Source organism: Mustela nigripes, chromosome 5, assembly GCF_022355385.1.
Source record: "Mustela nigripes isolate SB6536 chromosome 5, MUSNIG.SB6536, whole genome shotgun sequence".
NCBI classification, from domain to species: Eukaryota; Metazoa; Chordata; class Mammalia; order Carnivora; family Mustelidae; genus Mustela; species Mustela nigripes.
In genome coordinates, this window is record NC_081561.1 from 27,227,079 (window position 1) to 27,296,874 (window position 69,796).

The 69,796-nt window shown below is 46.8% G+C and overlaps 2 protein-coding genes and 1 long non-coding RNA gene across 12 annotated transcripts in view; all 3 read left to right on the top strand.

Annotated features, from left to right (window-relative positions):
• LOC132017177 (uncharacterized) overlaps positions 1 to 170 on the top strand; it is a 14,005-nt gene extending 13,835 nt beyond the window's left edge. The window contains exon 3 of the long non-coding RNA XR_009404194.1: positions 104 to 170. This is a non-coding gene — a long non-coding RNA (uncharacterized LOC132017177). The remainder of the gene's footprint in view (positions 1 to 103) is intronic.
• A 44,489-nt stretch (positions 171 to 44,659) lies between these two features.
• On the top strand, positions 44,660 to 60,210 carry DDR1 (discoidin domain receptor tyrosine kinase 1). Of its 8 annotated transcripts, none has more exons than XM_059399772.1 (19): positions 44,660 to 44,765; positions 46,265 to 46,430; positions 49,102 to 49,237; positions 49,327 to 49,429; positions 49,626 to 49,854; positions 51,432 to 51,579; positions 51,813 to 51,921; positions 52,345 to 52,531; positions 52,634 to 52,880; positions 53,402 to 53,497; positions 53,614 to 53,765; positions 54,678 to 54,843; positions 55,868 to 55,978; positions 57,092 to 57,336; positions 57,510 to 57,637; positions 57,881 to 58,099; positions 58,577 to 58,811; positions 59,385 to 59,534; positions 59,650 to 60,210. In XM_059399772.1, the coding sequence occupies exons 3-19, from the start codon at positions 49,144 to 49,146 to the stop codon at positions 59,788 to 59,790; spliced, it is 2,760 nt and encodes a 919-aa protein (XP_059255755.1). In that variant the 5' UTR covers positions 44,660 to 44,765; positions 46,265 to 46,430; positions 49,102 to 49,143; the 3' UTR covers positions 59,791 to 60,210. The 8 variants fall into 8 exon arrangements, with proteins under 8 accessions (XP_059255755.1, XP_059255754.1, XP_059255751.1 ...); XM_059399771.1 differs by lacking the exon at positions 44,660 to 44,765 and adding an exon at positions 44,799 to 44,865; XM_059399770.1 differs by lacking the exon at positions 44,660 to 44,765 and adding an exon at positions 44,894 to 45,042.
• Positions 60,211 to 65,773: 5,563 nt separating this feature from the next.
• Positions 65,774 to 69,796, top strand: part of GTF2H4 (general transcription factor IIH subunit 4) — a 5,583-nt gene continuing 1,560 nt past the window's right edge. Inside the window, exons 1-11 of one of the 3 annotated variants that reach the window (XM_059399782.1) lie at positions 65,774 to 66,030; positions 66,601 to 66,743; positions 67,004 to 67,108; positions 67,452 to 67,583; positions 67,851 to 67,947; positions 68,039 to 68,127; positions 68,337 to 68,448; positions 68,581 to 68,649; positions 68,850 to 68,933; positions 69,308 to 69,440; positions 69,640 to 69,770. In XM_059399782.1, coding sequence (XP_059255765.1) covers positions 66,604 to 66,743; positions 67,004 to 67,108; positions 67,452 to 67,583; positions 67,851 to 67,947; positions 68,039 to 68,127; positions 68,337 to 68,448; positions 68,581 to 68,649; positions 68,850 to 68,933; positions 69,308 to 69,440; positions 69,640 to 69,770 — 1,092 coding nt within the window. In that variant the 5' untranslated portion in view covers positions 65,774 to 66,030; positions 66,601 to 66,603. The remainder of the gene's footprint in view (positions 66,031 to 66,600; positions 66,744 to 67,003; positions 67,109 to 67,451; positions 67,584 to 67,850; positions 67,948 to 68,038; positions 68,128 to 68,336; positions 68,449 to 68,580; positions 68,650 to 68,849; positions 68,934 to 69,307; positions 69,441 to 69,639; positions 69,771 to 69,796) is intronic. The other 2 variants (XM_059399780.1, XM_059399781.1) reach the window with 2 other exon arrangements.

A 69,796-nucleotide genomic window follows, 5' to 3' on the forward strand; every position in this document is an offset into this window, starting at 1 on the left:
GCTATGGTATTTACTAGCTCTCCATTCCATCTAAATTGCCAGGCTCATGGCAGGATAATTCACTGTGGAATTATTTCTTATTTTGTTCTTGTTTTCTTCACAGTTTCTTCACTGAGAAAGTTATGAAGCTTTTGTTCTCAATTCTGAGCTTCTTTTTGGGTATGCAGCAGGTGGGTGGTTGCTGGCATCTGGATTATGTGCTAACACCTAGGCTGACAGGGACAGAAGTGGACTGTGGGTGTGCGCTGAGCAAAGGACGAGATTCTCTGGGATCTGGAGATTTGAGGCTTTCTCCCTATGAACAGTGGACACCCAGTCCCCTAATTTGGCCCAGAGCATTCCTAGGCTGAGGGATCGTTGGAGAATGCCTAGGAAGCCTGGGCACATTATCTGCCAGTAGGAGCACCTAGGCCAGGATCGCCCAGGGAGACCCTGCTGTCAGTGACATGGACATGTAGGAGGGCCAGGACTGCAGGACCTGACAAGCCTCTGAAAGCAGAGGAAGCAACAGAAACGGTGACTGCCACAATGGACTGCATTTGTGTGCCTCCTGAAAATTCCTGTGTTGAAGCCCTCACCCCCAGTGTGATGGTATTTGGAACTGGGGCCTTTGGGAGATAATTCGGTTTGGATGAGGTCATGAAGTTGGAGCCCACCTGATAAAATTCATGCCCCCCCCCCTTAAAAGATTTCATTTATTTACATGACAGAGAGACATAGCGAGAAAGGGAACACAAGCAGGGGGAGTGAGAGAGGGAGAAGCAGGCTCCCCACGGAGCAGAGAGCCTGATGGGGGGGGGCTTAAGCAGGGCTCAATCTCCTAGAATCATGACCTGAGCCTAAGGCAGACGCTTAAGGACTGAGCCACCCAGGTGTCCCAGAATTCATCCTTTATAAGAAGAGGAAGAGACCAGAGTCCCCCCACCACTGCCATGTGAGAGTACAGTAAGAAGACAGCCATCTGCAAGCCAGGAAGAGAGAGCTCACCAGACACGGAACCTGCCAGCGCCGCGCACTTGGACTTCCCAGCCTCCAGAACTGAGAGAAATGTCTGTTGTCTAAATCACCCAGACTGTAGCATTTCATTATAGCAGCCTGAGCTAACACAGCTACCACTGAGGGCCTGGGCTTGCTTTCAATTTTTCTGGCACTGCCTAAGCCCCTGATATTTTGTAACCTTGTGGAGGGAGGACGGAGCCCCACTAGTGACTACAGTTGAAATTTCTTCCCAGCATGGCAGTTTGGGGCAGAGTAAATCCCATTTGATTGGGAAAAAATAAGGAATGTGTCATTTGGTATACATTTTGTAACAAAAAACTGATAAACAACATAATTCTCAAGTTATTAGAATATTTTGTGGCCTTCTCTTTTTTGCATTTATGGCTCCTCTGTCTATTGAATTCTAGGCATTTTCCTTGTCAGGTTTCTCAATGTCTCCAGGCTTGGAATTTTTTTTTTTAAGACCTTGTTTATTTATTTGACAAAGAGAGACAGAGATCACAAGTAGGCAGAGCAGCAGGCAGAGAGAGAAGGGGAAGCAGTCTCCCTGCTAAGCAGAGGGCCCAATGTGGGGCTTGATTCAGGACCCTGGGATCATACTTGAGCCAAAGGCAGAGATTTAACCCACTGAGCCATCCAGGTGCCCCAACCATAGTTCTTTTAAAGCCCTTGCTTGTTAAAGCAATATTGGGATCACTTGTGTGTCTATTTTTACTGCCTATTTTTCTCTTGGTTTTCATTTTCTTTCTTTTGTTTACTGATTTTGATTTGATATTAAGCACTGCTTGTAAAACCTGTGGCTTGTCCAAATGATGATGTCTTCTACTACAGAGTGTTCACCTTTTTTCTGCAAGGCAGAGAGAATGGAAGCTGAGCACCTTGACCTAGTTGGTGACTTAGCTATCCTAAGGCTGAATTGCAGTTATTTATTTAGTTAATGTTTAAGGCTGTAGCCCATCTTTTATTTGTTCTTGTTCCTAGGGTATAGTTCCCAAGACTTTGAACTAATAGCTGGTAAGTTCACTGCAATCCTTCCCTTGGAGGGTCCTTAACTCTAATCTGTAGTGTCCAAAACTTTGAAAGGCTGTGGAAAACATTATTCATTTTAGAGGCTTTGGCCTGCAGCCTTATGTGCCTTCAAAATTTGGTAAATGTCTTGAAGGGATACTGTAGTTTTGAGACCTCTTTTTTTTTTTTTTTAAGATTTATTTTATTTATTTATTTGACAGAGATCACAAGTAGGCAGAGAGGCAGGCAGAGAGAGAGGGGAGAGCAGGATCCCCGCTGAGCAGAGAGCCTGATGCGGGGCTCGATCCCAGGGGCTCAATCCCAGGACCCTGAGATCATGACCTAAACTGAAGCCTGAGTCTTTAACCCACTGGTGCCCCATTTTGAGACCTCTTAAGTCTCCAGTTTTGTCACCCTAATTCTATAGCATTCTGCCTGAGCCAAGCTCAGATTCTTAGCCTTTTGCCTGAGCCCAGGGTCAGCAAATGCTTCTGGAAAAAAAGCAGCTTCAGATCATAAGATCACTTTCTTATGTTCTCCCTTTAGAATTTTAACTAAATTAGCTCCATGGTATGAGTTGCTTCCTCAGATCTCCAATGATTATAAACATTGATTCATCTGTTTTTTCTAGTTATTATTATTTTTTTTTGAGTAAAATCTACACCAAACATGGGGCTTGAACTCATGACCTGGAGATCAAGAGTCATACACTCTACTGATTGAACCAGCCAGGCACCCCTCTAGTTGTTTTTTGTGGCCACTTAAGTTTGCCACAAATTACTCTAGTCTACCCAAACTGGAAGTCTTTTTGTTTAGGTTTTAAACAATCTTTTGAAGGAACATTCTGTTTTAAAATTTATTTTTAAAATTATTTATTTTATTGAGCTATAGCTGACATATAACATTACATTAGTTTTAAGGTCTTTTAAAAATTTTTATTTACCTATATTTATTTTTTTTAAAGACTATTTAAGAAAAAGAGAGAGAGCCTTTTTAAAGATTTTATTTATCTAAGAAAAAGAGAGAGAGCATGAGTGGAGAGGAGGGTCAGAGGGGAGAAGCAGAACCCCACCCTGAACAGGTAGCCTGACACAGGGCTCAGTCTCAGAACCCCGAGATCAGGGACGCCTGGGTGGCTCGGTTGGTTGGACGACTGCTTTCGGCTCAGGCCATGATCCCCGAGTCCTGGGATCGAGTCCCGCATCGGGATCCCAGCTCCATGGGGAGTCTTCTTCTCCCTCTGACCTTCTCCTCGCTCATGCTCTCTCTCACTGCCTCTCTTTCAAATAAGTAAATAAAATCTTAAAAAACAAAACAAAACAAAAAAACAAACCCCGAGATCACAGCCTGAGCCAGAGGCAAATGCTTAACTGACTGAGCCACCAAGGAACCCCTTAAGAAGTCTTTTTAATAGATACTATATTTATGTCACTCAAAATGAAAATTATATCAACAGGTACACCTTGATGCCAAGATCCTTGACTTCAGGGAATGAATGACTTATGAAGAACACCTGGACCCTGTCCTTCTCTGACCAGTTCCTGGATGCCTAAGAGGAAACATACACCAGATCACAGTTGTCAGTAAAAATACCACACTCAAGCAAAGATGAGACTCATGCTTTTTCCTTTCCAAGTCTCCCAGACCTTCTTCCCTCTCTCTCTCCATATCTATCTTTCTATCTATCTATCTATCTATCTATCTATCTCTTCAGTAAGCTCTGCTTTCACTTCTTGCTGGCTCCCATTAGATTTCCATCCTTCTTGATGCCTAAGAACCTACTTGGTTAGTCCTGCAGGAACCCTCTAAATCCTCAGACCTGGACTGCTGGCATCACCTTCATCCATTTAGGACTGGGATTTAAAACATCAGTCTGGAATGTCCTGATCAACACTGGTGAGGTAATCTGTATGGTAAAATCCCCCACCTTCCCTTAAGAGAAGGTAACTTTGCTTGAAACAATCCAGTCTTTTGACTTCCTGTCCCACTCTCTTGCCTATAAAAATCTTCCATCTTGTATAAAATCATATATATATATATGTGTGTGTGTGTGTGTGTGTGTGTGTGTGTGTGTGTATTTATTTATTTCACAATTATGGGGATCTAGAAGTCTCAATTTGCTCTGCTGTCTACAGCTGGAGAACCAGAAAAGCTGGTGATGTGATTCAGTGTGAGTTGAGTCTGAAGGCACCAGAACCAGGAATGTGACTGCTAAGGGCAGGAAGAGACAGATATTCCAGCTAAAGCAAAGAGCTTCCTTCTCCTTTTTGTTCCATTCAGGCCCTCACAGATTGGATGATGCCCACCCACAATGGGGAGGGCAGTCTACTTCACTACGTGCACTGATTCTAATGCTAATCTCTCCCAGAACCACTCTTGCAGAAAGACTCACCCAAAAATAATGTTTTAACAGTTATCTGGACATCTCTTACCCTGTCAAACTGACTTATCAAATAGACCATCACAAGGAGTAATAGCTAAGTTATAAAAACCCCATCGAGTGAAGGACTCAGGTGAGAATTTCTCGGTCAGCCTCTCTTGCTGATACATGAGACCTAGGGTCCTACTTAGGTGTAATTATTACTGCCTCACAATTAACAACTATTTTGAAAACTTATCTTACATTCAAGATAGCATTTTCATTTTGGTCTGATTTTCAACATCTTTGGGATAATTGCTAAGTCCAGGAGGAACAAGATGGCTAAGGTCACACCAGGGAACAGGAGAAATGCTGGAGGCATGGGACTGCTGATGAAGCCACATGCCAATGACTAGGGTACTTGGTGTCAGCACCCTATCTTCTGTCATCCTGGGAGAGTGGCATTACTCAGCAAGTTTCCATCAGAGGAATCGCTTCAAAGTGATGTTCCAGGCTGTAAACAGATTGTTTCCTTCTTTGTGCAGAACAAGTGGGTGGCCTTCAATTCAGCTCAAAGGACGTAGATAAAATATGGCTCCTCTTCATGAAAGTTACATAAAATTAAATGAGGTAGCTAAAATCCTCCTCCAAGAGCTAGAGGTAGTGATTGCTTTGCTCTTTTTTTTTTTTTTTAAGATTTTTTATTTATTTATCGGGGGGGGGGGTGCGTGGAGAGAGCGAGCACAGGCAGACAGAGTGGCAGCAGAGGCAGAGGGAAAAGCAGGCTCCCTGCTGAGCAAGGAGACCGATGTGGGACTCGATCCCAGGACGCTGGGATCATGACCTGAGCCGAAGGCAGCTGCTTGACCAACTGAGCCACCCAGGCATCCCAATTGCTTTGCTCTTGAAGAAACTAAAATAACATTGGAAATGTGGAGGATAAATGTACCATTTTTACCACCCTGGCTGGCAGGTGACAAATAGCTTCATTAACATGATCTGTTTGGTCCCAGAAACCAGCAGTCAACGAAAGCCACTATGAGAATCAGCTAAAAGAAGTCTATGAGGTGAGAAAGGAGGCCACTGAGAAAGGAAATATCTCAGCCTGTGACCGTTGCTGAGACCATTCCACAGTATGTGGAAAAGACAGCTTAATAAAAAGACTGTTGGATGGGTAGCAGTAGGCCTTTATAGCTCAGTTCAGTCTATCTTAGGATAGGAGCAGCTTTTCTCAGCACAGAATAAAAATAGGAAAATAAAATGCCCCCTCCAATCCAGAGAGTTTAAGCAATTTATATCAGCTTTTGTGGCAGTGACCAGTACTGTATAATAATCACTCACTTATTTGTTCTGTGGAATTCATTCATTGCTTTGTTCATGGTAAAAAAAAATGTCAAGATGCATACCTCTTTGATGAATATGCAGGCTAATGAATATCATACACTGTTAAAAAACAAAGTTCAACTCAGTAAATTTGAGATTTTATTGGCTTTATCTGATGATTGATGAATTGTGCTAGCATCCCATCCAGAAGATGAAAAAGGGCACCAAGGAGCTGTATAAAATGAAAGATGTTTATAGGCAGATAGGAGCCAGAACCAGGAGGTAGAAAGTGGATTGGTTATGGCAAGGTCACTTTCCTTTAGGGGATGGCAAACTATGAGACAGATTCCCAACTACTGCTAATTAGGTGATTTCTGATTGATTTAAGATTCTATTTCTGGGAAGGGCTGAAACTATAACTAAATTAGGTCTTGGTTTGGTGATTTGGGGCTTAGCATAAGCAAATCTGTTTTGGGCCTGTTGTCTTGTTTTTAATCACACACACACACACACACACACACACTCACACTCACAGACACATACACACCCGAGGAAGTTCTGGGAGAAAAATGGAGAAAGTAAGAGAATGTATCCTGAAGGCTTATAGGTTAAATTTATGTAAATATATTGTTAGTGTTGCCAAAATCTGGGTAATCTAGTAAAATCAGAAAAATGAAAGGCAGAGCAGAGAATTGATAACAAGAAATTGTAAAACTTCAGGAATGCATATCAAAAGGCATTGGAATTTGTTTTCCTGGATTAATCTGCTCTCCCTTGGCCTCCCACCTTTATGAAATCATGCAGATAGAGACAGCCCAGCAAGGCCATACAAGGAAATGACATCAATGTAGGTGGATAAGGGACTGGAATAATGCAGCACAATTCTGACATGAGCCTTCTGGAGTTAGTATCAGACTCCCAGGTTAAGGGTACAGTCTCCAATAAGACTGCCCTCACTTCAGATGTCAGCCACAAGTTTGGGGTCCCCATTTGCTCCTCTGACCAACTGGATTTAAATCTGGAGGATTCCCTTCACCCCTTTCAGGTTTGATAGTTTGTTAGAATGACTCACAGAACTCAGGAAAATGGCATACTCAGAATCACAGTTTATTATAAAGGATACAAATAAAGAGTATAACTTGAACTCCAGGGGTTCAGCATTTGAGGTGCATCGAATTGAACATAACCCAAGGAAGTGTTGAAAACAAAAAACTTTTGGGTGCCTGGATGGCTCAGTTGGTTAAGTGTTTGCATTCAACTCAGGTCCTGATCTCAGGAAGCCTGCTTCTCCCTCTGCCTGTCACTCCACCGGCTTGTGTGCTCTCTCTCTCTGACAAATGAATAAATAAAATCTTTTAAAAAAGGCAGGGGGGGAGGGGAGCCTGAGTGGGTCGGTGGGTTAAGACTCTGCCTTTGCTCAGATCATGATCTCAGGGTCCTGGGATTGAGCCCTCATCAGGCTCTCTGCTTGGCAGGGAGCCTGCTCCCCCCTCTGCCCCGCCTACCTCTCTGCCTACTTGTGATCTCAGTCTGTCAAATAAATAAATAAAATCTTTTTTTAAAAATATTTAAAATATATTTAAAATATATTGTTAGTGTTGCCAAAATCTGGGTAATCTAGTAAAATCAGAAAAATGAAAGGCAGAGCAGAGAATTGATAACAAGAAATTGTAAATTTTTTTTTTTAAAAAAAGATTTTATTTATTCATTTATTTGAGGGAGAGAGAACACAAGCAAGCAGAGAGAGAGAGGAGAAAGCAAGTTCCCCGCTGAGCAGAGAGCCCGATGCGGGGCTTGATCCCAGGACCCTGAGATCATGACCTGAGCCGAAGGCAGAGGCTTTAACCCACTGAGCCACCCAGGCGCACAATAAATAAAATCTTAATAAGAAAAAGAAAAAAGAAAGCAAAGAACTTTTTAAAATTTTATTTTATTATTTCTTAAAGATTTTATTTATTTATTTGAGAGAGAGACAGTGAGATAGAGCATGAGAAAGGAGAAGGTCAGAGCGAGAAGCAGACTCCCCAAGGAGCTGGGAGCCAGATGTGGGTCTTGATTGTGGTACTCCAGGATCATGACCTGAGCCAAAGGCAGTTGCTTAACCAACTGAGCCACCCAGGTACCCTGCAAAGAACTTTTTATTATTTGCTACAAAGTAAGGAAACAGAGTTCTCAAAGCACTGTGTCCTTGTGGAGTTAGTATAGGCAACTTTTATTCGGCATATTAGAGGGCAGGGAGCTTGCATATACATTTTTGGGGAGAAAGAATTTCCTCTGCCCTTTATGGTTTTTCTAGCTAGACTAAGAATTAAATTGAAGTGAGACTGATTAACAAGAGAAAGTCAAATTTAATAGGTGTACCGATGGAGATTCCACACAGACATGGAAATTCCAAAGACAATGAGGCAACAGGAAGGAGAGGAATAGTGTCTGAGGATACAAAGGGGAGGAAGGCCATTAGCAGGAAGGTGAAGAGATGTTTGCAAAAATAAGATTGCCCTATTATGTAGATAAATTTCTAAGGTAAAAAGGAATCTCTGTTAATAGCTCTCTTTGATGAAAAGTCAGGCTAATGAATATTAAGTAGGTCATTAAGTGGAAGGTAAAGAGCTTCTTAAAAATTGGCTGGGTTTTGATTGCTTTTAACTCAAAATAATGTTCATGTCAATGTGGTCTATCTTGAGGAACTCAACATGAGGTCCACATTAGGGAACTCATACATCTTCTATTATTTACACACTTCAGTTCAATTGCACATGCCTAACATGTCAGCATGCTAGTGCATATATCAAATTTCAAAAATGGTGAAAAATTCCCCCCATAGGAGAAGATCTTAGTATTATAAGGAGCTAAAGACATCTTCAGGACAACTCGGGGAGGGGTGTCTGTGCAGGTCCTCAGTAAGAGGCTACAGGGTGAGACACACCTAGCAAGGGGTTATCAGATCAAATACCTAGCTGGGTGTCTTCTTGGCTGAAACTGTTGATTCTGCAAAAATAAAACCCATTCCTTCCCTGCTTTTGTCCCTTGCCCTCTTCCCTTCCGATAGCTTTTAGCCCTCTGATTTGAATGACTTCCTACTGCATCCTGGCTAAGAGTACCAGTCAAATGAAATGACATGTAGGGTGAAATCTAGGAGGGTCCCAAACACAGAGCTTCCGCATCCTCTTCCCACAGAATCAGGGCGCCTCACCTTTCAGGCACATGGACATGTTCACCAACCTGGAAGCTCTACCAAACTTCATTTCATTATGTAGGCATAATTGATAGAATCTTGGCCATATGATCGAATTCCATTTCCAGCCACTTACCCCTATTGGGAGGTTGGCCTGATTCAAAGCCCCAGTGTTAAATCACACAGTTGGACTTTCTGGTGACTAGCCCCTCATCCTGCTATCTCATTAGCATAAATTTAGGTGTGAAGTACAAAGATACTCCTATTATTCAGGAAATGTTAAGGATGTGGAGTCCCCTTCCCAGGAACCAGGGACAAAGAGCAATCTTTATTGTACAACAGGGACACATAATACAACATAAAAGAGAGTTGAGAAATGTTGACTTGTCCTGAGAAGCCTACCATAGGAGTTTTAATGAATTCACCCTTAAATATTTAACAAGTGCATTAGGAAATAAATCAGCCAGGTAAAGTCTCTTTTTGCAAAGGAATCATAGGAATCAAGCTCTTAGTTATTGCAGGAATTGAAATGTGGTTGTAATAAAGGCCAGGGTGTTGTAAAGGAATTGGTGCTCCAGAAGATGAGAGAGATTGAGGAGTAGGCCAATACAAACATGGAAGATCTGTCACAGCTTCTGTACTCTTTGCTTTCTTTTAGGAATAGAACAAAATTAAAGGTTAACCTGGGGAGTTTTATAGAATGATTTATCACAGTTGCTAACTCAGGAAATGAAGGAGTAGCATCTGGTGCAGTGCCATGACCAACTGCCCCTCCTTGTGCCCAGAATCCCGAGGGAGCAGGTAAAAGCAAAACCATAGCTCTTGGCTGGGTTTGCCAACAATATTGCCAAAAACTCAGACAGACTCAATTGCAAAAGGAGCCAATAAATCTAAAAATTCAAGGGTTTGGAAAAGAGCAAAGGAGAAATTTATTTTGGGTGCCAGCAGTCAGTGAGGTGGCAGTCTCACACCGTAACAACTGACTTCTCCACAGGCAGGATGGGCATCTAGAGTTTTCTAGGGAGACGTTGGGAGGTGAATCTGTACAAGAGAGCAGGCAGAGAGTGCGTGAGGATGGGTGGTTGTGCCGTGTGCGTTCAGCACAGGTTGATGGACAGGGAAGGGGACCTATGGGTGTGGTCTTCTAGGCGTTCCATTGCAATCAGGATTTTTCTCGTTTGGTTCATACTGGAAGGTCATTGGCAATGGCTCAAGAAAGTGTGATGAGAAATAACTATTGGGTCCATAGCTGAGCCAGAGGACTCGCTGACAGAATCATATAGAAGAGCTGACTTCCTCCCTAATTCAATCCCATACTTTCATCTTCCATATTAATAGGTTTCCATGTTTATATTCATATAGAATTGATTTTGCATATAGAGGGACAATTCTAATTATTATTGTGTTTCAAGTGGTTAGAACCAATACTATTCTTTCCCTACTGGCCTGAAATGCATGTCTTACCATATCAATTTATATACACTTAGGTTTCTTTTTTTTTTTTTAAAGATTTTATTTATTTATTTGACAGAGGAGACACAGTGAGAGAGGGAACACAAGCAGGGGGAGTGGGAGAGGGAGAAGCAGGTTTCCCGCCGAGTGGTAACCTGATGGAGGGCTCAGTTCCAGGACCCTGGGATTATGACCTGAGTGGAAGGCAGATGCTTAAGGACTGAGCCACCCAGGCACCTCTACATTTAAGTTTCTTTGAAGGCTTTGTATTTTGTTTCTCTGATTTAAGTCATTCTTGTACCAGCAACACTTCATTTTAACTACTGGGACTTCTTTATTCTTATTTTTCAAAAATTTCTTAAAAATTTATTATATTAAAAATATTATTATTGTAATTGATGTAGGATTGTTGAGCACAACAGCCAAGAAAGAATTCTTGAGATGTTTACAGTGCAACTTAGCAAGTTTATTTATGTAGCATGGAGGGAGATAGGACCCACCAGCAGAAAGAACTGCACTGTTTGCTGTGTGAGGCTGGTGGTTACATACTTAGTAATCAAGGGAAGGGAGCATGCAGGGAATATTGGATTACAAAAGTTTCTTTCAATTTCTTTGAATTCCTACTCCCAAAACAACTTTTATAAGACCCTTCTGGTGCTTATCATTCAGTTCATTATTAACTATTGGTGAGATATACAAGTGGTCATGAGACCGTTAAAGAATGTAGCAACTAGCACATATTTGATCCTTATTGAAACTATGTAGGCCTTGGGGTCAGCCTTCCAGACTAGGGTAAACATTTTCCTGCTTCTGTCCCTCATCATTCCCCACCTCCTCTACCTCCAACCAATTTTTGGTCCTTAAATCTTTAAGTTTGTCGAAGGGCAAAGGGTTCATCTTCTGTAACTTCTTCAAGCTGATGGGGGTAAATGTCTCTACTTATGGACAGAAATTGTCCCCTATGTGTTTCTAAGAATTATAGTTATGGAAGGCCACTGCTGCAGTGTCCAGAGTGGTCACTGAGGAAGGACTGTTTCGTGTAAGGATCAACTGTTGCCTGGACAGAGGAGTCAAGAATTGTTTACATGTACTTCAACAATAGGAGCGAACAAAGTGAAAGAGGCAACACAGTAGGATTACTATTATAATAAAAATAAGAAGTGTGATAAGAAGACCCTTTAAGGTAGACCATAGTCCCCTCCCCAAACAAGAATTTAACCAATCGACAAGTGATAATGTAGGGTCTCTAAGATTACCAATGTGGTTATTTGTATCGATAAGTAATCTTGTCACATTTTTGCCATAATCAGGAATGTAGACACCACACTGCATTTTAATAATGGTACATGTTCCTCCTTGTGTTGCTGTTAAGACATGTGATGTCATTCTATTTTGTAGGACTACTTTACGTATTTGAGTTATTGCCATGTTTAATAATGTAATGCTATTTTGAGAGTAATTTAAGGCCTTAATTGTATAGCAGGTGGTGTCAACCATCATATAGATTCTGTTTTGTTTACCAAGCAATCAGGTAATTAATAAGAGGCACTTTAATGGAAACAAAAGAAAAATACAGGTTAATGTTTGCAGCAAATAACAAACCCAGAGTCTGAGTCTCGAGTGCTGCCAATGAGAAGATTTTCAGATGTCAGGCCTGAAGCATCCTCAGATGGAGTGGGAACAGGCAGCAGGAATCAGATGGCTTTTCTGGTTTGTAATTCACATGTCTCTAGTGATCCTTTTGAATGTCCCATAGAGCAGCAGGCACACAGATCGTCTATACATGAATTTTGTAGCAATTTCTCTGAAGCTGACTTCAAGTTGTCCAGTATCAGTTTTTAGGGCTTTAGGAAAAACGGCAGTTTTTGTTTTTAATGGCTTTAAGTTAAGGGAATGAAAGAATATTGGAAACTTTTGTTTGGAGATCCATAGCCAGATACTTCAGGAAACCAGGAGAATTCAGGATCTAGTCCAGTTTATAATAAATGATATTAAAATCTAGTATCTACCGGGGCACCTGGCTGGTTCAGTCAGTAGAGCATGCAACTTCTGATCTCAGGGTTGGTAAGTTTGAGCCCATGTTGGCTGTAGAGATTATTTTAAAATCTTTAAAGAAAAATCTAATATCTACAAAGATGAGTTGTCGAAACATTTTTCTCTATAATTACTTCTCATTTTTATCAAAGATAGCTAAATCAAGACTAATTTGTTTGTAAAATAAGTCCAGTTTTAACAAACTTGGCCAAATTATTTACATAAGCTCAGCAAGAATAGTGATTGATCATATAGATGCTTTAAAATTTGCTTTGTTGAAACTTATTTTAAGGAATCTCTAGATTGAGCTGTTCATAACGTCTGGAGGGCTAAGTCAAATACTTGTCATCAGACTTGCCTGCAATACCTCTAGATTTGGGTGAATTCCTCTTTTCAAGATTCCCTAAATATCCTGAGGTTCCTGCACCTGTCAGGAAGTAATATTCTTTCCTCACCTGGTGAGGCTTCTGGGACTCTGGAAGCAAGGTATCAACCAACAGTTCCAGGGGGCTTTCTTTGCTCCAAAAGCAACCTTAGTTCCTTAAAGCTCTCTGGTCATATCTGAGTCGGTGTATGTCTCTCTCAAATATGACATTCCAGTCAAAGCCTTGGTAAAATAACCAATGTTTCCAATGGTGTCCCATCAAAAGGAGAATAGATTCTTATTGAGTCTACACAAATAATTATAATTGCCATGAAAGAAAGAATATTCACTGAGAGTTTCCGAACTCTAGAGGATTTAGGTAAGGAGAAAAGTTAAATGTTTCAATTTGTCCAAAAGGAATAGTTTGTCATGTTTTTGTAAGTCATAGATATCTTAAGAGACGGGGTGCCTGGGTGGCTCAGTCAGTTAAGTGTCTACCTTCAGCTCAGGTCATGATTCCAGGAGACTGAGCCCCGCATCGGGCTCCCTGCTCAGTGGAGAGCCTTCTTCTCCCTCTCCCTCTGCTTCTTCCCCTGCTTATGTTCACTTGCTCTCTGTCAAATTAATAATAAAATCCTTTTTTTAACCAACTGAGCCACCCAGGCGTCCCTAAAATCCTTTTTTTAAATAATAAATTAAATCTTAAAGAGTAAAAAAGAGAAAACTTCTTTTTTTTTAAGTTCATTTATTTAGTAATCTCTACACCCAATGTGGGGCTCAAACTTATAACCCTCAAGAGTCACATGTTTTCTGACTGACCCAGTCAGCTACCCCAAGAGAAAACTTTAAATCTGGAAGAGCAAAGGTTAGAGAATAGGCAATGTTTCAAACAAGTCATGAAAACTGTAATTATCTTCCTCAATTCCTTCAGTCCCATGTTATTAATTCCTTTTTAAAAAAGGATTTTATTTATTTATTTGATGTATAGAGATCACAAGAAAGCAGAGAGGCAGGCAGAGAGAGAGGGGGAAGCAGGCTCCCTGCTGAGCAGAGAGTCTGATGTGGGGCTCAATCCCAGGACCCTAGGATCATGACCCCAGCCAAAGGCAGAGGCTTTAACCCACTGAACCACCCAGGCGCCCCTCCAATCTGTCTTTTTGATTCTAGCCATTTTAGTGGGTATAAAGTAGTGTCTCATTATGGTTTATTTTTGCATTTACCTGATGACTGACGATGTTGAGTGTCTTTTTATGTGCTTTTTGGCCATTTGTGTATCTTTGGAGAAATGTTTATTTAGATCATTTGCCCATTTTTTGAGTTGTAAGAGTTCTTTTTACTTAAGGTTTTATTTTATTTAAAAAGTTCCTTTTTATTTAAAGATTTTATTTATTTATTTATTTGATGGATAGAGATCACAAGTAAGCCGAGAGGCAGGCAGAGAGAGAGAGGGAAGCAGGCTCCCTGCTGAGCACAGAGTCTGATGTGGGGCTTGATCCCAGAACCCTGAGATTATGATCTGAGCTGAAAGCAAAGGCTTAGCCCACTGAGCCACCCAGGCGCCCCCCCCCCCCCCATGTTATTAATTCTTGCTCTGTTTGAATGCAGCTTTCCCATTAGTTCTGGAAGTTCTTATGTAGCTTAGTTTTATGATCTTAAAGATATCAAGTATCTGTACTTGTTAAAAGTCCTTTCTATGTATCTCCTTGAAGATGAAACACGTTTTGCAAAACAAAAAGACTAATAACTACAGGGGCGCCTGGGTGGCTCTGTCGTTATGCATCTGCCTTTGGCTCAGGTCATGCATGATCCCAGGGTCCTAGGACTGAACCCTGCCTCAGGCTCCCTGCTTAGCTGGGAGTCTGCTTCTCCCTCTCCCTTTGCCCCTCCCTCTTCTTGTATGCCCTCTCTCCTGTCTCTCTCTGTGAAATAAATAAATAAATAAAATCTTTCAAAAAAAGACAAAAAACTCAAAAATATACATGGTTAAAGATCTGATGACAGTTCATTAGAAGAATGTAATTAACAGGGGTGCCTGGGTGGCTCAGTCGATTAAGCCTCTGCCTTGGTTCAGGTCATGGTCTCAGGGTCCTGGGATGGAGCCCCACATTCTCTGCTCAGCAGGGAACCTGCTTACCCCCTTCTCTCTGCCTGCCTCTCAGCTCTCTCTTTGTCAAATAAATAAATAAAATCTTAAAAAAAAAGAATGCAGCTAATAAAGAAATTCAGTTATCTGTGACACTCAACACTTTAGTAATTAGAAGGCCAGTAGATGACCTTATACCAGAACATATTAAAACTTTAGGAATTTCATATAATTTCTAGAACAGTTATAGCATTTACCCAAAGTGACCTGAGAAGCTTTTTTTGTTTTGTTTTGTTTTTGTTTTTAGATTTATTTATTGGGGTGCCCGGGTGACTTTGTTAAGTGGTTCAGCCTCTGCCTTTGACTCAGGTCATGATCCCAGGGTTCTGGGATCCAGCCCCACGTCTGGCTCACTGCTCAGTGGGGTCTGCTTCTTCCTTTGCCCCTCCCTCCCGCTCATGCTTTCTCCATCTCTTTCTCTCTCAAATAAATAAATAAAATCTTAAAAAAGATTTATTTATTTGAGAGAGGGAGAAAGCGCAGTATACCAGGGCAGGGTGGGGGTGGGCAGGGAAGTAGGAGGAAGAGGATCTCAAGGAGACTCCCCACTGAGCACAGAACCCAACATGGGGCTTGATCTCACAGCCTCTGAGATCCTGACCTGAGCCAAAACCAAGAGTCAGACGCTCAACTGAGCCACCCAGGAGCCCTGTAACTTAAGAATTTTTATCATTTTTGTTGAACTGTGCTTCCCATATAACTTAACATACCAAATAAACAAGCCTAATTGTCAAAAAGACTTCATTTACAATTCAAATCTTGGGGAAGTTTCAAAGTACATGCCTAAATGGGATAAGATGATTATAATTTTAATATTTATATTTAACCAAGGTGTCAATAGGGATTATATAAATTATATAGTTGTTAGCAAAATTTAGCTCCTTTAACGTTGAGAAGTTTCAGTTCTCTTAAGTAATCAAAGACTGGATAAAGACAAAACATAGAAGCTTTGGTTTCTGGGCTGATAAAGAAGAAAACTTGACGATTTCTTATCAAGGGCAGACCAAAAGTCCAAGAAAACTTTGTTTTTTTATAACGGAGAGAAAAACAGAATTTTAATTTTATATTGGTGTACTCTAAAAAATGTATTTATTTCTCTATCTATCTATTTATTTTGGGGTGTTGGTGGAGAAGCAGAGGGAGAAAGAGTCTTAAGCAGACTCAGTGCTAAGCAGGGAGCCGGAAGCAGGGCTCAGTCCTACAACCCTGAGATCATGACCTGAGCTGAAACCAAGAATTGGAGGCTTAACTGACTGAACCACTCAGGTGACCCCAGTGTACTTTTAAAATCCATTTATTTCAGTTTTAGTCTTGACCACATATAAAAATCACTTTCCAAAGATTTCCCTTCATAACCTACTGCAGCTTTCTTTTCCCTCAATAAAATGTATTCTTATTTCTTACACATTCTTTACACATTTCGTATTTCCTTGTTTCCTTATTTCTTATTTCTAGCAGTCTTCATTACATTTAGCAGAATTTTAACTCTTAAAAATTTTAGTCTCCAGTAAAAAGTAGTAATCAATCATGAACTGTTACACTGGAATTTTTTTTTTAAAGACTTTATTTATTTGACAGAGGGAGAGAGAGCACAAGCAGGGGGAGTGGGAGAGGAAGAAGCAGGCTCCCCACTGAGCAGGGAGCCCGATGTGGGGCTTGATCCCAGGACCCAAGGATCACGACCTGAACCAAGGCAGATGCCCAACCACTGAGCCACCCAGGAGCTTCCACTGGAATTCTTTAGATTGGCAAATTTATAAATACATTTCATAATTTCTAAAAACATATGTTTTCTCATAGTACAATCTTTCAGTAAAGCATAAAGCATGTTTAGAAACAGATTCAAGTATCCTTAGTTTTTCAATGGTGAGAAGCTAAAAGCATAAACCTATGTTTAGTGATCAATGCTTTAGTATTTTATCTTATTAGGAGGAGATTTAGCTATACAATGAGGTATTAATCCAATTTACTTTTGTTTAACTTAGCAAAATTTTAAAGTTTTAAAAGTTACCAAAGATTTTGAAAGCTATTTAAAAGTTTTACTTATAAACCTTTTTATTTATTCAACATACTTTTTCTATTTATTTATTTATTATTTTTATTAACATATAATGTATTATTTGCCCCAGGGGTACAGGCCTGTGAATATGAAAATGGCTCCAATTATCAGAGCCATTAACCCGGAAATGAATAAGGGAGAAACTGCCACGTGCAAGTGTCAGGCAACGTTCATCCTGACCTCTCCAGATACATTTCAGATCTGACACACACAAAAGAAGACCCAAACAAAGAGGAGATGAGTAACTCAGGAAGAAAAGGAGGAACCTACAGGATCTTGGCAGGAACTTGTTTATAAGAGAGACAAAAGGAGGGCACATAGAGAATATGACAGAACACAGGCAACGTGGTGGATTAATGGAAGTGCAAGGGCCTGAGGAAGCTGAGCTGATAGTGGGTTGAGGAGCAGAGGATGAGGAGATGGGTGTTCTCAGGCCCCCTAAAGGGGTACAGATCAAAATTTTGGCACAGGGCCATAACTATATGGGATTTCGGTCTATTTTTTCTGGTCAGACTTCATCCTCTAGTTTATAAGGAGGTCAACAGTGTTACAAAAGAAGCCAATTCTGGAAGGAAGCCTATGAGGTGCCGGTCAAACCAGCTCCAGTTTCTCAAGGGAGTGTTGGATGGGATTATGGATTTAGAGGAAAGATAGACAGTGACTGTCTCCTGGGCTACAGGCATTCCTGCTGAACCCCAAGAGCATCACCTTGGAGAGTCTGGGCCCCAGGGACATCTCACTGCATCCATCCAACTATCATCCCTGGTATCATCCTCCTGACCTGCTGACCTCATTGGCTGGCCTAGCGTGCATCCTGAAGAGGGAACTCCTGCCCATCCTTCCTTTTTATCAACATGAGTTTCCCCAGGGAGCGGCCACTTAATGGCAAGGATGGCCATCCTGTACCTCAGAAGAATACAAATACTAAAAGAACGGGTAGGGACGCCTGGGTGGCTCAGTTGGTTGGACGACTGCCTTCGGCTCAGGTCATGATCCTGGAGTCCCGGGATCGAGTCCCGCATCGGACTCCCAGCTCCATGGGGAGTCTGCTTCTCTCTCTGACCTTCTCCTCATTCATGCTCTCTCTCACTGTCTCTCTCTCAAGTAAATAAATAAAATCTTTAAAAAAAAAAAAAAAAGAACGGGTAAAACAGGGAAATTTCTGAGCCCAAATGCCATTATGGCCATTATGGCCAGGTGGCAGGAGTTCATCCCTTCCTGTAGTAGAGCCATGGGCAAGAGGTTCTTTCCTGAGCAGTTGGACAAGGCATGTTCTGAAGGGTTGTATTATTCAGGACTGGGGAAGAAGCAAAGACTAAGGGTAAAGAAGACTTACCAAGCTGCTCTTGGATTCACTTGGTCACTGTCATCATATGGGTCACCAAACTCAGGTCATCAAGGACAATAGTCAAGAAAGAAGTCTTGAGATGTTTATGATGAAACTTAGTGAGTTTATTTATGTAGCATGGAGACAGGACCCACGAGCAGAAAGAGCTTCACTGTTCGCTGTGTGAGGCTGGTGGTTACATACTTGGTAATCAAGGGAAGGTGGGCATGGGGGGAATATCAGATTACAAACATTTCTTTGAATATCTACTTGCAAAAATACTTTTGCAAGATTTTTCTGGTTCTTATCATTCAGTTCAATATTAACTATTGGTGAGATATACAGGCAGTCACAAGACCCTTAAAAAAATGTAGTAACCGGCACGCATTTGATCCTTATTGAAACTATGTAGGCCTTAATGTCAGCCTTCCAGACTAAGGGTAAACATTTTCCTGCTTCTGTCCCTCATGTAATGACCTTGTATTCATAAATAACTTGGGGGAAATTGATGTACAATATTGAGGATTCACATTAAAGTACTTGGGGTATTTGCTTTAATGTTTATGGGCCATCAAAAACATGTGTAACCTTTCGTGGATGTGAATGTTTCTTTTCAGTATATTTCAAGTATTTTATATATTGATATTGTAAAGAGAATTTTTTGAATGATATTTTCCAACAGGCTGCTGTTGGCAAATGGCAAACCCATTACTTTTATATTTTATTTTGCAATTATCTACATTTCTGACCTTAATGGAACTTTTTGTACAATATTTTCCAAGAGGCTGTTGTTGGTAAATGGCAAATCTATTACTTTTATATATTATTTTTCAATTATCTATATTTCGGAATAATACAACCCTTCAGAACAATTTTTAAGGAAGATAATCAAATCTGCAAATAAGAATACATTAATGTCTTCTTTATCAGTGCCTATTTAGGTTTTTTAATTTTATATTATCTTATATTGGAATGACTCGAGGAAATATAAATAATATTTAATAATAGTGGTTATAGTAGGAAATTTGTCTAATACTTGGTATCATAGGAATACTTCATCAAGTATTATGTTTGTGGTTGATTTGCAATAGACTTTCCTTAGCATAACAATCTCTCCATGTCTATGTTCTAATCTTTATATATATATATATACATACACACATACATAGATAGAGGCTTGATAGTTCAGTTTTATCAAATGTCAAAAATAAAAATGATCATATGGTTTATTTCCTCTGGCCTACAAATGTGGTAAGTTTGAATATACTTTAAAATATTAAGCTATCTATGCATTCTTGGTTGGTCATGGTGTATTATTCTTTTACTATTTTATACTAAATTTTTACATTCTGGATTGAGACTCTGGAAGTCTTAAAATTCCTTTCAGAATCCCTTCCTATATCCAATATGGTCCTAAACTAACCTCACAGAAGGAAGAGTTTTTTTTTTTCCTTTGTTCTTTATCCAATATCAAAGGAAACTTCCAAATTCCAGGTTGGTCAGGCTACTAACACCTACAAATCAATTCTGATAAAACCACTTTACAATAAACAACTGTTGCTAAGTCATTACTCTCTACTAGGCATTGGATTAAGATAAATATTATTTTATTTAAGCCCCAAATTTCTCCATAATTTCAAAAGTGTACTGTAGTAATAAGTCAACAAAATCTTAAACAATATCCCTATGACAAACCCTTACAGCTGTTCAAAAAACACTGTGTTTGGGGCAGGTGGCTGGCTCAATCAGTAGAGCGTGCAACTCTTGGTCTCAGGTTTATGGGTTCAATTCTCATATTGGATATAGAGATTACTTAAACAATAAAAAAAAATCTTAAAAAAAAAATAACCCACTCAGGGACGCCTCAGTGCTCAGGCGGTTAAGCTGCTGCCATTGGCTCAGGTCCTGATCCCAGAGTCCTGGGATGGAGTCCTGCATCAGGCTCCTTGCTCAGCAGGGAACCCGCTTCTCTCTCTGCCTCTGCCTGCCACTCTTCCTGCTTGTGCACCTTCTCTATCTCTCTGACAAATAAATAAATAAATAAAATCTTTAAAAAAAAAGTCAATTAAAAAAAACAAACCAACCGCACTCAGCTTATGATGATAGTTTTCAAGCACACACAGAAGTAGTAAGAAGAATATAATGAATCTTTCTATGTTCCTCACAAAGCTTCGACAACTGCCAAAATTTGGTCATAATTCACTCCTCCCATTTTTATTTTTTTCTGGAGATCTTATTTTAAAACACTTTTTAAAAAAGATGTATTTACTTATTTGAGAGAGAGAGAGAGAGAGAGAGAGAGATGGGAGGGGAGAAGGGACAGAGGGAGAAAGTATCCAAGCAGACTCCCACTGAGTACGGAACATGACTCGGGGCTTGATCTCACAACCCCTGCGATCAGGACCTGGGCCAAAACCAAGAGTCAGAAGCTTAACCGACTGAGTCACCAAGGTGCCCATCTGGAGATCTTTTAAAACAAATTCCAGACATTCATACCATTTCACCTATAAACTCTTCAGCATTATACCCAATTCTTACTTGAATCCCTGCAAGCTGAGAGCATAACCACAAAGCACAATTCATCATAAGAGGAATAAAGGTTTAGAACTGATCAAAATTCACAGTGTGTGAATATCTGGAATTACAAAATCCACAGAACTGGAAGTATTGCATACCCTTCAAGGAATCCTACATGGACTTTGTTTCACTTAACTGAGTTTTTGGTAAGAATTGGGGGGAGGGAGCAATGTTCAAAGTTATATGTTTTGGCAAAAACTTAAGAATGCAAGTTATTCTTGCTGGTGTTTAAGAGAGACCCATTAACCAACACCTGTGTAGGAAAGTTATATAGCCTATCCAGAATTCATGACACCTGGTCATTGCACAGGCATGAGCTCCTGATAGGATTCACTAAGCTGAACTGGCTTTTATCAGAATGATGTCTCTTAAAAGTGGGCAGCCAGAGGGAAAGAAGCCAGATAAAGAAGAGCACATCCTAATGATGTCACTTTATGAAAGTCTAGGAAATGCAAATTAATCCACAGTATCAGTAGGAGGATCAGTGTTTGCCTGGGAATGGGGGCAGGGAGGGGCAGAAGGAAAGGAATTACATAAGGCGATGAAAACTTTTGGGTTTGTCAATTATGGATTGTATTGATGGTTTCAAAGACTTTTTAGAACTGACAAAACTTATCAAAGTGCATACTTTAAATCTGTATGTCAATTATACCTTCATAAATGTGTTTTTCAAAAAGCATAGCTGAAGGGCAGAGTGGTAGAATGCCTACAGATGCCCTTCCAGAGGTGTGTGCCTACAATCCAGGCCCAGGTCACAAGTGGAACCTGAAACAAGAAGAGGCAGGAGTCTGCAAGCTGACGACGATGAGCCCTCGAGTTAAGGAAACCTACGACGATGAGCCCTCGAGTTAAGGAAACTGCCCTCTGGATACACAATCCACTCTTTGGGTGGAGTCTTACTTAACCAGCCGGTTGGTTGAGTCAAGGGTGGAGATCTAAGCTCTGTTGGTTCAAAAGGTTGCCTGGGACATACAGTCCTTACCTCAGTGGCTTTCCTGGGGTTTTCTTCAGGCCACCAGATAAAGCTCCCAGTTCTTCGTACCCCAGGACAATTTTTGTATACTGGGATCTTATCATGCTCAGGTGAAGCTGAGAATATGGTGTTTCTGGTGTTCAGTCTAAATAGAAAAGCTAGAAAGGAACAAAGATGAATGTGGAAATTATCTAGTACCTGTATCTCCAAGAACTGTGTTGGGTGGAATTCAGCTATGAGGTGTGAGGAAAGTGCCAGTCAAGCACTATGATCTAGAATTTTGCCTATTAGCTTAGGATTTCAATCTGGACAACTAAAATTTCAGGAAGGATTGACCAACTTTTATATGAAAAATTGGTTCAAGTGGTGGCACACTGTATTTGGGTAGAGGGAAGGCTGCCCCTGCTGGTGTCTCTCTGCCTACTTAATAGTCTGCTTCAGAGGAGGCACACCCCGTAGACAAGGCCAGGTGTGTCCATTCCTGGGGACAGTTTTACTTATACCACTAGAGTCTTGATCATGCAAGCTTTGGAGTCCTGTATCAAATTCATTGTATCTCCTACTGGAAAATACTGTGTGTGCTCCAGGGTTGATATAGGAAACCATCCTATGTGCCTTGAGCTTTTTCCTCATGCCTGAGGGTCTTTGGCTGCCCTAAGAAATGCCTGAATCTTCCTCTTTGGAAGATGCTTGAGGTACCAGTTTAGATTTGAGCTAATCTCTCTAAGTCCTCAGAGTTGACTAGAGCAGAGCATCTTATCTAAGACAACTGAAGTTGGAAGAGCAGGGAGAGTGGGCCCCAGATAAGGCCTGCAGATTGCTGAGCACCAAACTGGGATAGGAGAGGGAACTCAGTCAGGAGCAACCAGAAATGGGAATTGGCTGGCACCAAAATGGTAGGAGAAGGCTGCTTTGAACAGATTCTAGGAATCTGTAACTCTTGCCAAGATCTCTATACGCCATGGGAGCATCATTCATGAAGATGGCAAGTTGGTTTGGAGCTATAGAGGCAGGGCAAGCACCACTCACATTCCTATTACAGGACTGTGGTTCCTTTAGAATCACCAGTGGAAGATTCTGAAGTGTTCTGGGACATTTGGTGCAGGAGATTGTTTCATTCAACTGCATTGTTGGGCCATACTTCCCCATGGCCCAAGTATTTGGAGATGACCATTATGTTTGATCCTAGTGGAGGTTATTTAGTTCATGTTAGTGGCCACTTGGTATTTCCTGGCACCTCTCAGCAGATCATATTTTCTCAGTCACTAGTAGTTGTTCAGAGCACCGTTACCTCTTGCCAGGAAAAGACCATCCTCACTACAGCAGTAGTTGGAAGTGGGTCCAAAAGTGCTCCTCTGGTGGGGCTAACATGTTCCCTCTTACTCTTAGCAGCCTTTCAAGTCACTGCAGGGTGCTGCTCTGCAGTGCTGGGTCTTCAAGCCTTACTGAGCACTACACCCTTGGCCTGAGTTCCTGATGGTTCTTGCACATTTTAGTTTCCTTTTCTTGTTATCTCCATCTGTATTGGCATTACTAATCATGGGAGATGGGTGGGCCATTCTTGCCCACCATCCCTGGCTTCATGAGGTGAGTCAAATTGCCCTCTCTCATGTGGGAGTCCCTTTCTTTTCTACTTTTCATGAAGAGGTGTTTAACAACTATACTTGGAGATTGTCCTTTGTGTTCTAACATCTGCTGTGAAATTTACTCACATGGCCCTCTAGCTCTTCACAGTTCTAACCCTTGTGTATGTGCCACCCTAGGCATCCTGCCCCAGAGCCTGGTCTGTACTGACACCAGGGATATTTCTGATGTGGCACCCAGAAATTTTATGCCAGCCTTGTTCCTTCTCTTTCCTCTTTCATGATTCAGCTAGTCCTCCAGTGTCTTAAGGAAAGTTCCAGCCAACATATCAAATGTCTTGTTCTCTAGACCTGGTACAAGACTGCCATCTTTTTCATCTTTGGCCCAAAGGCTTCTTATTTTTGGTAACTCATTGTATTGGGTAAACAGAAATCATGAGGCATGGGGTGGAGACTTCCAGCTACCTACTAAAATGCTCCTTTATTCTTGGGGTACACAGACCACATTGCAAACAGGTGTGGTCACATGATCAAGTTCTCTCTAGTGGAATGTGATCAGAAGTGTATGTACCAAATTCCAGGTCTGGCTTATTAAAAACCTCCCACATTCCTCCTCCTTTTTCTTTCTCCTACTGGCTGACTGAGAGTTTGGTTCCCAAGGTGACCTTGGAAGCCACAGTTGAAAATGGTAGAGCCACTGTTGGTTCAAGTTCCTGATTGACCATGAGGAGGAGAGCTACCCTTAGAATCCAAACCTGCTCAGGAGTGTTATATATAGGAAATAATGTTGATTATGTTAAGCACCGAAACTTTAAGGTCTTTTTGTTACTAGAGCCTATTCTACCCTAAGGTAGAATAGGTAGGAAGGTAGGATCAAGAAGCAACTTTATTTTCATTTCTGTGTATGTAAACCCATTTTGTGGGATCCAGTCTCCTGCCCCTAAAGAAAATTTGGGGCAGGTTCTGTGAAAACCTGTTCATGTGTAGGTGATAAAAGGTCATCTGGTCACTCTAATTCCCCCAATAGTTCAGTAATTAAATGGTCCAGTTTCATGTAATGAAAAAACTTCAAGCTTTATTTAAATTTAAGGCTTCTTCCCTTTCTTTGTGACATTTATAAACCAGCTGCCCTCACTAGGAATTGAGGTGTATAGAGAGCTCCCATTTCCCACTTTGTGCTTTACAGCAGAAACTGCTCTTGTTCCCCAATATCCATTTTCTGCCTCTTCCTTCCTTCCTTCCTTCTTTCTTTCATTCTTTCTTTCTTTCTTCCTTTTAGAGAGAGAGAGAGAGAGCACATGTGTGTATTTGTGCAGGAATCAGGGGCAGAGAGGGGGAGAGAATCTTAAGCAGGCTCCATGCTCAGTGTGGAGCCTGACTAGGGGCTCAATCTCATGACCCTGAGATCACGACCTGAGACAAAATCAGAGTCAGATGCTTAACCAACTGAGCCACCCAGATGCTCCTCCCCTCTTTCTTATTAATGGAACTCCCCAATTTTTGTAGATTTGTGGCTACCCCACACAAAGACTACATTTCCCAGCACCCCCTCAAGCTATGTGTGACCATGTGACTAATTTGGCAACAGGGTATGAATAAAGCTAGTGAGCAATCTTTTGGTAATGTCCTTAATAGCAGGAATGCTGATCCTTTTCCCCTATCCTTTCCCCCCACTCCTGGCTGGAATACAGACTCTGTAGATGTGACGATGGGTCATTTCATCATGTCATCTTTGCAACTGAAAGCAGCATTCAATATTGTTAATAGGGAATGGCACAACAATAAGACAGAGGAGTTGGGTCCCCAACACCGTGGACTTGTATATCCAGCTCAGGACTCTTTATGCTGGAACTATTCCATGAGAAATAAATAAACTTTTATTCTTTTTGTCTTTTTGCATGCTTCTTCCTCATGTTGTTAACTTGGACCTTGGACCCCTCTAGGGTTGGAGTGGTGAGACGGAGAGGCTTAAGGGGACCAGGAGAGGTCTGATTTGGCTAGAGTTACTGTGAGGCAGAGGAAGTGCTCCCTGGGTCATTAGGCATAGCTGATTCTTCCTTTCATTAGACACTTTATGTATTTCTTGGGTATAAATCCTTGCCTTTGCTAGGGTTTCTCACTCTCTGATCCTTTTACATGGGCAAATGCCTTTCTTAGGCTGGTCAATTATACTTCTTTCTGCAGCCTCCAAGAGTCTGGCAACTCATCCCTTTATTAGCATCACGAAATCCCTTTGACTGACCATTTTGGACAGGATCTAACATAATCTTGTGTCCACACTCTCTTTTGCTGGCCCCACATCTGGTCCATAGAACATATCATAAAGCCAGGGCCCCTGGAATCTGGGAAGCCAGCAGTCTCTCACGCCAGCATCTTCCCTTGCACTTTTGTCAGAGCAGCGAGCCAGACTCTTGTTTTTTTGTTTTCAGACACGAGCCAACCACTAGCTCACCCTGTACTCCAAAATGCAGAGCACACATATTAAACTCTCTGAAGGCGTCTACTGAAGCCCCTTTCCCTGGGCTTCAAGAAGGGCAGTACCTTAGTTCTCCTCAGGAGGCTGAATTGCCTCCCCTTCCTACTCATGGTTCAGAAGTGCTTGTCCACCTAGGGACTCTGGCCCCTTTTGTTGTTAGTCCTCTCTTATTTAGGAAGAGGTTCAAACTTTTTAGAAGCTCATTGTCTTTTTTTTTTCTTTTTTCTTCTATTAAATCAGTCTCCACGCTCAATGTGGGGCTTGAACTCACAACCCTCCAATCAAGAGTCACATGCTGTATGTACTTAGCCAGCCCGGTACCCCTAGAAGCTCATTTTCTTGAGTAAGAGCCACTTCTTGCTTTCCAGATACCAAGCCCACCCCCTTACCTCATACGCTCCAGGACATCACAGAAGAATTATCCGGGGAGCTCCAGTGGCCCCACGTTCACATTCTTCTGTTTGAACTTTCAGGCCACCTTACCCAAGGCCACGTTTAGCGGGACTCTGCCGGGCCTGCCGCCATTGCCACCATGCCCAACAGGTCAGGGGCTCTCATCCCAGAGATGGTGCAAGTGGTATTTCAAGACAGAGCTCCAAAAATGTGACCTGAGTTTCCCGGGTTCTCAGCAGCCTACGCAGATGTACAAATGGAGCTACCTTAGGGTAATAAGCCAAATTTCAGTGTCTCTTCCCAAGGCGTAAAAATCCCTTTGTCTCCCCAGGTATTTCTGAGGCCTGAGGGAAATCTCATAGGTGCTCATAAACCCAGCCATGCAGGTATACTGCCATTCTGTTTCCAGCTCCGGCTGAGTGTCACCCCCAGAGAACTGAAGCACGGAAGTCACCGAACCCACAGTGGGGGTTGTTTGTGCCCAGAGGGGAAGTTTCCCTCTCTTTCATGTTCCACTTCATCAGGGGGCTGCCCAAGCAATGGCCATGTGCTTCAGAGTCTTGCCGAGCTTCTAGAACCAGATTCATGTTGACATTCAGTCTCCCGTTTGCCTGGGATGGAGGACTAGAGATGGCTACCAATCACATCCACTCACTCTTTAATGCAACAAATATTTCCGAAATCCCTCTTCCATGCTAGCCATGTGGTAAACAAGATACATGTGGTCTCGGCACTCATAGGGTTTACAGTCCGTTGCAAGACTAAAACAAAACAAAATACACAATGACAAAAAAAGGTCACATGAAATTTTATGTTCATGACTTTGTTATTGGGTCCAGTTCATTGTGCTTAGCTGCTGCTTCAGCTTGGGTGAGTTTTGAGCATGAAGCCTGTCAACCCTCAGGCAAACCAATGCTGACAGCCTGCCTCACCTCACCATGTGGAGCAAAAACCTCCTTAACCCATGGCTACACTGATTACTGGCACTGAGTGCATGAGATTAATCCTCACTGTGCTAAATTGTCTGAATTCTTTCCACACATTTTTCCATACATGAATTGTATTTCTCCAAGAGCTTTCTTCCTGCCATTCCACACCATGGTTCCCAAACTCTCCCTATCCCAATCCCAGGGGCAAAAGTGGATAGCAAAGAGAATGGCCTGGTGGCTATGGTAACTTCAAAACCATGAGGAGGCTAGGGTTTTGCTCATCCTGGCAGAAGAAGGAGGCAGGCCAGTGCAGACAAGGGGAGATGGGAAAATTCAGTAGAAGGTGAAAGCAAGGAGGCTGTGCAGAGGGGGAAGTAGAAGGTTGAAGAAAGAGGAACTGAAGGAGGCCTTGGAGGCACATTCTCCATTAGCCTAGGAAACCTCATTCAGAGATAGACTGAAGGTCTGGGCAGCAGGTGTATGGCAGGGAGCAATTGGTGCATCCATACTGTTTGGGTTTTGGCCTCGAAAACCTTGAGTAACAACCTTCCTTGGGATTTTCCGTGAGAGTGAAAAGTCTCCTGAACTGCCAACTGGCATATGAACGAGATGTGTTCTTGCCTCACTTTCTACAGAAAGGAAAGGATCTCATGAAGAACATCCAGTGAACAAATAGTAAGACTGAGCCCCCTTGCTTGCTTGCCATCCTGTCCTGGGGCTCCTTTGCTGCACATCTGCATTGGGCTGTGAAGCCCACAGAAACCAAGCTCAGTCTGATGGTCACAAACCAGGCTACAAACCAGCCTGGCATTTTAGCTTCCTGTTCAAGAAAATCCAGATGTAAATTGTTTTTTTACACCATTATAATTTCAGATTTCCTTTTTTAAAAATTTTCTTATTTTCTGCTTCTGTGGCTTGGAATACAGAAACCTTCAATCCCTCCTTTGATCAAGGAAACGCCTTATAGTAACATTAAGAGAAGATGTTACTTAATGGATTCCTGTGATTATTTCATCAAGTGAGAGATTCTTTCATAATTTGAACAATTTCCTTCTATGAGAAAAGTATTTTGGAAATGATGTTATAAAGTAAGTTCAATAACTTAAAATACCCATCCCATTATGGGGAAGATAGCGTTCTCCAGAGAAGTTTCCTTCTCCACTTCTCACTGCTCAGTGCAGGGTTTTCATGGAGCACATGGGCCATACCTCACTTAAGGTGGGCACTCTGTCGAGACTGGAGGACTCTCAAGCCTCAGCTGATGGTCTGCCAGTAGTCTGACTATTTCCAGTGGTTTGATTACTTCCATGATTCATGGAGGGACCCCAGCAGGACAGAGAAGGAGGTGCATCACTTTGTATGTGTCCCTGTTACCCTCAGGTCAGGGGACAGGTCATTAAAAAGTTCTTGAGTGGGGACGCCTGGGTGGCTCAGTTGGTTGGACGACTGCCTTCGGCTCAGGTCATGATCCTGGAGTCCCGGGATCGAGTCCCGCATCGGACTCCCAGCCCCATGGGGAGTCTGCTTCTCTCTCTGACCTTCTCCTCGTTCATGCTCTCTCTCACTGTCTCTCTCTCAAGTAAATAAATAAAATCTTTAAAAAAAAAAAAGTTCTTGAGTGATGCAGGAGATGACACCTGGACACTCCCTTCAGGTGAACGTATCATAGATGGGAGTATAGTTTATGGCATGATGCCTAAAATTCAGCAACTAGAGGTCTCAGGTTGGCGCTTTTGGTGCCTTGAATGGGACATGGTGGTCTGTTCTGGGAGCAGAGCAGCAGAATCTAGCACTTACGTCCGTCTTTGATTCAAACTTTATTAGCCGCCTCCCACCCTGACCACTGGGCATTTAGGACCGCTAACGCCCTCCCCCCCAGCCCCCCCAGCCCCCCCAGCAGTGGATCCTAGTCAGGCACGAAGTCTGCTGTTTGGATTTAAGTTAGCTCCACCCAAGGGTGAAGAGCAATGAAGTTCACGGGGAGGATCTCCAGGAAGGGCAGATTTGCTGCCGGCTATCCAGCAGGCATCATGGGTTATCTGTCCATCTGCCAGCTTTGCTTTCTGGATATGTAAATGATTTAGAATCAGAAGCAAATAAGAAACAGCTGTATTACCGGACACCCCTGCCTCTTTATCTCACTTCCGCTTCGTATCATTCTCTAGAACGTTATGCAAATCTGTTCATGCCCAGGCTCCCTGTTTAAAAGGCTTTCCAGAACCTGTTGGATTAGAGCCAAACCCCTTGGCAAGGCAGGCAAAATCCCTTTAAGAAAGCCTGTCTAAAAAAAAAAAAAAAAGAAAGAAAGCCTGTCTAATTTCATGAAAGCTTTTTGAGGAGGACGCTTCCAGCACTCACAAAACCATCATCCCTACCTCCTTGCTGCTTTTGCAAATTGTATTTATTGTTTAGGTGCCTCTCTCTCACAAATACAGGGAAGGGGTTCCTTTCATGGTCCAAAGAGATACACATGTATTACTGTGATCGGTCTAAGGCGTCTTCCCTTGCTCTTGTCATGACTGATTTGGTAGTGGGAGCTTGGACCCCTGTGAGCTCTGAGGGAAAGTTGGCTGGGGCACTTCTGGGAAAGCCTTTCTGCTTCTGAACATGGTTGTTGAAGATGTGGTATCTGGCACTTCAGCAGCTGACCACAGTCCACGAGAATGAATTCCAATACACTGACCATGGGGGAACAGAGGAATGGAAAGAACCTGGGTTCTTGATGATATCATCAAGCCACCAAATTAACCCAGAACTTTTTGTCTGGGAGCCTTTAATTAATTTATTTTTTTAAAATATTTTATTTATTTGACAGAAATCACAACTAGGCAGAGAGGCAGGAGGAAGCAGGCTCCCTGCGGAGCAGAGACCCCTGATGCGGGGCTTGACCCAAGGACCCCGAGATTATGACCTGAGCTGAAGGCAGAGGCTTTAACCCACTGAGCCACCCAGGCGCCCCTCTGGGAGCCTTTTAAACCCAAATACTTTTCACTTGCAGCCACCAGCATTCTCACGGATAAGCTTGCATAGTACAGTCTTTTACAGTTCACCTGTTCTTTCCTTCTACTTAATGCCTGCCATAGTCTCTCTCACACCTCTAATCTCTTGCATATAGTGGTGCCTGCTCCCTGGAGTGCTTCCTCCCTGCTTTTTGGCCTGTAAACTCCATTCATCCTTCCTGTCCAGCTTGGGTGCAACCTCCTCTGTGAGATCTTTGTAGCCTCCCTACACAGACTCAGGGGAAGTCATCCTGTGGCTCCACTGCTCCCCATTACTCCGTTCCCTACAAGAGCAATGCTTCCATTCGTGGAACAGATAAGAACTTTCCCGTCTGCTCTTACCAAAATCATTTTATGAAAGAAACAACTCCAGACCTTCCTTTACTAATCTATCTGATGGAAAAATTCAAGCATCCCATCAAAGCCATTTTTCTGAGGTGCAAATACAAGTTTGTAAAATGCTCAAAATTTTAAATTAAAATACTGTTTTGATTATGGAAAGTTTCAAACATATTTAAAAGGAGAGGTGATGTGGGGTGGTGCTTGGCTGGTGCAGTCTGTTAAGCATCTGACTCTTGGTTTCGGCTCAAGTTGTGATCTCAGGGTTCTGAGATGGAGCCCTGCATTGGGCTCCCTGCTCCACATGGAAACTGCTTGAGATTTTCTCTCCCCTTCTCTCTGCACCTCCTGCTCATGCTTTCTCTCTCTCTCTCAAATAAATAAATAAATCTTAAAAAAAAAATAAGGAGAGGCAATGCTACACTAGACTCCACTGTATCCACAGCCTGCCTCTGGTGCATAAGCAAATGTCTTGATTCAGCCACTGCCAGCCCCATCTGCCCCACTGTTTTGAGGCAGTCTCACATTATGTCATTTCCCTCATTAATATTTTACTCTGATCTCCAAGGGTAACAGCTCTCTTTTTAAAAAAATATAACCACGATATCATTATCACACTTCAAAATATCAACATTGATTTCTTCATGATACCAGTAAATAGCCAGTCAGAGTTAAAGATTGCTTTTCTTTGATTGTGCTGATTGTTTTATGCACACACATATACAGTTTCCTGGAAAATCAGGATCCAAATAAAATCTGTGTATTGTAATTGGATGATATGTCTTCAGTCCTTTAAAAGATCATTTAAATTTTATTTATGCCTGTATTTTACTTTACACTCTGCTTTGCTAACGTAGCCAGGATTTTTTTCTTTTCAGCGTTCCTAACAGAACTAGTGTTTGAATGGCAGGGACCACTTGCCCAAACAAGGGTACAGAGAGGAGACAGGCTTCAGTGGTCAGTAATCTGTAGTGGGCAGTAAGCAAAACCTCTCTTAAAGAGAAAGTGGTAAAGAGCTTCAAAAGCTCTTCTGAACACAAAAGAGAAGGTGGTTTCTTCTTTTCTTTTCTTCCTTCCTTCCTTCTTCCTTCCTTCTTTTCTTCCTTCCTCCCTTCCCTCCTTCTTTCTTTTTTCTTTCTTCCTTTCTTTCTCTCTCTTTTTAAAATAATTTTTAATTTTTTAAATAAACATATAATGTATTATTAGCTCCAGGGGTACAGGTTTGTGAATCGCCAGGTTTACACACTTCACAGCACTCACCATAGCACATACCCTCCCCAATGTCCATAACCCCACCACCCTCTTCCTACTTAACCCCCAGCAACCCTCAGTTTGTTTTGTGAGATTAAGAGTCTCTTATGGTTTGTCTCCCTCCCAATCCCATCTTGTTTCATTTATTCTTCTCCTACCCCCCAAACCGCCCACGTTGCATCTCCACTTCCTCATACCAGGGAGATCATATGATAGTTGTCTTTCTCTGCTTGACTTATTTCGCTCAGCATAATACCCTCTAGTTCCATCCACATCATCGCAAATGGCAAGATTTCATTTCTTTTGATGACTGCATAGTATTCCATTGTATTCTCTTTTTGTTTTTAATTTCTCTGACTATATCTTGGTTTCCTCAACTTACCAATTCTGTCAGTTCATTTAGGGGAACAAATCTCTCTATCAAAATCTATACTAAGAAGATCCCCCCTACATTTGTGGTATGAGTATAAAGTGGTTCAATTTCTAATGGAAGCATTTGGCCAAGTCTACCAAAATCACAAATTTCCTTTTACTCAGCAAGGCCACTTCTATGAATCGAGTTTGGAAATAACAAATGGCCATGAATAGGGGTTCAGTTTTTTAAATTATGGTATTTCCATACCACAGAATGCTGTGCACCTGTAAAAACTGTATGCAAGCTCTTTTTTTTTTTTTTTTAAAGATTTTATTTGTTTATTTGACAGACAGAGATTACAAGTAGACAGAGAGGCAGGCAGAGAGAGAGGGAAGCAGGCTCCCTGCTGAGCAGAGAGCCCAATGCGGGACTCAATCCCAGGACCCTGAGATCATGACCTGAGCCGAAGGCAGCGGCTTAACCCACTGAGCCACCCAGGCGCCCTGTATGTAAGCTCTTAATGCACTGATATCAAACACCGATAAGTGAAAAAAGTGGGAAACTGAATAGTACACACACACTCACACACACAGCATGATTCTTTTTGTTTTTTAAACAAAAAGATAAAAACAAAAAACAAAAAACAAAAAGATGGGGGCTCCTGGGTGGCTCAGTTGGTGAAGCGTCTGCCTTCGGCTCAGGTCATGACCCCAGATTCTTGGAATAGGGCCTCATCTCCAGCTCTCCTCTCAGCAGCGAGTCTGCTTCTCCCTCTTTCCCCAGCTTGTGCTCTCTCTCTCTCTCTCTTGCTCACTTTGCCTCTCAAATAAATAAATAAAAATCTTAAAAAACAAAAAACCCCCAAACCAAACCAAAACAAACAAAAAAATGTGTGTGTGTGTGTATTATGATTTTACTCCCATATGTATAGAAGGATATAAAGAATATCAGGAAGAGGGGCACCCGGGTGGCTCAGTCAGTTAAGTGGCTGCCATCAGCTTAAGTCATGATCCCAGGGTCCTGGGATGGAGCCCCACATCGGGCTCCCTGATCATTGAAAAGCCTGCTTCTCTCCTGCCTGCCGTTCCCCCTGCTTGTGTTTGCTCTTTGTCTCTCTCACTCCCTCGCTCTGTATCAAATAAATAAATAAAATTTAAAAAAAGAATATGAGGAAAATATAATAACCCAGTGGCACCGTTGCTGGGGGAGGTAGCAGGATGACCTGGGAGTCTGGGGATAGGGAAGCTTCACCTGTAGGTACTTTCAGATCTTTTAAATTTTGAACTGTGGGAATGTATTAACTATTCAAAATAAATTAAGATGATCTAAATATAAAACAATTCTTAAGGTGTGCCTGGTTTGCTCAGTCAGTGAAGCATCTGACTCTTGATCTCAGCTTGGGTCTTGATTTTGGGGTGGTGATTTCAAGCCCTGCATTGGGCTCCAACATCCACCCCCTCCAAAACAACAACAACAACAAAAATAAACAAACAAACAAAAACCAACCTTACTGCTTAAAAGGCTCAGCATAGGGGGTTGGGAGTAATCTCTTTCAGGGCTCATATACGACTGTTGCTCATGACCTCCTTACACGCTCCTTCCACTACCCTCTAGGACACCTTGTTCCCTTGGCTCCTTTGTTAGCTCAGCTCCTCTGCTGGCAACTCTTGCCCTGCTCAGCTGGGGCGCCTTCTCTTAGTCACTCTGCACCAGTGGTTATCTCTCATTCCGCCCCATGGGACCTCAGGGCACATTGCGCTTATGTGCCTGTGCAAAGACACATGTTTTGTTTATTTATTTATTCCATTTTCTTTCACTCCTAAATATGTTTCTGTCTCCCTTGGGCAGTCATTCTAATGTGCTCTATATCTCTCCTCTTGCTTGAATGTGTTTTTGTGAACTGTACTGCTATTTTGTGCACATGTACTCTTAAATAAACAATATTAAAATGATATCATGTTATAAATTATTTTACTTCTTATTTTTTCATTCAATGTTATGTTTTTTTAAAAATTTTTTAAAAGATTTTATTTATTTATTTGTCAGGGATAGAGGGAGAGAGAGCGAGGGAGCATAGGCAACAGAGAGGCAGGCAGAGGCAGAGGCAGAGGGAGAAGCAGGCTCCCTGCCAAGCAAGGAGCCCGATGTGGGACTCGATCCCAGGACACTGGGATCATGACCTGAGCCGAAGGCAGCTGCTTAACCAACTGAGCCACCCAGGCGTCCCTCAATGTTATGTTTTTAAGATCCATCAGTATTGCTATCTTAGAGAACTGAACCCAGCCCTTGCATGATTTATAAGTCCATTCACTCATTTATTCAATCAATAAACATTTTTTACACACCTCCTATGTGCCAGGCCCTATACCAGGTGATGGGGATATAGTAGGTGACCAGGAGTGGTCAGAGTTGATGGGGCAGAGAGGAAAATAGTGGGGGGATCACAATAGCAGACTTGACTGCTGGGGCTGCCAGGGACTCTAGATCATGGTGGGGAATTTTAACTTTGGTTTAATAGAACAAAGGGAATCACTGAAGAGTTTTAGTCAGGAGATAACATGATCAGAGGTTCATTCTGAAACTCTTCCCTCTTTGGTGTGGAGGATTGACTGTATTGGCCCAGGGTGAAGGCCAGGAGGGCCTGGATCATTTCAGCAAGACATGTGAATCAAGAGGGTTGATAGAAGAGATGGGAAGATACTGTCAGATTTGAGAAACAGGAAGTAAAATCCATAGGACCTGGTGATGGGTTGAATATGAGTATAAAAGAGAGGAAGAGGCACGCAGGTGGATGCTAAGAAACTGGGCTTGTCTGGGTGGACAATGACAGGCAACTTTTGAGAGGAAGAACACCAGAAGAGGTCTAGTTTCGGTGGAAAGGCAAGAAGGAAGGTTTTTTTTTTTTTAATAAGTTTTATTTAAAATTTTTTTTTAAAGATTTATTTATTTATTTATTTATTTGACAGACAGAGACCACAAGTAGGCAGAGAAAGAGGGAGAAACAGGCTCCCCGCCAAGGAGAGAGCCCGGTGTGGGGCTCGATCCCAGGACCCTGGGATCATGACAGGAGCCGAAGGCAGAGGCTTTAACCCACTGAGCCACCCAGGTACCCCAAAAGGAAGGTTTTTGATGTTCAAATTATTTTTTAAAGTTTCAATAATAACAAATTATTACATGTGTATGTGTGTGTGTGAATTGTTTATTGTTGTTTGAAGCTATTAACTTTTGGGGTGGTTTGTTAGACAACAATAGAAGACAAACACAGTGGTTTTTCACCAAATTTGAAAGTTTCATTTGATAAAGTACAACTTAAAATATATGTTATGTGGCATACTCTGTATCTAATTTAGCAGACCTGTGGTGTCACCTCAAAGAAATTGGCAGTCATCCACCAGAGCAGATTAAGTTTATGTATAAAGAGAGGCCTGGAAAGACATTCCAAGCTTACTAAGATGCTATGGATGAAGAAAACAAATGGTAATCACAGGTAAGAGCTTCATATAGGAAGCTAGAACTGTGAGCGTTCCAAATTGTGGAGACTAACTTGCTATCCAGCTGATTCTCACACAGGCATCTCCATGGATCCCTGCTTCAGGGGACATAGGAATTTATTTAATATCAATTGATAATGGGGACAACACGTGGGTCCAGCTAGTATCTGATAGAGAAATATCATCCACTGGCCGCCATAAATACGGGAATTTGTGAAGCTCAAAGGAAATGATGTGGAAAAGTTTTGGGGAGCACAAAAGAACTATGCAAATGTATCAAGGATTAAATATCAGTCAGTTTTGTTATGGTGACAAAAACTTCACACTCTTAAGGGCCCCTAACATCCAAGGTTTACCCTTTGCTCATGCTGTATATTACAGGTTGGCTGTGGCTCTTCCCCTGTCTCTCACATCAGGACCCAGAGGGAGTCATGGAGAGCCACACACTGGCTTTCAAAGGTACTTTCTGGAAGTAGCATATCACTTCTGCTCATATTTCATTGAGTAGAGCAGGTGATATGGCTAAACTTGGCATTAAGAGGTCAGAAAGTATAATCCTCCCATATTTTTGCTTGTTCCATTGTCCTTCCTTCCTGATGTCCCAAGATTCCTTCTTTTTTAAAAAAAATTTAAAATAGATTTTATTTATTTATTTGACAGAGAGAGAGAGAGAGAGAGAGAGAGATCACAAGTAGGCAGAGAGGCAGGCAGAGAGAGGAGGAAGCAGGCTCCCCGCTGAGCAGAGAGCCAGATGGAGGGCTCGATTCCAGGACCCTGGGATGATGACCTGAGCCGAAGGCAGAGGCTTTAACCCACTGAGATTCCTTCTTTCGTTATCTCCTTTTATCATCTCCATCTAGTTTAGGGTCGGAATGATGATGACAAATTTTCTTAGTTCTTCCAAGAATGTCTTGATTTCCCCTTCATTTTTTAGGGTATTTTTTATGGATGTAGGATTCTGAGCTGACAGTTCTTTTCCTTCAGCACTCGAAAAACATTGTGCCACTTTCTTCTGGTATCCATGGTTTCTGTCATTTGAATTGTTTTTCCCTTATAGGGTATGTGTCATCCCTTGCAACTTTCAAAATTTTTTGTCTTTGTTTTTTAGGAGTTTTGTTATAATGTGTCTTGATGTAGATTTCTTTGCGTTTATTCTGTTCCTGGTTCACTCAGCTTTTTAAACCTGTAAGTTTTTGGCATGCATGAGTGGCTCAGTTGTTGAGCTTTTGCCTTCAGCTCAGGTCATGGTCCCATTGTCGTGAGATCAAGCCCCACATTGGGCTCCCAGCTTAGCAGGGAGCCTGCTTCTCCCTCTCCCACTCTTCCTGCTTGTATTCCCTTTCTCGCTGTCTCTCTGTCAAGTAAATAAATACAATCTTAAAAAAAAAAAGTTTCAAGAATTTCCTTGGGATATTAAATAAAAAAACCTGCAAGTTTATGTATTATACCCAATATGGGAAATTTTCAGCCATTGTATCTTCAAATTCATTTTTTAATTTAAAAAATTTATTTATTTGACAGAGAGAGAGAGCATGAGCATGGTGAACAGGAGGGAGAAGGAGGCTCCACAGCGAGCAGGGAGCCCAATGTAGGCCTTGATCCCAGGACCCTGGGATCATGACCTGAGTGGAATGCAGACATTTAACCAACTGAGCCACTCAGGCACCCATCAAATTCTTTTTTTAGTTCCACTCTGATTTTCCACTTCTGCTGAGATCCCAAAGACACAAAAGTTAGATCTTTTGTTATAATCGCAGAGGTTCTTTCTGTTCTGCTGTTGAGCCCATCCAATGACTTTTAATTTTGATTATGATATTTTCTGTTCTAAAAACAACAAAAACAACAACATCCTGTAGTGGGGTGCTCTTTGCTATTGGGCAGGGATGAAAGACTGGGATCCTCACTGATTCTTCTCTGATGTCACTCCAGAAAGGGAGAGGAGGCACTCAGGGTATCAGAGTGCCAGGTCTCAGAGGAAGTCTAGGCTCCTCACTCAGCCTTTGCTGGTTAAGTGGAGATGGAGCTGCATTTTACTCCCTGGTGTTTTGCTGGGATAGGCCATTATTCTTTTATTTTTTATTTTTTAGTTTCAGAAGTAGAATTTAGTGATTCATCAGTTGTGTATAACACCTGCGCTCATTCCATCAAGTGCCCTCCTTAATGCCCATCCCCCAGTTACACCATCTCCCCCATCACCTCCCTCTAGCAAACCTCAGTTTGTTTCAAGTTAAGAGTCTCTTACGGTTTGTCTCCCTCTCTATTTTTATCTTGTTTTATTTTCCTTTCCCTTCCCCTATGTTCATATGTTTTGGTTCTTAAATTTTATATATGATTGAAATTATATGGTATTTGTCTTTTTCTGGCTAACTTATTTCACTTAGCGTAATACCTCTGGTTCTATCCATGTCAGGGCAAATGGCAAGATTTCAATCTTTTTGATGTCTGCTTAATATTCCATTGTGTGTATATACCACATCTTTATCCATTCATCTGTCAATGGACATCTGGGCTCTTTCCATAGTTTGGCTGTTGTGGGCATGGCTGCTATAAATATTGGGCTGCAGGTGACCCTTCGAATGGGATAGGCCATTATTGTCTCAGTTTCCTGTCTTGATAGGTTCAAGCTGTTACTTTTAAAAAGATAAAATTAGTTAAGTTCATTATAAAGTACTAAAACATACCAAAAAATACAAAGCAAAACTTTCTTTCCTCTAACTTCTGTAGTTCTCTTTGGCTCACTCCAGATATTGTTCTACAGCATTCACACAGGTCTGCCTGTGTATGCACAGGCACAAATATGTGTATTTATGGACATCTATGCTCAAGTGCCCATTCTTTACTTAGAGGCTTTCTCTAGTGCCATGAGAGCTCACTTAGCCTCTGAAGGCAGACTAGAAGTTCCAGGGAATTAACATCTCCAAGGGAAACCCCACCAATGAGGGATAGGAGTTGGAGGGTGCTATGGACCTGATGTTTGTGTCCCGCCACCAAAAAGCCATATGTAGCTGGCTTAATGGTATTTGGAGGTGAGGCTTTTGGGAGGTATTTAGGTTTAAATGAGATCATGAGGACAGAGCCCCCATGCTGGAATGAATGTCCTTATAAGAGGAAGAGACCAGAACTCACGGATCTCTCTCAACAATGAGAGGACACAGCAAGAAGGCAGCTATGCGCACACCAGAAAGAGGGCTATCACTAGACACCAAATATGCCAGGACCTTGATCTTGGACTTCCCAGTGTCCAGAACTGTGAGAAAGAAATGTTTTTTGTTTAAGTAATGCAGACTGTGGTATTTTATTATGGTGGTCCAAACTGACTAAGATGATGGGAGATAACTGCTTCATCCCTAATGGGAACAAATCTGAGGAGCATTCTATATAGTTCCTTAGAGGGCTCATAGTTTTAAGTCCCAAGGTCCACAAATTAACACACACATTATTGGCTCTTCTTCCCTGACTTTTACGCAAGCCATAAGTTCTTGTCTCAGGACATGCTATTGGGAAACCCCTGGCCAAAACCTCCATCATTTTCATGGCTCCTCATCACTGTTAATGAACACTTCACTGTCTTCTTTTTCTTTCTTTTGCTATTCTTAATTTCCTTCCTTTCTTTCATCTCAAACAAGGTAAAGGAAACCTTGTAGACATCTTTGCACACCTGTACAAACATATCCATCTAGTATAAATTCCTAGGGGTAGAATTGTTAGGAGAATTAATGCACACTTAACTTTTTCATAGACACTTTCCTTAAAAAAATCTGTGTACACATATTTGGGGAAAATTGTGCACAATCTTACCTCATTTCCTGATTCTGTCATACCAGTTCTGCTTGGAGCTTTCCCCCAGGTACCTGCTCTATGACTTCCTCACTCTGACTTGCACCTCCATCTCAGTAGCCCAGATACCCCCAGTTCCAACCTCCTTTCACTGGATCTTGAAGGTGAGAAGATTTCTGGTCCTTAACTGGAATTTGATCACTACAGGTTGGCTTTGGAGGCTCTGGAAGGCCCAGGTTTAGTTTAGCCCTGCTTTAAAACTTGAGTAATGTATGGACCATTTTGGAAGAACTACAATTCTCACAGACTTGATTTAAATTATTTTTACAATTTAAATGTGTGCAAGCCCAGCTAACCATGAATTTTTGTACTTCAATACTTGAGCAGTTATAAAGCTGAAGAAACAAAACAAAGTAGAAATAAAAACACATAAAAGTAAAAAGACAATTTAAACAAACTAATTTGATGCGACGAATAGCTGTTTCTCTGAAATGAAGTTGCTGCTGGCAGGATGAACACATACTGCTTAATACAGGTGCTCATGAAATTGACACAATAATGCACTGTGTGCTTGTTGATGACTCAATTCTCCCCACTCTTGTGTCTATTCAGATTGCTAAGAAATCTTTGTCAGTACATGTTCCCTGGACTTCACATGGTACAAATGCAATGCAAACAATTATAGAAGTGCTAACTTATCTGTGAGAAGGAAAATGTAAACATGAACAAACACAGGTACTCACATCCAGGGCTGTGATCAGTTATTTATGATCCATAAAGTGCTTAAATGCTTTTAAAAAATTACCAGAGAAACAAAAACATGGACTTTAATCATTCTCCTGGGGCATCACAGGTTCTCAGGAGTCCAGGGACCTCGGTTTGAGAAATGCTATCTTAGTACTGACCTTGACTTCTGTTGTGACCTTGAGCAAATCTTTGGCCATTGTTGGATCTCTGTACATTCTTCGTACACAAACAAGAATGACTGGAGCCACCAGTATTCTTGGGAGATGAAGAATGTTAAGAATATTTTCAAGGACTAAAAGGAAGGGATAGGCTTTTTACAGACTCTAGATTTGGGGAAATAATGATGGCTAGGACCCTCCAGTACAGCTCTGGCTTTGGAGTAAAAAAGACTCGGGTTTGAATTCCAGGTCTGCCAGTTGCATGGGCATTATTTGACTTCTCTTATAGTGTTTCTGTCCCGGTAACAGTGGGCATATATCAAAATGCCACATCACGGAGCTGTGGCGAGGGCCAAATGAGATGACTCAGGAAAGCGCTGAGGGCAGAGCCAGGCCCTAGCAAGGCTCAATAATCAGCAGTGTGATCAGAAGAGGCCAGGGGCTGTTGACAACAGAAAAGAGAAAGAGTCTGAGATTTTGTCTATAAATAACAATATTTCTGATACATGACTATCAGGATATTTCACCCCAATGAGACCTGCCCCGACCCTAAGCCTCCACTCAGCCTTTCTTTTACCTCCTTCCCTATCTGCCCTTCCAAGCCCCGGGCTGGAATCTCTTTCTCTCCAGGCTTTCAAATCTTAGTCCGGTCAGTAGTGTTGGCACCCGGGAAGCGAGCGCCCCCCTGTGGCCGTCCTCTTTTACAGGGACCACAGCCTCTCAAAAGAGTCTGACGAAAGGCGGAGTTTGTAGGACCAGCAGGATTTACGAGGCTCAGGTGTCTAGTCTAGTCACACAGAGGTTGTTAAGGATCCCCTCCTAGTTCCCTCCCCCTCTTTTGGGAGAGAGAGCCGGAGGAATTTAGGAGAGGAATGGGTGGGAAGCAGCAACTTGCCTCAGATGAGGCAAGTTACAACCTCTCCAGCTCTGTTCCCCTTTTATGAAGAGCCCTGTGCCACCCACTTCAAATGCTCCAGAGGAGACAACAAAATGATAGGAGAAGATTCCAGAAAAATATCTAGCATGTACACCGCTTTCCTGTAGAATCTCAGCATTTTCTCATGTATTCCTGGCTGAGGGTGGGAGGTGAAATACTGGCTAGATGTGGACGGGATACAGTTGGGATCCACTCCTCCCACCCCCTCAGCGGTTGCTCTGCCAGAGGCTGCCAACACTGCTGCCAGAAACCACCTTTAAAATCGACTCGTGCCATTTCCCAGCTCAGTATCCAGCTCAGTTCTTCCTCCTCACCTTCAGAATAAGCGAAACTACTAATGGGATTACCTCACCTCACTCTGCCTCTCTGGGTTTACTCACCTGAGCAGACCCTATCTTCCAGTCAAAGCTGCACTCTCACATACCCATGTTCATGCCCCCCTTCTTCAGCCAGGAGTGGCCCTGCCTCACTTCCGCAAATCTCTGTTTGATTTAAGGCCCAGTTAAAGCTCCAACTCCTTCCTCCATGAAGTCTTCTTGACCTTGACTCAGGAGGACCTAGGCTGCTCCTCCCCGGGGTTTCCGCAGCCCCTTCCAGCTCCAGTTAGAGCACAGGTGATGCTATCTTTTGTGATTATAGACACACACACTCACACACACACACACACACACACACACAATCACACACATACATGTATGCGTATACATGTCTGGCTTCCCCTCTAGACTGTAAATGCCTGGAGGACATGGAGTGGGTGTTCCTCAATGTATGTCTCAGAGTGCTTGCTTTCAGAGGCCGGTCCTGCACAAACCCTTAGTAACTATGGAATCAACTGGGAGGTGGAACTCAAGAGATGCAGGGACACGGGAGGGAGCCCCAGAGGGAGGTCATGTTAGTGGACTTCCAGCTGGTTGCTTCCATGAAAAGCACCTGTGGTTTTCAGATGCCATCTCCTATTATCACAACAGACTCCAGGGGCAGGTATTATCCCATCTGTCTTACTGGTGAGGGAACTGGGATGTAGTAGGATGCAGCAGGAGAGGCTAGATGGTGAGTGGCAAGTTCAATCCTAGCGGCTGAGAGGCCAAGCCTAGCTTTCTCCCCTCCCCATTTGGTTCTCTGTTTCCTTCCAGCTCTGGGAGAGGGGCTGTGACTACCTCTGTCCCTGCCCCACCCCCTCCCAGCCTAATCAGTCACCTTTAGCTATGAGGATCATATTTTCCAAATTAAGAATTGGTACACTATCTGACAAGAACATCTGATTTCTGAGCTGACAGGTCAGCATATGTTTGAAATTGGCGCTGGTCTTGAAAACTGAAGGTGTCTTTTGCAAAATCCGGAGAGAAGCAAGTGGATTGTTAGGGACCCAGAAGGAGGCCTCAAAGGACTACAGACAGTCAATGTTAGTCTCTCTTCCCTTGCCTGGATTTTCCCCCTTTGGCAGGGTCAGACGCCCCCTGCCTAAGTAAGCCCTCAGTCACAGCTAGCCAGTGCTGCTTTCCCCCTGTTGCCTCCCTCATCTCCCTTTGTCTGGGGTCTCGTTGTCTGGGGTCTCCCTTTGGTTCAGTTTTGAAGTCCTCTGCCCCCTCCCCTCCTTTCTTTTTGGCCCGGCTGCTCCCTCGCTCTCTGCGGGGCCAAGCGGGGGAGGGTAGCGGGTCTGGGTTGCCATGGTCACGTCGAAGCCGGCTGCAGCTGGCCCGGGCAGCTGCTCCCAGCCCCCGGATAGGCCGATAGGCGGACAAAGCCAGGCGTCTTGGCAGCCCCAGACCTGGAACCCCAAAGGCCTTATAGGGGGGGGGAGGGGGAGGGGACTGGGACCCAGGAGAACACTAAACTGGAGGTGAGAGGGCAGACTCCAGAGCTCAATTGGAGCTGGGCCCACATCTCACCAGGAGGGACCTGGCAGTCTGGACTGGTGGTGTGGGAGGAAGAAAGCCTGGCCACAGCAGGAGGAGGCCAAGGATGCAAGTGGAGTTGGAGGCCATGGTGTGGCAGATGGGCTGAGGGACTCCGATGGCCCCAAAGGGAGGTCTGGGGCCTCTGTGTCCTGTCACCCAGAAACAGGCTCCAGCTGGCCGTTAGGTCTGTGTCTCTTCTGGTCCATTCCTCAGTTACCCCTTCCTTTCCTAGCCTCTTATATTTATCATCTCCCTCTGTCTCTTCATTTCAACCCCAGTGCCTCAGTCTACCTCCTCTTCCCCCATCTCTTGGTTTCACTCCAACCCCTTCTTTTCTCCTTTGCCCTTGTTTATTGTCCCCTTGGACTGTCTGTGCCTTTTAGGCCTCCTCACTTTTCTGCCCTACTTTCTGAGTGCCCCCCCCCCCCGCTCCAGTTAGCCGCTCTCTCTGACCAGCTCTCTTCGCCCCAAATCTCTATATCCCACCTTCTGCTGTGTGTGCCCTCATCCCCTTCCCCGCTTTCCTTCCTGTGACACCCCCCCCAACTCCTCCCTCATCCTCTGAGTTCCATCCATTCTGTGCCATCATTCCTTACCCCCAGGCTGCCCACTGCTGAGCTGCCTCATTTTCTCCCCATATTGTCATCTTTCATTCCTCCTTTCAACTTCTGAGCCTCAGTTTCCCATTTGTACTTGGTGGTCCCAAGGCCTGACTCATGGTCGTGGTCTTGCCACCACCCTCTCCTCCCTCCCCACCCCCTGCCCCCAAGTCAGTTCTCATTCTCCCCAGCTGCTGACCTGGCCTGCTTGCTCCAGAGGCAGCTGCATCTCTTGGGAAGGGGACTGCAGCGAGTGTGTGTGGGCCTTTCTGGTCCATCCTCCCTCTCACTGGTCCTGCTGGGCTTCCCTGCAGTGACTGGGTTTTTTGCAGGCCTGAAGCTGCAGCTCTCTCCTTCGTGCCTCTCCTCACTTTTTTTGAGCTCTTTCCCCTCCTCTCCTTCCTGGGCAGCAGGAGGCCATGGGCTTGAAGGGGAGTGGGGGAAGCTCAAAGGGAGGGCATGGATGTGGGAGGGCTGGGCCATCCTTTGGGGGCTCAGGAAGACGCGGGGGTCTCTGGAGTTGGGAGTGATGCAGCAGATGTGGGATGGGCTCTAGGGCCATGAAAGGCTGTGTGGACTCTCAGTCTTTGGCACTGCTCTAGGGGCCCCTGGATAGCTGGGATTTCCCTCTCTGGCCCCTGGGAATCTCGGCTCAGAGCCCCGCATTCCAGCCCAGCCGGCTCCAGCCCCCTTTCCGCTGTCACTTGACTCCGCTGGGCCCCAGCCCTGCATCCCTCCCACTCCTCCAGCTTTGGGCTGGGGCGAGGTGGACATCACCGACTAGGAATTTCTCCTGGGGGAGAGACCAGGGGACAAGAGTTTCAGGATTCTATGGTTTCCTCTACGCTCCCCACTGGAACCCTCTGGCCGCGCCATGCCACCTGGCCCGGGAGCGTGGGCCTGGGGTGTGGAATGTCCCAGCGGGGTGTGAGGGGCTGCCGCTCCTTCCCTGAGGCGTCTGGAAACAGCCCAGCGGGGTCTGCCAGCCCAGGGTTCCTCGGAGCACAGTCCCTGGAAGGAGGGGTCGTGAGTCTGCCCAGGTGAGGTTACTGGGGAAACATGGGCTCCACCCCCAGCCTGGCTCCACCCCCCGCCCAGCCTCTCCAGGGCCCAGATTCCCCAGCGGCTGTCTCCAGCGGGGTACGTGCTCTCGGGAACCCCTGGGGGTTTGGTCGGAGGGGACGGTGGGAAGAGGCAATTCTCCGAGTGACCATGGGGCTGTTTATTAATGAGTCCCGTAGCAGCTGAGCGTGTTGGAATTGGTGTGTCCCTGGTGGTTTGGCGCTCCTGCCCATACCGAGGGCCAGCTTCTTCCTGGTACTACTTTTGTGTACTTGTCTGGTTGTGACTTAGTGTTTCTTTCTTGGGACTGTGGTAGGGCCTGCACGTAGCGAGTGAGCTGATGTCCGCTGTGAGGTGCATTGGGGCGGGGATCTGCAGTGGACTCAAATCTTTCTGAGCCGGTGACATTGATAGGGGGTTGACAGGTGTGGGTGTGGATAGATGGTGGCCTGAGGCAGTGGGGGGGGGGGGAGCACTTCTCACCACAGCTCTCTCTCCTGCCCCCCTCACCCAGCCTCCTTGCCCATCTTCTCTGGGACTCCTGTTCCTGGTTCTTTTGGGCTTTGTCCAGTTTTCTCTTTGTCTCCATCCCCCACAACTCCCTCACCTTGTTCAGGCCCATGCCTGCCAGTGGTCAGGGTCTCGACCTCACCTGGTCCCAAGGGAGGCTTGCCCTGAGGACTCCTGGGCCTTGAGCAGGGAGCCCAAGGGAACCAGGCCCTGGGAGTGTAGGCTGCAGGGTCCTAGAGAGGACTGGGGGATGGAAGGTGGAAGTAGAGAGAGAAGGGGCTAGGAGAGAGTTGGGGGGCGGCTACATCAGGCTCTGGGGCAATCTGAGTTGGGGTGTAGAGGACAGGAGGCCAGAGGATGCCAGAGAGAAGCAAAGGTTGGTGGTGTGGAAAGTGTGAGTCTAGGGCACTTGGTTGGGCAGGTGAGCCCTGCTCCCTTCCTCCATCCAAACTCCTGCTGCTGGGCACAGGGCCTGTGGGAACCTGCTCCTTCCCTGTGCCCTGGGGCTGCCCCCTTCACCTCCCTCTCCAGGAACTGAGCCCAGAAAGGGGGAATAGGGAGGGAGCCATCCCCTCACGGGGCCTGGATATGTGGGAGGCCCCAAGCGGGGCCTCAGCTTCGTCTGTTCCATTTAGTGGGGACCCTGGGGCCTGAGGGTTGGGCCGCGGGGAGGCGGAGGGGGCTGGGCGCGCAGCGTCAAGGGGACCGCGGCGTGGTTACCTGGGGGAGGCCCGGGTGCGCTGGGGAATGCGGGGTGGGCGTGGCAGGCAGAGGGGAGCGCGAGGCCGGGAGGGCGGCGCCGGGCGTGGGAGCGGCCGGGAAGACGCTGTCCGGGAGGGGGAAGGGCGGCTACCCCGGCGGGCGGGCGGAGGGCGGCGGGAGGGAGGGAAGGAGGGGGGAGTCGGGCTGTGGGGAGGCGGCGCCTGGGCCCGAGCCGCCCCAGCCCTGGCTCCTCTCCCCGGAACAGGCCCCCGACAGCTGCTCGCGGGAGCCGCCTCCCGACACCCGAGCCCCGCCGGCGCCTCCCGCTCCCTGCTCCTGGCTCCCTGCGCCTCCCCCGCCCCTCGCCCAGCCGCCGAGGAGGCCCCGCTCCGGGGTCGGACGCCTGGGTCTCCCAGGAAGAGCGATGAGAGGTAGGGGGTGCGGCCGGAGGACCCCTGCGGGGTGGAGGGACCGAGGCCGAGGCCGGGGGCTCCAGGGGAGGTGCGGCTGCCGGGTGAGGGCTTGGCGGCGGAGGCAGGATGCTCCCGGGCTGTTCTAGGTTGCCCAGCTCCGCCAACCGTGTCCCTGCCCGCCTCCCCAGTGCGCTGGCTTACTGTCTGAAAATGGGGGGGGCACCTCCCTGACCTCGGAGAAAGTGTGTTTCAGCATTGAGGAAGGACCCTTTACTGAGTGTGAAGGAACTGACGCCCAGGAAGGCAGGTACTCTTGTGTGGCCCCATTGAATCATTCCCTCTGGCCCCTGGAGAAGCGGGTGTGCCCTCCTATCAGGCCAGTCCCTGCGGGCATCTACCTGCTAAGTGCTAAGTCTCTGCCCAGTCAGCTCCCAGTGGGGCAGCCTGCCCTCAGCCCAGCAGAGAGGCACTGATACCTAATCGGCCAGTGACAGCCTCCGGATGGTCAGTTGGTTCTATCCTGAGGCTGTGTCACTGCCTGGTGCGCCCCATCCTCAGTGTCCCATCGCCCCCTCCCTCCCACACCCCTTCGGTCCCCTGCTGGCTGGACTTTCCTTCCAGCACCTCTACCTGAAGTCAGTGCTCTAGGCACATGGGTGCCTCGGAAGTGAGTGCTACAGTGGAGACAGGTGAAAGCCAGAGTCTGGGAAAATGGAGCAGTGCCTCTTTTTCTCATGGCCCTTCCAGCCACCACCTTGACTTCTCTCTGGCTTGGTCTTGGTGTGTATTGGGAGGTGGGCCCCAGTTGTCTTGGGATCCTGTGTCAGAGAGCCTGAGTGTATGTGTCTCACGGTGTCCTCTAATGGTAGGAGCATGTGGTATCTGTCATTTCACGTTCACGGATGTCTAAAGATGGCTATTCACTAAGTGGGATGGAGTTGATGTGTGCATGAGCGTCTGTGATTGTCCCAGCTGGGGCAGATGTGTGTAACACATTTAAGTGTCTGTCTTTAAAAGTCTGTGAAGAGTTGTCTTTGACAGAGGGGTGTGTGTGTGTTACAATTAGCCCCAGGGTTTACAGTCAGCTTTGCAAGTTTGCATGGCTGATGAGTGGGGGTGGGGTGGGGTCATGGGGGGGTAAGGGGTGCACAGAGCTGTGTGGCTGGTGTTTGTGGTGGGGGGTGGGGATAGGAGAGGAAAAGGAAGGGCCTGCAGCAGTGACCCGGTCCCTGCTTTGTAATTGGGGTAGGGTAGGGTGGGGTGGGGTTGGGATAGGTCTTCTCAGCCTGTCCTCTGTGTGCCTGACCCAGTGGAGAGAAGTAGGGTGATTGGAGTGTTGGAGGGATTGCCCCAGACATCTGTGTGTTTCTCTGCTTGGCTCTGTGCCCTGTGCTTCTGAGCCTGCTCTATTTACCTCTTGCTTTGTGTTTCTAGCCCTGTCTCCCCCTGCCTCCTATCCTTTGCCTGTCTTTGTATCTTTGCCCGGGGCTCCTCTAGCTCCGTCTGGCTCCGATGACTCATCTGGGATAGGCATGAAGGTTACCCAGGGGAACAAGGGCCCCCCGCTGTTCCCGAGAGAGGTGGGGGTGGAGAGCGACACCCAGGAATTCCAGGCCAGCCGCCTGGGACCCTGCAGCCTGCTGCCCTGCACGTGGCTCCTGGACCTCCAAGGGACCAGGTGTGATGCCTCTGGTTCTAGCTCTTCTTTGATGCCTGGGTGCCCCCCGCAACTCAGTCAGCCCCCTCAGCTGCTGCTTCAGAGCTGTGGGGTCTCAGCTGCCTCTTACATTCCTGCCCTAGAGCATGATGGGAGCAGCTGGAAGAGGACAAAGGGATGGGGGAGTATCCCCCCACTCTTCCTACCTCCTGGGGTGACCTGGCCTCCCTGCCTGTAGACCCGCCCTCGTCTCCAAGGCAACTCAGGCCTTTCCTCAGCACTGGGCTTCTCCTTCAGAGGCAGCCACCTTCAGAAAATGGGAACTGGGGGGACAGGATGTCTGGGTCTTAAGAAGGGAAGCAGAATGAGGAGAGCTGGGATAGCAGGCTTTGGATCTGATGGCAGAGGTGGGGGACGGCATTAGGGGTGGCCCTAGGGGTCCCTCGGGATTCCAGGGCCTGGGGAGCTCAGTGCAGACCTCCAGGAAGAGGAGAGGTCAGAGCATCTTCTGCTGTTCTGCAGAGGGTAGATAACTTGGATTCACAAGGAGATACCAGTTGAAATTGTTTTAGGTAGTGTGTGCCATCCAGGCCCTAGTGAAGAGCAGGGATTCTCCGACTTTCATGGGCACGGATCCTGGGGGTTGTGTTAAAATGCAGATTCTGATTCAGCATATCTTGGGGAGGGATGAAGTTCTGCCTGTCTCCCAAGTGCCTGTGTGCTGTGGGGCTGCCAGTCTTGGGGTGACACTGGGCTTAGTGGGGCTACAGAGGACAGTGAGATTGGAAAACCCTGGGGTCCCCCACTTTTCTTAGAATTCTGGGATCATAGGTGGGGAGTGGACCAGAGTTTAGCCTGGCGTCTGGCACATGGGGAGCATTCTAAGAACACAGCTGATGCTGTTAAGCAGCTTTTGCTGTTGTCACTTTACTCCTGTTATTCCCAGAGCAATCCATTCTGCCTGTCTGTCTTTGGCTGTGACTCCGGCTCCTTGACTTTCACTCACCCTACCCCTTGTTTGCTCCCCTGCAGAGATGCTACCCCCACCCCCTTAGGCCTGAGGAATCAGGAGCTATGGGGCCAGGGGCCCTCACATCTCTGCCGCTGCTGCTGCTGCTGCTCTTGGTGGCAACTGGAGATGCTGATATGAAGGGACATTTTGACCCTGGTGAGGAACCTGGCTCCTGGGTCTCTGAGGATGGGGCTTGGGAGACAGAGCCAGGGGCCTTGACCCTCTGTATGCCTGTGTTCACCCAGCCAAGTGCCGCTATGCCCTGGGCATGCAGGACAGGACCATTCCAGATGGAGACATCTCTGCCTCCAGCTCTTGGTCAGATTCCACTGCTGCTCGCCACAGCAGGTAACTGGCACACATGGGGCACTGCTCTGGAGGGAGCTCCTGGGGCCTCTACTTGCCCTTCCAAGTCCTCTGCCCAAGCCCAGAGGCTGCTCGGAGGGCCAGTGCCAATGAAACCCCACCCTGCATCCTGAGGGGCTTGAAATACTAGAGACAGAGGCAGACCAGATGTTCCTTGTGACCTCTTGCTCCCTCCCAGGCTGGAAAGCAGCGACGGGGATGGGGCCTGGTGCCCTGCGGGGCCGGTCTTTCCGAAGGAGGAGGAGTACCTGCAGGTGGATCTGCGGCGGCTGCACCTGGTGGCTTTGGTGGGCACCCAAGGGAGGCATGCGGGAGGCCTGGGCAAGGAGTTCTCCCCCAGCTACCGGTTGCGTTACTCCCGGGACGGCCACCGCTGGATGGACTGGAGGGACCGCTGGGGTCAGGAGGTGAGGCCGGTGGGGGCAGCCTTGAGGGAAGGTTGGCTCTCCTCTTGTCCCCCAGCTATACTATAAATGCCACCTGTCCACTCATGACTGACGATTTCTCCCTTCTCTAGCCCAAGCCTCTCTCTTGAGCTCCATCTAGCACTGCAAACATGACCACCTTCTGGGCCTTTCCACCTGAATGTCTAATGGGCATCTCAAACCTACCGTAAACCTCCCAAGCTGACTTTGAATCCCGTTCCCACCCCAAACCTGCTCCTCCCCCAACTCAGGCCAGTTGCTCAGGCCCCAAGCTAAGATGATATCTCGGATTCCTCCGGTCTCTCACCCTCCTGCTTCCAAAGCACCAGCAAGGCCCATCTGTTCTACTTCCGCATTTCCTGAATCCAACCATTTCTCACCACTGTCGCCTCTACCACCCCAGGCCACACACCACACCATCCTAGGCTTAGATGAATCTGCTGGCCTCCAGAGTGCTCTTCCTGCTCCTGTCTGTTCCCACCTGAACTGTCTCCACCTAGAGGCTTCGTCCACTGTACCTGAGAAAATGCAGATCAGATGAGGCGCGCCTGGTCCATGACCCTCCACTGGCTTTCCACTGTGGAACCAAAGCTAAGCTCCTTCCTGGGTGCAGAAGCTTAGCCTGGCCTGGCTCTTGCCTGCTTCCTTTACTCCTCCCTCCTGTATTCTCACTCCACTTGGGCCCACTGGCTTTCTTGCTGTCCCTGGAACGAGCACAGATACATCCCACAGCTTTAGGACATTTTTGCTTGTCAGTCTCTGTGCCTGGAGAGCCTCTCCCCCAGATGTTCCTGGCTTCTCCTTCCACTCAGTTCTCCTCTAGATATCACCTCCTTAGAGAGCCTACCTCCCACTGCTTTAGCCCCACACCCTGCCACTTGTACTGCACAGCTGTTTTTCCTACTGGAATCTCAGTGTGGCATGGGGAGAGAGGAGGGACAGATGTTTACCACTGAGAACGTGCATGGCTGGCACAGCCAATGCCTGCTGAGTGGACAGAGAGGATGGGGTGAAGGAAGAGAGGGAAGGTGGAAGCAGAGGTGCCGAGCTCTGAGAAATGGGTAGAATCTGTGCACAGTGGGATGGATGTCTTAGATACAAATGGAGACAGGTAGGGTTCGGGGCTGACACTGAAGGTTGAGGACAAAGCACCAGGCTGAGAGATGTGTCAGAGGTCCTTTTTAAAAGATTTTATTTATTTATTTGACAGAGAGACACACACACAGAGAGAGGGAACACAAGCAGGGGGAGCGGGAGAGGGAGAAGCAGGCTTCCCACCGAGCAGGGAACCCGATGTGGGCCTCGATCCTAGGACCCTGGGATCATGACCTGAGCCTAAGGCAGCCAACTGAGCCACCCAGGTGCCCGTGTCAGGTCTTTGCTATAGCCCCTCATTTTAGAAATGCCTGGCTGTACCCCAGAGCCCTGGGTGCTCAACACCAGTCTTCATGAGTCTCCTTGTGGCTACTGTGTGCTGGGCCAGGGGACCGCGGCTGACTGGGAAGTGAGATCCAACCCAGAGCCTTTTCCACTCATCCACCCTAATTCTTGGGCCACAGGTGATTTTAGGTAATGAGGACCCTGGGGGCGTGGTGCTGAAGGACCTGGGACCCCCCATGGTGGCCCGGCTGGTTCGCTTTTACCCCCGGGCTGACCGGGTCATGAGTGTCTGTCTGCGGGTGGAGCTCTATGGCTGCCTCTGGAAGGGTAAGTCATTCAGACCCCCGAGAATTTGTTTCCTGGGCTGGGGCCTGGGGAGAAGGGCCTCCAGAATCCTCTTTCTCTTGTTGGGAAGCTGTCACTCTGAGTGGGGGGTAGTGCTGGCCAACTTTGTCCCCTCCATGCCCGGGGGCCTGTGGAGGGACACAGGAAGGGACTGATGCAAGGGAGCGGGAGAGAGGCTGCCTGCCTCTAACATCACCTCTGCAACCCTGCCCCAGACGGACTGCTGTCTTACACAGCCCCTGTGGGGCAGACGATGTACTTATCTGAGGCAGTGCACCTGAACGACTCCACCTACGATGGACACACCACACACGCTGTTGGCGGGTAAGAGAGGCAGGCTGTGCAGCGGGGGAGCCTGGGGTGGGAGGAAGGATGTGGTGGGTGGGGTCAAGAGTCTTGGCAGTGAGATGGAAGAACTGGGGAGAGGGACAGGTTAGGTGGGGCCTTGGGGACACAAGATCAGGATTGGAGGGTAGCAAGGCAACTACTAGCTCATGTGACACTTTGTGTGAGTTAGTAAAAGGCACTGCTTTGCTAAGAAATATCTGTTGGAAACTGTCTCCATAAATACACACACCTTAGGCTGCATGGTGCCCCCTAGAGGTGGTGTCTCCGTGCAACCACTGCAATTCTGGGAGTGAGAGAGAGCCACAGCGGGGAGGTCGAGGCCTGGGATGGCAGAGCAAATGGATGGGTGCCACTCTCTTCTCTGCCACCCTCTGGTTCCTCTGCTGTCCTGCTCTCCAGGCTGCTGTATGGAGGTCTGGGTCAGCTGGCGGATGGTGTGGTGGGGCTGGATGACTTTAGGAAGAGCCAGGAGCTGCGGGTCTGGCCAGGCTATGACTATGTGGGGTGGAGCAACCACAGCTTCCCAGCTGGCTATGTGGAGATGGAGTTTGAGTTTGACCGGCTGAGGGTTTTCCAGGCCATGCAGGTAAGCGTGTCCGGCTCTTCGGAGACCAGGGTGATTGCTCCTGGGGTGCTCACCTGGGCTCTCCTGGCCTTGACCCTGTGTTCCTCCTCCCTTCCCCCCCAGGTCCACTGTAACAACATGCACACCCTGGGAGCCCGCCTGCCTGGTGGGGTGGAATGTCGCTTCAAGCGGGGCCCTGCCATGGCCTGGGAGGGGGAGCCTGTACGCCACGCCCTGGGTGGCAGCCTGGGGGACCCCAGAGCCCGGGCTGTGTCTGTGCCCCTGGGCGGCCGCGTGGGCCGCTTTCTGCAGTGCCGCTTCCTCTTTGCTGGGCCTTGGTTACTCTTCAGCGAAATCTCCTTCATCTCTGGTAAGCCACTGGTCTCTGCCCAGTCCTCATCCTCTAGGATTGCCAACCTGCAGGATGCCAAAATATCCACTCCCAGCACCAGATCCATCTACCACTCGTGAGACTTCCCAAGAAGAGATGCCCAGAATAATTGGAACGTCTCCCTACTCCTTCCCCCCAGCCCTATCTTGGCTTTATCAGCCCTTCCCTCATGACTGATACTGAGCTGGTAGGACAGTGTTGGCTATAAAAACACAAAGTACTCTGTACTGGTTGAGAAATAGCCTCTTCTCCAGGCCGCCTGGTACCCAAGATCCCCACCTGGGGCTCTCTCTCTCTGGGAGTCCTGTATCTCCTCACAACCCAGCAGTTAAACACTTGACATCCGCAATAGCCAGTCCCCCTCCTTTGGATGGGTGGGTACATATACTGAGTATCGCCCCTGCTGCTAGTGGTAGAATCCACAGGTCTCATGCCAGCAGCTTCCCTTTGGGTCCTCTTCCCTCTCTGACTCCATCCTTTCTTCTCGTCCTTCTCTATAGATGTTATGAATGACTCCTCTCCAGCTCTGGGGGGCACCTTCCCACCGGCTCCATGGTGGCCACCTGGCCCACCTCCCACCAACTTCAGTAGCCTGGGTGAGCAGCCTGGGGCCTCCTCCCAAACCAGTGGGTCCTGTGCTGCCATTGCTACTGGGGCCACCCCCACTCGGGTGGGAAGCCTCCTGTGGTTCTGACTCTCTTGTCTCTGACAGAGCTAGAGCCCCGAGGCCAGCAACCTGTGGCCAAGGCGGAGGGGAGCCCAACTGCCATTCTCATCGGCTGCCTGGTGGCCATCATCTTGCTGCTGCTGCTCATCATTGCCCTCATGCTCTGGCGGCTGCACTGGCGCAGGCTCCTCAGCAAGGTGAACGGTGTGGGGGTGGGGACCTGGGGGTGTAGGCTGTGGGGGAGGGGGGAGGGGATTAAGGGGAGCAGGGGGTTACAATGTGAAGAGCACAGACAGGGTGTGGGGGTGGAGACTGAGGCCAATGTGTATGGGGATGCCTGCGTTAGTTTGGGTCCTGTGGGGACCACAGAACACAGTCTAATTAAGATAACCAGAGGTGGGCTCAGTAAAGTGCCAGGTTGCAAAGGAGTGGGCGGCCTTATGGAAATCGCAAAGAGTAGTGAAATTCCCACAGAACTGTCACCACTCATGGGCTGTGGCCATGCAAGATGAGAGGAGGGAAGTTACCAGAACCTGGAGGAGTGAGTCTGGGGAAAGGCTCCTTGAGACGGGCGGTGGACTTTGCTTCAAGGATACAGCTAGCCTGAGTCCACTTCTCAGGGAGGGGCTGGGAGACTAATCACCCTGACCTTACTTCCCACCTGCCCAACAAACTCCTCTCCAGCCAACCCAAACTGAGCCAGTTGATAAAGTCCACACTAGTCAACCTCTTGGGGTAGGAGCCAGATGGGAAAGGGGGAGAGTGGAGCTAGAAAGGCAGAGAGGAGTGAGGAAGAAACCAGGCATACTCCAAGCCCCTGGCTTCCTGGTGAGAGTTTGCTGGGGGTGATATGCATGAAGGTTGATGGTTCTATAATTATCTGGTCAGATTTGGGTTAGAATCCTATTATGGGACATCAGGGGACTGACCTACATGCTCTTGAACCTTTGTTTCTTTAGAAAGAGAGTTAATAGTGATACCACTATGTGAAATAGAACTAATAGTAGATACCACTATGCGACTGTTGTGAGGACTGAAGGGGAGAAGGGGAGCTTGTCATTAAATGAGCTGGAATCATGTGCAGTTAACATTCCCATTCCCTCAACAAGGCCGAGCGCCGGGTTTTAGAAGAAGAGCTGACAGTTCATCTGTCTGTCCCTGGGGACACCATCCTCATCAACAACCGCCCAGGCCCTCTTGAGCCACCCCCTTACCAGGAACCCCGCCCTCGTGGGAATCCACCCCATTCTGCTCCCAGTGTCCCCAACAGCTCTGGTAAGACCTGCCTTGTTCTAGTCCTACCTCCGTCCTCTGCTTATTTTCTTATTGTATCCCTTTTCCTCTCTGTTTCCATTCCCTTCTTTTTCTGTCTTTCCAATTTCAACTCATTTTCTTTATTTCTGTGCCCTGGTCACCACACTGTATCACTCCCATGTCCTTACCTTATAATTTTTCTCAAGAATTTCCCATGTATTACCCCTAATCCCTAGTGGTCTCGTTTTGTTTGTGTCCCATACACATTTCTCTCTTCTTTGTTGTGCCCTCTCATTGTATCTTCTAGCCCCTCTCCTTTCTCCTAGACTTGCCATGTTCATTCCATCCGTCCATCCATCCATTATCCATCCTTCTATCTGTATTTATGTGTATGTTCATCCTTCTGTCCATTCTTTCCTCTATCCACCATCTGACCATTTATCCATTATGCATCCATCCATAAATATTCATACATCTATTAACCCATCTGTCATCCATCCATCCAGCCACCCATCCAATCTTCCATCTCTCTGTCCATCCATTTTACCACCCATCTGTCCTCTGTCTGTCTGTCTACCAATCCGCTATTCATCCATGTTCATACATCTGTTCACCCATTCATCCATCTGTACATCCATCTATCTATCATCCAATTGCTGGATGCATCATCCATCCATCCATCATCCATCCAAGTATATTCAAACATCCATTTGTTCATCTCCCCATTCATCCATCCACCATCCAACCATTCACCTGCCATTCATCCAGCCATCCATATATATTTATCTATTTATTTCTCTATCTATCCATTCATCCATTCAACCATTCATTTATCATCCATCCATCTACCCATCCGTCTGTCCGTCTGTTCACTCGTTATTCATCCAGCAATCCAGCACTCTCCAGATCCTTGTTTTATCCTGTCCCTGTCTCTCAGTACATTCATTCCCATCAGCCCTGGTCTTGCCCTATTCCAGGTCTCCTTGTCTGTCTAGCCTTGAGTCTCATCCCTTCCACGTGTCTCCCCCCCTCCTTCTCCCGACAGCGTTGCTGCTCTCCAATCCAGCCTACCGCCTCCTTCTGGCCACTTACGCCCGTCCCCCTCGGGGCCCTGGCCCCCCCACACCCGCCTGGGCCAAACCCACCAACACCCAGGGTAAGCCCCTCTGCCTCTGGGCTCCTCCAGGCTCCCCATACCTTTACAGGGGCAGGGAAAAGTCCTCACACCTTGCATTCCCTCCTCTCCCTGCTGTGGCCTCTTTTGCTCTCCTGAGCTCCCAAGGAGGAAGCTCTAATGCCCTTAGCTCTCCTCTGCTCTGCTTGTTCCTTCTTAAAGCCTTTCCCTTGAGCACAGGAGCAGAAAGCTCACTGGTTCTCAGCTCTGTCTTCTTCCTCCTCTTCTACCCCATCTATTCTGCTCTCCAGAGCCAGAGAGGAGGTTGCTATACTGACCCCAGGTTCTCTTATAACTCCTCCTTTGTTTCCTCTCTCTCTAGAGCTGCAAGGAGGAGGGCCTCTCACCCTGGGTGCTTGCCCTCTCCCCCCATGTGTACTCTCTCTGCAGTCCCAGAGGTGAAGGCTCATACCCTGCCCTTACTGTCTGCTCTTCCTCTCCTTGGTGTTGCCTTCTCTTATTGTTGCTCCTTCCCCAGGGCTAAGAGGGGACAGCTCTGCTTCCTCTCCTCTGTCTGTAGATTCCTTGTTGTCCTGCCCGTGAGGAACTGTTCCCCTCTCCCCCTTTCTGTGTGCCCCTGTCTCTGCTTGTCTTTGAGCTTGGAGTATTGGGTCAGGGAGGGTTTGGGTAACCATGGCAGGGAGGAGCCAAGGCTGAAAGTTGTGTGGGGAGGTGCAGGTAGGTAGAACAGCTAAGTGAACAGGAGGGGCTGGCGGTGAGTGGGACAAGGACTTAGAAGGTGGGAGGTAACCAGATGACTGGCACCATCCTTCTTCTGATGGTGGGTAGAGGAATTCCTCTTTTAGTCAAGACTTCTGTCATGGTCTCTTGGGCTGTGCTGGGATCCCTAGAGAATAGACGATGTCATTCTTTGTTCAACTGTTTCCATTGCCTTAAACTCTGAAACAGTTCACTCTCATCTCATGCCAGCATCTTCTTTGGTTTGAGGTTGGTGGGTAGAATACCAAGAAGATGGATCATAGACCCAGTCTCTCACCCAGCTGGGAGACAAGGGAGGCTGGGGTGTGGAGAACCATGGCTCTCAAGGGCTGCTCTTGATGCTTTGTCTTGTCTTCTTTCCCCTCACCCCTCCAGCCTGCAGTGGGGACTATATGGAGCCTGAGAAGCCGGGTGCCCCGCTTCTGCCCCCACCTCCCCAGAACAGCGTCCCCCATTATGCCGAGGCTGACATTGTCACCCTGCAGGGCGTCACCGGGGGCAACACCTATGCTGTGCCCGCTCTGCCCCCAGGGGCTGCCGGGGATGGGCCTCCCAGAGTGGATTTTCCTCGGTCTCAGCTCCGCTTCAAGGAGAAGCTTGGCGAGGGCCAATTTGGGGAGGTAAGGAGGATCCCTGCCCAGCTATCAGCGGTGTCTTGACTGTCTGGAGCTCTGATGTCATGCCCATATACCCCCATTGGTCAGAACCTGTCATCTGTGACTGTGTTATCCCAGTTGACCCTGTGACTTCAGTGAATCATGTGACTTTCTAACAAATGAGCTGCTTTCCCCAGGTGCACCTGTGTGAGGTAGAAAACCCTCAAGATCTGGTCAGTCTTGATTTCCCCCTTAATGTGTGCAAGGGACACCCTTTGCTGGTAGCTGTCAAGATCCTACGGCCAGATGCCACCAAGAATGCCAGGTGAGGACCAGGGATGGTGTCTGGTGATAGGGAAAGGAGGCCATGAAGAATGGGGAATATGGTAGAGACCAACAGGAGGAGTGGCTGGGGAAGGAAGTTTGCATCTCAGGCTGATGTCAGTCCAGGTCTCAGTGTCACTAGTGAGTCAGCTTGTCTCCTGGGGTTAGGGTGCTGGTCTGCATGAGCAGGAGAGAAAGGACAGATCAGCCCCTCAGTGTCCCTGCCACCTCCCCGCTTTTCTAGGAATGATTTCCTGAAGGAAGTGAAGATCATGTCGAGGCTAAAGGACCCAAACATCATCCGGCTCCTGGGCGTGTGTGTGCAGGATGACCCCCTCTGCATGATTACCGATTACATGGAGAATGGTGACCTTAACCAGTTCCTCAGTGCCCACCAGCTAGAGGACAAGGTGGCCGAGGGGGCCCCCAGAGATGGGGAGGCTGCCCCAGGGCCCACCATCAGGTACCCACTTACCCAGGCTGGCCCTTTTCTGAGAGCTCCCCGGGGAGGGCTCTCCTCTCCCCTTGTACCAACCTGGATCCAGCATGGGATGTGGGGACAGGTAGTCAGGTTCAGGGGGGTGGGGACTGGGGTGAGGAATACATGGCCTTGTTCATCTGGGGACTGAGAAGCAAGAAGTTACTACAGGGGGTTGCTGAAGGGACTTGGACTCTGTCAGGAATCTCCCTCTGCTCTTGCTCACCCTCAATGCCTGAGTCCAGACAACAGAGCAGCAGCTCCCTGGGTCAGATGAGCCAAACAAGCATTGTGTGGGCACCTACCCCTGGCCTCTGTGTGGGCATTCCATCTCTGCACCAGCAGTAGACACAACCCAGTCCCAGGGAGTGGCCCCCCCCCCTTCCTCTCCCAGGAATCTGTGAGGTGGGTATGAGTCTGGGACTGCCTCTAGGGACCCTCTCTTATTGGCTCTGTCCTCAGCTACCCCATGCTGCTACACGTGGTGGCTCAGATTGCCTCGGGCATGCGCTATCTGGCCACACTCAACTTTGTGCATCGGGACCTGGCCACAAGGAACTGCCTGGTTGGGGAAAATTTCACTATCAAAATTGCTGACTTCGGCATGAGCCGGAACCTCTATGCTGGGGACTATTATCGCGTGCAGGGCCGGGCAGTGCTGCCCATCCGGTGGATGGCCTGGGAGTGCATCCTCATGGTGAGAGGCCCTGAGAGAGGCGGGCAGGGCACGGTTGGGCAGGGGTTGGCAGGGAAGGGTGGTAGGGGGAAGCACTGACTGCTCTGTGGTCTCTGACAAGTCACTTGCCTTCCCCACACTGCAGTTCCCTCATCTCTGAAGTGAGGGTTTGGGCCAGTGCTCTGTAAGTTTCCCTCTGGCTCTAGGGACCAGAGAAAGTAGGGAGGAGTGGTATGATGGGAAAGGGTTCAGGAGCCAAGAGTGGGTACAAGAGCAGGAGTCAGGGAGCAAGAGAGGTAAGGGGAGACAGGAGGCTAGAGCTAAAAAGGTAGGAGTTGGGAGAGAATCAGGACCAGAAAATGAGGGTCATGGTGTAAAGGAAGGGTGTCTAGAAGAAGGAAGAGTTCAGGGAGAGGACTAGAGCCTGAGAAAGAAGGCAGAGCCTGAAGGAGGGAGGAACAGGCTTGTTGGGAGGGACCAGCCAGGAGGAGTCAGCCTGGGGAAGTGCTGAGTGGACGGGGCCTGTGGGGAGATGAGGAGGGTCTCTGTTACCTGATGTCTTTCTCTGCCTTTGTTGCTTTATCCACACGCCAGGGGAAGTTCACGACGGCAAGTGACGTGTGGGCCTTTGGGGTGACCCTGTGGGAGGTGCTGATGCTCTGCCGGGCCCAGCCGTTTGGGCAGCTCACTGATGAGCAAGTCATTGAGAACGCAGGGGAGTTCTTCCGGGACCAGGGCCGCCAGGTCAGAGCAGAAGGGAGGGAAGATAAGGTTGTGGGTCTGGGAGGGCCAGAGCCTGTCATCTTGGGAACTAAAGACCATTTGTTCCCTGCCTTTCGTCCACCCTGTCATAATGCAGGTGTACCTTTCTCGGCCCCCTGCCTGCCCTCTGGGCCTGTACGAGCTGATGCTTCGGTGCTGGAGCCGGGAGCCTGAGCAGCGACCACCCTTTTCCCAGCTACATCGGTTCCTGGCCGAAGATGCGCTCAACACGGTGTGAATCACACCCAGCTGCCCCTTTCTCAGGGAGGATTCAGGCAAAGCCAGAGGCAATAAACAAGAGGATTTTCATGGCACCCCCACTCCATTCCCTGTCCCAACCACCTTTCACCTCTGAAAGAGAGGCAATGTGACCACAGGTAGGCTGGGCCTGCCAGGGAGCTGACGCCTCCCTTCCAGGGACATACTCTCATGCCCTCTTTCTGCTCCTCTCTTAGAAGCCTCCGCCACCCACCCAGCTGGCCCTGTGGATGGGATCCTCTCTGACCTCTTCTAGCCATCCCTGGGGGGGGGGAGATAGGGGCACATATAGGACAGACACTGGATAAGGCCTATTGGAGCACCTGGGCCCCACTGGACAACACTGGTTCCAAGAGAGAAGGCTGTGCCCCCCCCCCCCCCCCCCCCCCCCCCCCCCCCCCCCCCCCCCCCCCCCCCCCCGCCAGCCTCTCTCTCCTTCCGTCACACACTGGATCCCATTGGCTGAGAATCTGGGGATTGAGGAGGACAAAAAGGGGAGAAAGATGTTCCCTTGTGCGAACTCCTGGAATTGTCCTTGACTTTGGCTTCTCCCTCCTCCATCCTCTGACACACTGGACCTGGGGGTGATCCCTGTCCCCAACCCCCAGCCATCCCCACTTCCCACCTAGCTAGAACTTCTCTAAGCCTGTATGTTTCTATGGATTAAATACTGGGATTAGGGGGAAAGAGGGAGCAATGGCCTGTGGCCTTCGGGTTGGACACCTCTGTTGTAGCTGCCATATTGGTTTTTCTATAATCACTTGGGGTTTGTACATTTTGGGGGGGGAGAGACACAGATTTTTACACTAATATATGGATCTAGCTCAATGCAATTTTAATATCCTGCACTAGGCAGGTAATAATAAAGGTTGAGTTTTCCACAGGTGTGAGTGGATTTCTTGCAGTTTTGGTAAAATCTGCTTCCTGTGTCTGTTCCCAACTCATTTCCATTTCCTTCCTTCTCCTTTCTTCTCCTCCCCACTCCATTTCCTACTGTATCTTGCCCAGCACAGTGTTCTGTCTATAAGCCAGGCTCTTGCCTGTGGGGACCTCAGGTCCTATATGAATGTATGAACTTTGTAAACTCCAGTGGGAGCTCTGCAGGAGGCTTAGAGGGGGCTGAATTAGGCCTGATGGCTTACCCTTGTTTGATCCATGGGACCCTTTGGCAGACTAGAGCGGTCTACTGATTCCTCCTCAGATTTGTTTTAAAATGTGTTACACGTACACACACACACACACGTGTGCACACACAAATGTGTATATCTCATATATGATCATAGAAGAAATCGAGTTTCCTAAAATGTTAAAAAAAAACCTATCACATGGTAACCTATGTGTTTTTAAAATATATTTAATAACAATATCTAGCAGGAGATGTGGTAACTACTAACATTCTCCAAATAATAATAAGCATAAAAGGTACTCAATACTCCGAGATTTCTACAAAAGTAGTGGGATACAAAAAGAGCTGAGGTGTCTCGGTGACAAGTCCCGGTCCTGCTAATACTACCGGGGGTTTTGCTTATATTCATACTTGCAGGAAATGCTATATTTCTGTTAGAGGTTAATAAAAACAGAGGTGTACATTTTGGGGCCCTAATTCTAGGACCCCCCTTCAAGGGTCTGGAAGTCTCAGGCAGAGAATCTTTGGATTTGGCTGATGAGATGTATAGATGAGCCAATAGGTGTGAGCTATTTGTGTGGGAACCAGAAGCAAGAGCTTAAATTATTTCAGAGGTCTGGAAGGATGAGCCACAACCACCAACAGAGCATTAACAGAGTTTTAAATGGGTTAGGAAAAAAAAAATCACTTGCAAGTAGTGGAAAAGGCAAACTTATCTTTTTTTTTTTTAAAGATTTTATTTATTTACTTGACAGACAGAGATCACAAGTAGGCAGAGAGGCAGGCAGAGAGGAGGAAGCAGGCTCCCCGCTGAGCAGAGAGCCCGATGTGGGGCTCGATCCCAGGACCCTGAGATCATGACCTGAGCCGAAAGCAGAGGCTCAACCCACTGAGCCACCCAGGCGCCCCAAAGGCAAACTTATCTTGATGGAAGTTTGTGTGAAATAAAGACCCTGGGGTCTTGGTTGATGATATTCACCAAATGAGCCAACTGGATAAGGGGAAAAGCAGACTCTTCTGCTGAGCAGGGAACCTGATGTGGGGCTCCATCCCAGGACCTTGGGATCGTGACCTGAGCCAAAGGCAGAGGCTTAACCGACTGAGCCACCCAGGTGTTCCGTGATCTATGTTTTAAGACACGTTGATGGGTCAGGAGTTTAGAGGCCAGGACACAGAATGGTGAACAACAGATCCCATGGCTGTGAGCTGAGAACTCCCAAAGCTCCAGACATATGCAATCACCTGGAATTCATTTGAACTTGTCTCAGAATATTCAAATCTGCTCCTCCATGGGGTCCGAAAGTCAGTGAATGGCAGCATCATCCATTCAGCTTCACATGCCAAAACCTTGGGGATCATCCCTGACACCTCTTCTCCCCTCTTCCCACCTTCCAAGGCCAGCCTATCATGAAGCTCTGTTGATCTTGCTTCCCAGATTTCCCTTAAATTTGTCATTTCTCTTCATCTCCATCACCATCCTGGCACATGCTACCTCCATCTTGCCCAGACTACTGCAGTAGTTTCCCAGGGTCTATTCCTGCTCTTTGATTTGTTTTCTGTTGCCACCAAACATAAATCTGACCCTGCTACTTTATTTCAAATCCTTTAATGGCTTCCTGTTGATCTTAGAATAAAGAACAAAATCTTCCTGACCAAGTTTGCCCACCTCATTCTTCAGCATCCTCCCCCACTCTGTCCTTCATACACCACTGGCCTAGTTCCAGTTCCCGCAACCGCCCACAGTCCCTCCTGCCATGGCCTTTGCAGAATCTTGTTCCCCTCCCTGCTGTCTTTGCCTTGTTAAGTTCTGCTTGTCCTTCAGCAATCTTCCCCCACTTGGCAACCAAATCAAATCCCCTCTTGCTGCTTTCAGGCACAGGACTTTCTTCTTTGTAGTACTTACTCTAGGTGTGATTTTACTTTTTAAAGAAAATAATGAATAACAATATTATTTACTGAGCACCTATTACATGCCAGGACAATACTTATTACATATTTTATCTTATTTAATACAACATATGAAATAGCTAATGTTATTGCCATTTCACAGAAAAGAAAACTTAATTGTTTTTTTGGAAAGGATTTTATTTTTATTTTTCTGAGAGCGAGTGCAAGCACCAGTGTGCATGTGCACAACTAGTTGAGAGGGAGGGGCAGAGGGAGAGGCAGACTCCCCACTGAGCAGAGAGCCCATGCAGGACTCAATCCCAGCACCCTGAGATCATGACCTGAGCTGAAGGTGCCAACTGAACCACCCAGGTGCCTAAAAACTTGTTTTAAGCAACTTGCTCAAGGCCACACAGCCAGGAAACTGCAAAGCTGGTCAGAAGCAGCCAGTAGGCTCTGGGCTCTCTGTTCTTTCTCTCCAGGATGCTGCCTGAGGGGACGAGGTTATGAACTCTCCATCACAGGTTGGATAATCCTGTTTTGGGAAGCTCCCAGGATCCCAGGCTGATTATCCAGCTCTAGAAACAGCCTGTTCTCAGTTCCTGACATCAGACAAATTGCCCCCATTCATTGCATCCCTTCAGGCAGGACTCTCCAAGAGAATCTGTGATCACAAAAACGGTCTGTAGCTGCACCACAGAATAGGTAGCCACTAGTCACATGTGACTATCGACTACTTGAAATGGGGCTAATATGGCTGAGGAACTGAAGTTAAAATTTTAGTTAATTTAAATTTAAATAGCCACAGGTGGCTATAGTGGCTCCTATTCTGGGCAGGGTAGCCTTAGAGAGTTTTCTCTACACTATAGGGAACTGTCACCTTGTCCGCCCAGCTTCTGCTGGTTTGCACCTGTCAAAAGGAAGCACGTGACTTATTTCAGTTTTAAACACCCATAAAAAGCTTCTTACAAAGATGGCACTGAACTAGGCAAGCCATTTTGTAATCTGCTTTTCTCCCCCTCATGATAGGTAGTACATAGTTCGGCCACTATGCATACGGTGTCCTTTCTAAGTGTTGCTGGTATTCTACATTGTTGTGATGACCCACATTTTGGGACATTCAGGCAGTTTTCACAATACAATAACAGACACACTTCTTCTTCTGGACATTCAGGCAGTTTTCACAATACAATAACAGACACACTTCATCTTCTTCTTCTTCTGGACATTCGGGCAGTTTTCACAATACAATAATACAATAACAGACACACTTCTTTTTTTTTTTTTTAAGATTTTACTTATTTATTTGACACAGAGAGATCACAAATAGGCAGAGAAGCAGGCAGAGAGAGAGTGCATGGGAAGCAGACTCCCTGCAGAGCAGAGAGGCCGACATAGGGCTTGATCCCAGGACCCTGGGATCATGACCTGAGCCAAAGGCAGAGGCTTAACCCACTGAGCCTCCCAGGCGCCCCTAACAGACACACTTCAATAAATATCTTTGATGTCTATCTCTGTATCCATGCGGGAGAACTTCAGTATGATACATTTCTAAAGGTGGAGTTGGTAGGTCAAATGACAGTCACATTCAAATAACTGGAGATACAGCCAAACCCCCCTTTAAAAGGTGTGACTGAAGTCGACTTTCAACAGAAGTATTATAAGTACTGTATGCTCCTGTGCGGTGACAACGAGGTTGCCAATCCCTAATATTTTTTTTCTAATCAGATGTTATATTTTTTCTTTAATTCGCTTTTCCTTAATTACTGGTAAAGATGAGAGCTTTTTCATTTGGTTATAAACAATTCATATTTTTTCTGTTTATTGTCTGTTACATATTTCTACAGTCTTTTTTAAAAAAAGATTTTATTTATTTATTTGTCAGAGAGAGAGCACAAGCAGAGGGAACAGCAGGCAGAGGGAGAAGCAGGCTCCTTGCTCAGCGGGGACTCAACAGCAGGACCCTGCCATCATGATCTGAGCCAAAGGCAGAGGCTTAACCTACTGAGCTATCCAGGAGTCCCTCTTCCTACTGTCTTTCTACTCTGTTCTTCTTCTTACTGCTTTGTAAAAGCTCTCTGTATTGTCTATTTTGTTAAATATTTCTTCCAGACTAATTTGTCTCTTATTTTACTTAAGGTTAACCGTAAAAACGCTTTGTTAGTTTTGTGTCATTCTTGAGGATTTTATGCAGGACTGTTAAAAGAAACGGAAAAACAAAACAAGCACGAGTGAACCTAACAGGGTCTTACACAGTTCTCACGGACATTTTGGTCCGTGTTCCCTCACACGTACTTCAAATCCCAGCCTCAGGTTTTTCTAGATGAACGACTGTGGGCAAATTTCCTAATCTCACTGGGCTTCAGTCTTCTAGTCTGTAAAGTGGGAATAATAAACCTTGCTTTATAGGAACTTGGGGATACTTGTAGTTCTGGCTTTGGCTTAAGACGTTCCCTTCCCTTTCCCTGCAGTAGCCTCGTGAATCAAATCAGACCCAACAACTGGTTTCTTTGAAAATCGTATTAAAGACACGGGGTGGTGGGAGCATGGCGGACGTGGTAAAATTCACACTGAGTACATACGCGCCGAGTAAGGAGTAGCGCTCTTACCTCGCAAGAATGCTCTATAAAGTGCTGTACTCCATGAGGACCAGAGCTCAAGGAGCTCAGTATCGTGTGACTCTAGGAGCGTCTCACCTAGGGGCCATATCCCCGCCTCTGTCAGGAAGCCCTCGGGGTCCCGCCTCCCGCCCAGTTCGGTCGGACTCGCAGTTAAACGCGTGAGCGGAAAGCGACGCGGAACCAAGTGGTAAGGGGCTCGGATGTCTCCGACTCTCTCAATTAAAGGCCGGCCTCCTTCCAGTCCGGCTTCCTCGCGGTGCCTTTTGGGAGTTGTAGTCAGACGCGTTTCAACCCACTCCCGGGCGAGCCGAGACAAGACTCTAATTCCCAGAATGCCCCGCGGTGGGCGAATGGGTGCAGCGCCTATTCTTAGCTTTCCTACTTTTTCACTCCTTCGCCTCCTTTCCTTCTCTTCTGAATCCTCCACTCTGGACTCCTGTCTAGTTGTTTATCCTTCTCCCCATCTTTTTCTCTCATTTTCCATCGTCCATTCTCCTATTCCCGGGAGCCAAGGCGAGACTTTAGCTCTGATTAAGCGACGACTTGAAACTCCGGGTGCACGAGCGGGGAGCGACACGGAGTGGTGGTGGGGGGCCGAGAGAGAGAGGGGATGGGGGAGGCACGAGGGTTGGGTGAGAGGCGAGGAGTAGGAGGGACGTAGGAGAAAAGTTAGGAGACGCGACATGTCGATCAGGGTGAATGGGGTGAAGTCTTGCGGTGCAAAGAGGAGAGGTGGACTTAGATTTGGGAGACAAGGACGAGAAAGGTAGTTCATTGTTGTGCCCGGTAGGACCTGTGGGTCCAAGAAACAGATGGGAAGGACTGACAGATTTGGAGCTCAAGGGCTGATCTGACCAGGAGAGGGCAACAGAGAGGGGATTGGGCTTAAACAAGTTTCTAATATGGGACAATTAACAATTCTCCAGTTTGGAAATTGAGAGAAGACTGGAGTTGAGGCCAGAAGTGGGGCGAGGAGGCAAGAGAGAAGTGGAGGTTGGTCAGGTCTGGTAGAAAGGAAAGGAGATGAGTGACACAGAAGAGGATATCTTAGAAAGGATGGGTTACTATGGGGGCCAGCGGATCTGGAATAGGAATGAGGTGAGGGATGATACTGGCATGGATTGTGGGGGTGCATTTCTAACTTTGCATCTCTCAGGTGATGGAGAGCACCCCCTCAAGGGGTGGACTGAACCGAGTACACCTACAATGCAGGAATCTGCAGGAATTCCTAGGGGGCCTGAGCCCTGGCGTATTAGATCGATTGTATGGGCATCCTGCCACCTGTTTGGCTGTCTTCAGGTAAGGACCCCCTTCATTGCAGGGACCATGTTGAGGAAGTGTAATGGGGCCTTCAGACTGGAATAAGTTATCATGATTTGAACCTTAGCCCTGGGGGGCTGGAAGGCTGAAATGTGTCAGGCGAAAACAGATGGAACTGGTGGGAGCAGCAAGACTGGTAAAGGTGTGGGGGGTGGATGAGATGTTTGAGAGGTTGTTGAGGGCAGAGATGTAGATGAGGCAGTTTCTGATATTAACATTTTACCTGTACCCCCTTCCAGGGAGCTCCCCTCTTTGGCTAAGAACTGGGTGATGCGGATGCTCTTTCTGGAGCAGCCTTTGCCACAAGCTGCTGTAGCCCTGTGGGTGAAGAAGGAATTCAGCAAGTGAGTCTCTGTTGCATGCTCAGCAAGATACGGATTTCTCAACAGCTAGCTATTCCAAGTGTTCCTTGGAACACTTCCAGGAAATGTTAATGGATACACCACAAAACCTGTATTTAAATAAGTTTGAGAAATTCTGTGTACTGTATTTTTCCTCTTGGAAAGTTGTGATGTCTGCAACATGGTTCTGGTAAGGCATTGCCATAAAGAAATTTGCCTTAAGAAGGCATTGTTTTTGCTGTGTGAAATGGTGTTTCAAGGGAAAACCAGTTCAGAAAAGGCAGACATGGAGGCCTTTATGGGCCTCCTCCTTTTTGTTCTCCACACACTCCTGCTTCTGTTTCAGAGCTCAAGAGGAAAGCACAGGGCTGCTGAGTGGCCTCCGGATCTGGCACACCCAGCTGCTCCCTGGTGGTCTCCAGGGCCTGATCCTCAACCCCATCTTCCGCCAAAACCTCCGCATTGCCCTTCTGGGTGGGTATGTCACTTCCATCTTCCTAAGCTAGGCCAGGGGAACTAGTATTTAAACTGCTGGTTGGGGGGGAGCACCTAAGGGCCTCTCTGGAACCTTGTGGGCTTTACCTTTGGGAGCTCCTTTAGGAATAATTTGGATGAGATGTAGCTGCATGATGTAGGAAAGGAATGTCTCCCACTCATAGTCCATAGAGATGAAGGGGGAAAGAGGACAGGGGATCAGGCAGGGAACACAGGCAGGGTTCCTTACTCTTGGTCCATTCTGGCATAGGGGCAAAGCCTGGTCTGACGACACAAGTCAGCTGGGTCCTGACAAGCACGCCCGGGATGTTCCCTCACTTGACAAGTATGCTGAGGAGCGATGGGAGGTGAGGACTTGGGACTCTGTGTCTCTGCTTGTGCTCCTATGTCTCGTGGCCCTTAGAGGCATTGTTCTCTCTATCCACTTCTGTTCCACAGGTGGTCCTGCACTTCATGGTGGGCTCCCCCAGTGCAGCTGTCAGCCAGGACTTGGCTCAGCTCCTCAGCCAGGCTGGGCTCATGAAGAGGTGAGGAAACCAGAGGTACATCAGATCCCTGCTAAACTGAGTATCTGGGGTGGGCTAGGCGTGCAGACAGTTATCAGAAAGGATTGCTGAGTGGAGTATGGCCAGAGAGAAACCAAAAAAAAAAAAAAATGTGAGAGGACAAGTGGGGATGGTGGCCTCTCGCTGCGTATCTCTGCCATTGTCCCTGTCTGTGTCTCCTGTGTCTCTAGCACTGAACCTGGAGAGCCGCCCTGCATTACCTCAGCTGGCTTCCAGTTCTTGTTGCTGGACACCCCTGCCCAGCTGTGGTACTTTATGTTGCAGTATCTGCAGACAGCCCAGGTGAGGAGGCTGTTTGCTGACATGCTCTGATCTTCTCAGGACCCACTGAGAGACTACCTTGCAGACTGTTCCCTGATCCCTCATTTTCTCCCTTCCATCCCTGCCCCTTTGTCTCTGCGCATTCCTCCCTAGAGTCGGGGCATGGACCTAGTGGAGATTCTCTCCTTCCTCTTCCAGCTCAGTTTCTCTACTCTGGGCAAGGTAAGCAGGGGGATGGAGCTGAGGACTTAAGTGGGCAAGTTGGTGGGTAGAGAGATGAGAAGGGGAAATCAGGTTATGGGCAAAAGCGTGAAAGATAAGAATGAATAAAGCATTGACGGGAAAAGAGGGAATGAGTGTATGAGTTTGGGAAGGGGGAGAACGGGATGTTTTGATTCCAATCAACCACTTCTCTTCCCCAGGATTATTCTGTGGAAGGGATGAGTGATTCTTTGTTGAATTTCCTACAACATCTACGTGAGTTTGGGCTTGTTTTCCAGAGGAAGGTATGCATACCCAGATACGTAGCTTCTAGGAAAGAGACAGGGTGGTCTGTTGCCTTGGCTTTTAAAAAGGAGTGGGGTCTCAGATGGTAGTTAAATTTATAATGAGTATGGCCTAAGTGTAGAGTTACTGAATCACTATATCATGCACCTGAAACTAATGTTACATTACGTATCAACTATACTAAAAAAAGAGGGGTCTCAGCTGGCAGTAGCTAGAAGGGAGTTGCCAGGACTGAGTACTTAGGTCCCTTGGGGTTGTTAAATTGGGAGTTGAGCCTCTTGCCATCAGAAGGGTCTGGTGTCTCAGGCAGAAAGATGGTTAGTGACACTTGAGAGTGAGCTGGCCCTCTGTCTTTCCCTTCTGTCTTTTCCAGAGGAAATCTCGGCGTTACTACCCCACACGGCTGGCCATTAATCTCTCATCAGGTGTTTCTGGAGCTGGGGGTACTGCCCATCAGCCAGGCTTCATTGTCGTGGAGACTAATTACCGACTGTATGCCTACACTGGTGAGGCCAGAGGGCCCCAAGCAGCAGATAGAGGATGGAAGTGGGGAGAGGGAAGGGAGCAGGAGGGAGTGCCAGTTTGTGTTCATGTTTACCTGGCAGTTTACAGAGTTCTCTGACATTCCTCATCATACTTGAAGGTCTTGAGGGAATCGGGGTGTGGGAATAGCCTTCTCATCTTATCTTCCTATCCCTGGGCCAGAGTCGGAGCTGCAGATCGCCCTCATTGCCCTCTTCTCAGAGATGCTCTATCGATTCCCCAACATGGTGGTGGCACAGGTGACCCGGGAGAGTGTTCAGCAGGCCATCGCCAGTGGCATCACAGCCCAGCAGGTATTTCCACTTGGGGAAGGCGGGGC

Bases quoted from the DNA above. Each gene is read 5' to 3' on its own strand.
- DDR1 (XM_059399772.1), top strand. From the start codon at position 49,144: ATGGGGCCAGGGGCCCTCACATCTCTGCCGCTGCTGCTGCTGCTGCTC. The intron at 53,498-53,613 runs GTGAGCAGCCTG...TGTCTCTGACAG, and splicing joins CACCAACTTCAGTAGCCTGG to AGCTAGAGCCCCGAGGCCAG. The intron at 54,844-55,867 runs GTAAGACCTGCC...TTCTCCCGACAG, and splicing joins CAGTGTCCCCAACAGCTCTG to CGTTGCTGCTCTCCAATCCA.